The sequence below is a fragment of the Wyeomyia smithii genome, chromosome 3, assembly GCF_029784165.1.
Source record: "Wyeomyia smithii strain HCP4-BCI-WySm-NY-G18 chromosome 3, ASM2978416v1, whole genome shotgun sequence".
Lineage (NCBI taxonomy): Eukaryota > Metazoa > Arthropoda > Insecta > Diptera > Culicidae > Wyeomyia > Wyeomyia smithii.
In genome coordinates, this window is record NC_073696.1 from 173,460,905 (window position 1) to 173,529,632 (window position 68,728).

General features: G+C 35.8%; 2 protein-coding genes across 5 annotated transcripts; one reads left to right on the forward strand and one right to left on the reverse strand.

The window, feature by feature from the left end:
* The first annotated feature begins 6,231 nt into the window (after positions 1 to 6,231).
* LOC129727056 (sodium-dependent phosphate transporter 2) lies at positions 6,232 to 51,333 on the forward strand. Of its 4 annotated transcripts, XM_055684450.1 has the most exons (8): positions 6,232 to 6,383; positions 6,455 to 6,731; positions 47,672 to 48,956; positions 49,023 to 49,448; positions 49,507 to 50,098; positions 50,163 to 50,522; positions 50,584 to 50,769; positions 50,866 to 51,333. In XM_055684450.1, the coding sequence occupies exons 3-8, from the start codon at positions 48,764 to 48,766 to the stop codon at positions 51,188 to 51,190; spliced, it is 2,082 nt and encodes a 693-aa protein (XP_055540425.1). In that variant the 5' UTR covers positions 6,232 to 6,383; positions 6,455 to 6,731; positions 47,672 to 48,763; the 3' UTR covers positions 51,191 to 51,333. The 4 variants fall into 4 exon arrangements, with proteins under 4 accessions (XP_055540425.1, XP_055540424.1, XP_055540428.1 ...); XM_055684449.1 differs by having other exon boundaries at positions 6,232 to 6,731; XM_055684453.1 differs by lacking the exon at positions 6,455 to 6,731 and having other exon boundaries at positions 6,234 to 6,383.
* LOC129727057 (mitochondrial import receptor subunit TOM40 homolog 1-like) lies at positions 51,320 to 56,116 on the reverse strand. The gene is made up of 2 exons (XM_055684454.1): positions 55,377 to 56,116; positions 51,320 to 55,316 (listed from the first exon to the last, which is right to left on the reverse strand). The coding sequence occupies exons 1-2, from the start codon at positions 55,926 to 55,928 to the stop codon at positions 54,894 to 54,896; spliced, it is 975 nt and encodes a 324-aa protein (XP_055540429.1). The 5' UTR covers positions 55,929 to 56,116; the 3' UTR covers positions 51,320 to 54,893.
* Between the last annotated feature and the right edge of the window lie 12,612 nt (positions 56,117 to 68,728).

Below are 68,728 nucleotides of genomic sequence, written 5' to 3' on the forward strand. Positions count from 1 at the left end.
TTTAAAAAAACCGGCAACTCACAAATTGAAAAAGTAATCATACAGTGGATACCAGGGCATATTAAATTAATAGGCAATGACAGGGCTGATTATGCAGCCAAAAAAGGAACAACCAGACAAACAATAGACAAATTTCCAGTAACTAAAGACGACACAATACTGGCTTTAAAAAATGAATTATATTGCATATGGAACCAAAGATACAAAAATATCTCTGAGGAAAAGGGAATTTACCACTATACAATAATGAAAGACATTAAACGGAAACCATGGTTCTACCAAATTAACTTACCCACAAATTACATAATCACGTTATCAAGGTTACGAACAGGACATACAGCCACTAAAGACCGACTTTTTAAATGGAAACTGACACCAAATGACCAATGCGATCTCTGTAATGTAACGGAAAACGTTATTCACATTCTATACCACTGCCGTAAATACAATATTGTCAGGAAAAAATATCCAATAATTGATAAAAATAAAGACCTAATTACAGTACTATCCAATAACCAAGAAGACGAGATCAAACAACTAGCCGAATTCATCAACGAGATTAAAGTTTGCATATAAATAAAGAATAGATTTGACACTCCAACTACTTCGCCACCCGCTACTGAAATAAAAGAATTTTCATTACCTGTCGAATCTGTCGAATATATACAGTGACTCAAAGTTGTCACAACAAGACTTGGCTGATATGGACTGAACGGTCTGCGCCAAACAGCGAGAAAGAAAAAAAAAAAAATGTTTGACATGTCAAGTTTGTCTTAGTAGATGGGAAGTATTGTGATTTAGCAATAGCAAAATGCGAAAAAAGAGGTAAAACTCGAATATAACAAAAAACAAAACATTGAATTACAAAAATCTACAAGATATTCTATTTTTTAAATGGTTACAAAAATCATAGCGCCATAGACCTCCCTTCTATTGTCTCTGATCTTTTGCTTCTGAATAATTTTTAATTTTGTTTTTCCTCACTGTTGACAACTGGATGAGATTCTGATTTACTACGGCTGTTGGTGATACATGGAATTTTAAACGGACATTGGGTAGCTTGTTTGGAGTGAGCGTAGTCAATCGACATATTATCCGGTGTCTCACTGAGCCACAAACTTGTACACAGGCCCCGGTAACTTTTAGTGCTTTACTATTCCCCGACGCGAAGCATAAATCATCGTGATCAAAGTGAAACTGAAAAACATTTTATTCGGATTGATATTTTTAAAACGCCAAACTTACGCTACAAAGACGTGTCGTTTCTGTTATTAAAAAAAATTCCGGTAATTCACAAAACTCAAGCCATTTTCGGCGATGATTTTTATTGGTGGGGAATCGAAAATAGCTAATGTTTCCAAAATTTCGTGATGTTCGATTTGAACAAAATAGAAAACAGCACTTCATTTTTTCACTACTATATGTAGCAAAACAAACTGAAACAAAATAAAAAGAAACTAAAAATACGAGTAGTCATGTAATAACTTTTATTTTTTGCAATGTTGCTTTTAGAATGGCTGCCAGATCGACGAAAATTCAGTCAGCCAAACTTTAAGTCTAGGCCTTTAATACCAAGTAGTATACTCAGAGCAAGGGGCTGGCAGCCCTATCTAAACTCTGAACGTTTGACAGTAGGCAACATATCGGGGCTTTATTTAAAAATAAAATGTCTTCCTACCGGAAGCCCGAAGGCTGAAAAAACTTTCCGGCAAAGCGAAAACTGTCGAGTAAAAAAAAAGGTCACCACTTATGCACTAATGCAAAATTCGGGTCGTTCACAGATTTTTCAATGTCTCCACATGTTTTCTCCAATGTCTTCACGCAGGTTTTTGTCAAACTATAATGGAAGGTAATCAAATTGGTCACATATCTTTTGGTTTTAGTATTTATATGAACAATATATTTTCTATCCAGTATCTCCGAGCAGGACGAAGTTGAAGTCGACATTGCACGACAAATGCAAAACAGCGCCCCTCGCAGCCCGGAAGGATACAAATAGGACTACTCACAAAGAGAAATGTGCTACACGGCTGGCAAGTGATGATATCTGCAGGTGAAAAACATAAACATCATGTTTTTGAAAAAAAAATAAAGAAATCGCCAGTAACAATCTTTATAATATTCAAAACAATATCACGATTATTCCACGAACGATTATCAGAATATAAATCAATATAAATATACCGTTCATGAAATGATACCTGAACAACTGGAAACTACTGCAAAATAACATATTTATACTATATAAAGAATAGTTTTAGTACAAAATTCTGGATTATTAGTTTACCATATAATAATATGTATAATATCGAAAAGGTGGTAGGTACGAGAGAGGTGGTAGGTACGACGCGTGGAAGGCAGCCTAACGGCTGGTTCGATGCCGAGTGCCAGAGAGCGACAGATGAGAAGAACCGTGCCAGGAGCCGCATGCTCACTGCGGCTACGCGTCAGAACAGAGAGAGGTACAGGGTGGCAAGAGCTGCTGAAAATAGAACCCACCGTCGGAAGAAGCGCGAGTACGAGGAGCAGGTGCTCGCCAGCGCAGAGGACAGCTATGCTCAAAACGACGTGCGGAGATTCTATAGAACTGTCAACAGAGTCAGAAGCAGGAATTTCCCGGTGCCGATCATGTGTAATGACAAGGACGGCAACCTGCTTACTGATAAACCGACGGTTGCAGCCAGGTGGAAGGAGCATTTTCAGGCGCTATTGAACGGTGAGGTACCGGATGAGCAGAGCAGGAACAGGATGACGATTATGAGTGACGAACAAGCTGTGGAGCCACCAACACAGGAGGAGGTGAAAAAGGCGATTAATGAGCTGAAAAACGGCAAGGCCGCTGGTAAGGACGGTATCCCGGCCGAACTTCTAAAAGCGGGAAGCGAGCGGCTGTACTATGCGGTCCACCAGATAATACTAAGAATCTGGGCGGACGAACAAATGCCGAACGACTGGTTGGAAGGCCTCATATGCCCTATCTATAAGAAGGGCCATCGATTGGATTGTGGCAACTATCGAGGGATAACGTTGCTCAACTCCGCATATAAAGTGGTCTCCCGTATCCTGTTCTTCAGATTGAGACCGCTAGCGGAATCTTTTGTTGGCGAATACCAGGCTGGTTTCCGACAAGGGCGTTCCACGACGGATCAAATTTTCACCCTGCGACAGATCCTCGATAAGTTCCGGGAGTACAACTTATCGACTCACCATCTTTTTGTGGACTTCAGGGCGGCATACAACTCAGTGAAAAGAAACGAGCTGTGGCAGATCATGCTGGAACACGGTTTCCCTGCGAAACTAATAAAGCTGAGTCGTATGACACTGGAGGGATCAAAATCGTGCGTGCGGATAGCTGGCGAGACATCAGCCGCGTTCGTAACGTTGGATGGACTGAAGCAGGTGGATGCGCTCTCCAACCTACTGTTTAACATCGCTCTTGAGGGTGCAGTACGAAGAGCAAACGTCGAAAGAAACGGTACGATCATCACAAAATCTCACATGCTTCTTGGCTTTGCGGACGACGTCGATATCATCGGTATCAACCGTAAGGCCGTGGAGGAGGCCTTCGTACCTTTTAAGAGAGAAGCAGCGAGATTGGGACTTGTCATTGACTCTGCCAAAACGAAGTAAATGGTAGCTGGCAGAGAGCGTGGGAGTCCCCGTGGTGTTGGTGCTGAGGTGGAGATAGATGAGGAACGATTTGAAGTGGTTGACGAATTTGTTTATCTTGGTACGCTTGTGACATGTGACAACGATATGAGCCGTGAAGTGAAACAACGAGTTGCAGCTGCGAACAGGGCTTTCTACGGACTGCGTAACAAGCTAAGGTCCCGTAGTTTGCAAACTCGCACAAAACTAGTGCTGTATAAGACGCTGATACTCCCGGTGGCCCTTTACGGACATGAAGCATGGACGCTGAAGGAAGCTGATCGACGAGTGCTCGGAGTTTTTGAGCGTAAAATTCTGCGATCGATATTTGGCGGTAAACTGGAAGACGGAGTGTGGCGCAGACGCATGAATCACGAGTTGTACCAGGTATACAAACATGCTGATATAGTGAAGGTAATACAGCGGGGCAGGCTGCAGTGGGCTGGACATGTAGCCAGGATGCCTGACGAGAGAGCCGCCAAAACTATCTTCAGTAGAGAACCAGGAAGAGGCCGTCGACTCCGTGGTAGGCCTCGCACGCGGTGGATGTGCGCGGTGGAAGAAGATGCACGATCTGCTGGTGTACGGGGAGACTGGAGAACGGCTGCTCAAGACAGAAGAAGATGGACATCTCTAATTCGTTTGGCCCTGGACCGGTGAACGGTCCGTTAGCCAAAAAAGTAAAGTAAAGTAAGTAAGTATAATATCGAAAAAAATATGTTCGGGAAAATCGCTGTTTTTGAATGGTAACTATACCTAACGCCTAGTTCACCAAATGGTTATTTCTCAGTTTACTATAAACTAGATGGTCAAAACTGAAGCTGATATGGTATGTAAATGGTTATGTGACTTTTTTACAGTGATGGCATGAACTCGTGCAAAGTTGAACTGTGTAACACTTTTCCAGATTTGAATCCAACTTGAATCTGCTTCCTCTCGATAGTTTGAGTTTTTTTGCACCGCACACTCTGATCGATTGAGTTCAAATACGTGCAATGCATGCAGTGCACGATGTATCCAGCGATGCAGGCGATGATGTAACGCGATGAGTTTTGTTTTTAGATCGAATTTATGCTTTCAAAGGACAATGCAACAAACTGTTGCAGCAGACGCGGCGCGAATTTCATCGCATTTCGATTTTTATGCAATTGTTGTTATGCAGGATTAAAACTCAAATCCAACTCAAGTTTAATGCACTGTTAGTAGGGTTTACGTGCAAACCGAAAATAAATGTGCAAGCAAGTTTTAAAACTCTGCTTTTTTATAAATGGTTAAGATACTATATGGGAAACAATTCGTGTATGGTATTTGTTTATGCGGGTACAGTCATAATATCGCTAAATATAAACGATATTCTTTCGAGTGTTGTTGAATATATTTCAAAAATTGATTTCCAGGGGAGGCTGGAAATAAAATTACGTACAGTCGCTGAGCAAACACATTGATTCTGTCAACAGACTCTGTATATTTTGTAACAAAAAACCCCCAATTTAAATTTAGTCCCACGTCACCATTTCATACAACCCTAGGGCTGTACACCTTGTAGTATTTTCTGCTTCATCGAGCCCCAAAGAAAATCCCATAAGGAACTGTCAAAAAGTTATTTACAAAATCGATCCAGGATTTTTCGAGTAGGAACGAAACAAATGCAGGGCTGCGCAGGTACACTGTCTTCAAAAACAACTCAAACAGTGATTTTATTCAGAGCGTGGTACTATTCGAGTAGTTCATTTTGTACCAACTTTTTTAGAAGATTCCTTCCTGAGTGTTACGTATGTCTCATGTATGTGGTTCGCCCATATGCCAACTGTCATTGTAGCGATACAAAGCAAATTTTTATTCTTCATTTAAAAATCGAAGGGTAATGATATAAAGTTTTAATAAATCACGTTTTGCTCAGAAAATTACACTCTTTCAGATTATATATAAAAATCGTAAATCCGTGAATAGCTAAACAACCCAATTATACCTGCGGCGGAATACCGAGCACACATTTCTTCGAAGAGAAGAGAATTTCTTCATATACTTTCAATGAAGAAATTTTCTTCTCTTCAAAGAAACGTGTTCTCAGAATCTGGCCGCTGGTGATAAAAATTAACAATTAAAACAATCTTGAAAAAAAAAATTACAAACTGGAGCGCATCAGAATCACATCCAAAATGGGCGTTGTTATTTGCGACGTTACTCAGAAAGAAGTTATGTGAACGGAACCCAAAATCAAAAAGGACTTGTACTCATTTTTTGACGTCTACGAATATCGTTCTAAAATGAGTCAGAGTTCCTCAGTTCATGAGTTATTATTTACGAGCGTGCACAACATTCTCTCCGCTTGCCATGCCGCTGGCTTTGAACGTACTCGAAATAAAATACCTTTTTTCATTTCTTTTGTGTTCGAAAGGACAAAAGCCGGCGCGCCGTCGCAAAACCAAAACACTTCCCTTTATCTGTCAAGCGTGCTGCCTTGGTGCGAGCGAGATGTTCTTGATGTGATGCCTGGTTGCGCAAACGCGAAAATGGGATGGAACCGGCAATGTTTTTATGTGCAAAAATCCTATACTTTCTCGCGCGGTCATCGCTGCCGTTGTTGCTCATCCAGGCTTGGCTACAAATCATTTGTCCTCTCCTTAGCATTCGTTACTCAACCTCAGTCATCATTCTGCATCGTTGTATTCGCAGAAAAAAATCGTGTGCATTCGATTTTCTTCTATTATATTTCCAATAGTGCGTGTGGGACGGTGAGCAGTTTTCAATTAGATTCACTGTTGTTCGAGTAATTTCACTGTCAATTTTGCTAGCGCCGCTATAGTCCTTGTGATAATATACCATTCTCAGAAAGAAAATTTGTTTCGGTCGTTGAGTGGAAGGACAAGGCGTGGTGAAGTGCTGGGAGTAATCAATTTTTTCTTCCCGGGAAAACTTGTAAAAACCAGCTTACAGTGTAATTTACTGTAAAATTTTTTGATTCCATCGGAGTTTTATGAAATAGAACATTAAACGTGGCTTTTCGGTATACACCATAACACGAAAAAAGCAAGAAAACAGTCGGCTGTAGGGATTTTAGGCCAAAGGATAAAAGCATTCAAGTAAGTGTTTGTCTTGTTTATTTGAACGCTGGAATGTTTTTAGTGGAATAACTTGCAAATAGAACGTTACCAAATAATTTTGCATTCTAGCAACGTGAAGAAAATGTGCAATTCGGCATGAAATCATGTGTAGCACATACATGTATTATTTCTATTTAACGCGCAGTGTTGTCAGATTTCTATAAAGGTTGAGATACGTTCGCTAACTTCAAAATGTTTTATATTTTCAACACAAATAATGATATACCTAATAGTCATATGTATGTTATAGAAAATTACACGGCTCGAATTACTAATTGGTGAAATGGTAATGTGAGCTATATAAAGTATTGCTGTCAGGTTTTACAGACGATCACTCTTATTAAAGAATATTTCGTATCAATCGAATTTGATTCAATCAAGTCGTTCGCTCACTTGATTATGTTGATACCTCGAAGTTTTTTGAAGCGGAACACGGTATTGCATTTTGAGAAATGAAGCCTAACATCTACAGGCTTTTCAAAAATATAATAATTATACAATTATTGTAAGTAGAAATACGCGTTTTACAAGGTTGTGAAAACAATCTACGGATACGACAATGCTAAATTTTATTAACATCCACAACGTTGAATTTCTAGAAACTGCTTATTAGATGATTAACCGCATATGGTCGATTGTTGATGTACTCTTGCCATGTGTATATTTGACAAGTTTGAAAAGAAGAAAAAAAACAACAATTCTCATATTCCAACTTATTGCCTATTCAATGTGTCAAACGACTTCACGACTTTCACTCAGTGCTCAACAATTTATTACTATTCGAAATATTCCTTCCAAACGTTGCGGTTTTTTATGCCATGCATGGTGTGTATTCTAATTAGAACAGAGATGTAGGTAGTGCCAAGCTAAAATTGATCAACGTTGTTAGGTTAGCACTTTGAAGAAAGCAATATCCTTGATTGTCTGAAGATTGAATGTATTATGCTTGGCAACCCAGTCGCCTGTATGTGCCACAAACTTGCCCGTGTGAGCGTTTATTGGAGCGTTTTGGGCCTTGAACAGGCCTATGAAAAGACGCCATTTTTCTATGACCGAAAAATAACAAGCAAAATATTGGAACCACAGTGGGTTCGAAATGGAAATGGAGCCACAAAAAAAGTCATATACAACCCAGTGCAAAAGCATAGGCGCGTCTAAGGCCTGGCCTTGAAGCACACAGGCTGTACGCTTTGCAGCCGCACGTGTATGTGAATTGTTGGATGTTAAAAATGGATTACAGTGCATCTTTTTTACTGTTGAAAAACAGCTGGAAAATGCTACCGGGCAAAAATTGTGGAAAATATTTTATTAAGTCACGAACAACCTTCAGTAGACAGCTGAGAAAAGACAGAAAATAAAAAGATTTGTTTTATTGTACAGATGATTGGCTGTGAGGTATGCAGAGAACATGCCCATTGTTTTCTCACTGCACTGTTATGTAATCCATTGGTAAAATCTTACTTTTTTTCTGTTATTTTTATTATGTCTCATTTTAGGGACTTAATTATGTAAAACAAAAAAATACCTTTAAAATTATTGTTCAATGGTTGTAAAAAGACATAATAGCTTACGCCAACAGTCAGTCAAATGTTTCTTTTTAATTCGGTGACATAAGATTAGATTCATTGCAATGCAGTTTTAAGTTTATAGTCTCTGCAATGCTTTTTTTGCTTCTTCTATTATGCTGCGAACGACTGATGGTCGATCAAATTTTACACCTATCATTTGCTTTTAAATTATTTGGCAGAAGTTTTTGTAAGCAAATAATTTGACAGTCTAGTAACTATTATTTTTTAGCCGATATCAGCCCACTATAGTTTTTGGCTACTGTGAAATGATGAACGATTCGCAAATGAAACATAGAAAAAAGCACGAAAAACATTGATACAAGATGTTCAATGATGAAAGTAAAATATTTCTACGTGTTTTGTGCTAGTGTGTGCATGTGTATACGTGCTTGTGTATTCACACGAATGTATCATTCCATATGTCTTCTTTAATTTCAAAAAATTCATACGATACATTTTGAAGATTTCAGAATGCTATTTTGTTGGGCACTATTTTGTCTTGCAGGTTTTTGTCTTTGAAATCTTTATTACCATCCATTGCATGAACATTACACTAAATAGGAAGTAACAGCAAGCTAATATCAATTTGTGGGTTAGTGGAGAACAATTCTATCAGTCTAGCAGTAGTCTTAATGACATATAATTAGGTTGAACTTGCTTTACACGCGTCGGTGAGTATTTTACACCATTTGTACCACATATTCACGCTTTTATATACTGATAATATATAGCTAGAAATGGCTTGGTCTCTTGCAATTTAGTCATGATGGTTTGACGTAAAAGGTGCTGAAAAGATCAATAGCCAGAGCCAATGTCATATCTTCCTTTTTTACCGATGTCTCTTTTACTTGCCGGTCAGAATGTCGTCCGTTTGTTGCTGGTAAGAGTAGACATAACAAACTTGAAAACAGGTTGAGTATCTGAAAGATAAATCATTGATCAAATAATCATTGACTTTTTATAACAATTGATATACGTGCTATAAGGAGCGCACAAAGTTTTCAATTATGGTGTTTGTTAATGATACTGCGCCCAAATTTAAATAATTCTTGTTGTTACATTCATTTTCCTGTTTCTGTTCAACTGCTTTAAACCGATTGTTTTACATGTTGTAATTGCATTTATTCAGTGGTATCGACTCATGCAGTGTAATTCATAAACATGATTGTTGTGCAGCTGTATGCAAAATCTAGTATGACTAGTTTCTTTTATCGTTCCATTTTCTGTTATAGTGAGATTCAATAAACTACTGTTAAGGCTAGTTTTAATGTACAGCATTCTTGACCTTACCTAGTGCACTTAGAACCATTGCGCAAGCAGGACCGATTGAGTTGATATTTCATGCTCAAAGTCCGATTGAGCTGGAACTTTGCATAAGGATTTTCTCGAAAAGACGAAACTTTCTTAGCCCTACCGCTGAACGAAATTCGAAATATCGATTTCCATTGGCACCCTAGAGTATAGCTACACATTTCAAAATTCTATCTGCATGAGACACAAATAAAATAATTTAATTTAGTTTTTCGTGAGTTTAACATTATGTGGAATATTATATATCATATGAGTATTTTGTGGCTATGAGTGAAATTTCTATCGTTATTACATGTATTACAAATGAGACGAGTTGCGTCGAAGCATCTGTAATACGACTCAAAATGGGAGCAAAATTTATCACCTATGAAATCCAAGCATTCTATTAAAAATGTGTTGTTATCAGATACGTACATGAAAAAGATGATTTATAAAAAATATCAATATCAATTACAGCTAATTTGGAAACAAAAATAGCAGGTTGAAATCTATACATATTGGGTTATTTGCTCTCAGTTGATAATAGTTCGAGCGATTTCAATTCGATTGTGCATCAAAGAAGGTCAAAAATTAGCGTTGCTTTTTTTAAGCTGAATGCTGAAAATTATCAGAAAAATTGATGTATATTTCTGGGAATATAGAAAAAATCAGGGAAATAAATTCGAAATCTTTGTCGTCACCAAGTTTAGGCAAGTTCAATAGATTTTTTGGCATTTCAAAACTTGTTCGAACGAATTCGATTGAGTTTTGACGAAATTATACGAAAATGCTTAAAATTACCCCATGCGTTCAAGGGTCAACTTTGACAGATTAGTGAATCCCGTAAAGGTTGTATTTGAGGACACGTAAACAATATCTAGCGTTGAAAATCAGTATCTTCTGATCAATACTTTTATCACGAATTTTTAGGTAATCAATATCACTCCACTGTTTAATTTCACCCCATTTTACGGTACCTAATAGAATCATACTTAAAACACAATCTGAAAGTTTTGGATTCATAATAAACTAACAATTTCTGTTATATTTCCTTTTGTCTTTTGGTTTGGTTTTGGCTTTCAAAGCCATAAAAATATTAACTTACTGATCAAAATCAAAAAGAAAAAGTGGTTTTGATCAGGAATACTAATTTTAATAACTGATGAGTTGTCATTTGAAATAAAGCATATTTTTCTTACCCGCACTTATACACCTAAACCCGCAAAACTTTAGAATGACAGCTTGTATGACAAACTAAAAATATCTGATTTTGTTAAAAATATCGAATGATTCTAACATAGCAGTTTTATTTTTCTTTTATTGGAAGTGTGTAATACAGAAGTTGTTAGGGACTTTCCATCATCCGATTCATCAAGTGACTACTTAATAGAGCGCGATTTCCAATCAATTCCATCTGATTTCATCATATTCATCGATTATTGCTCTACTGCTGTTGTTGCTGTTAGCTTTTTCTGTTTACGTTTGAATGAATGCACAACGTGTAATGTAAAACGTGTCTCTGATTCCACTCATTATCAGTTACCAGACAACGACGCGATGAAGGTAAACATCACATGAAGATGTGATGTGAAAATTACTCCTTTAGCCATCACCAGTGGAATTCTCTGTTATCAAATCTAATTTGGATTTTAGCTGTTTCGTGATAATTAAACCTAATTGATTGGAATCATTTAGATTCGGTTTTTCGTGGACATTTCTACTGGTTCGATATGTTATAATAGGTGATTTGAATTTGAGGTTAGGTCACAAATTTACTCTAAACGGCAGTCACACATATTCAGTTGCAGTTCTGGCTAAACTGGTTTAATGTGTCTGGTAAAACTGGTTTAATGTGTTTCGATAATAATTTTTTTTTCAAGTTTTCTACTTTTCAAAAATTTATCCTTTTCCGGTTGAGTTTAAGCTTTAAGAAACCGACTTATTTAACCCTAAAATCATCTCTTTTTCAAACGATAATTCTGTGATTACATGGATTTGAAATTGCTTATATTTAATCAATTCTCGTCAGTCTAAGCGTTTGCTATGCTTAAAATTGTCATCCTATACATTAGTAAGTAGTCGGATTTCGTGATATTGATTATTAATTATTGATTAATATTAACCCATTTCCGGCGGAGAGAAATCGGATTTTATAGACTGTTCCGAAAATTATAAATACCTCTTCTTTCTTGAATAAAACAAAAAAATACAGGATTTTCGGGTCATTTTATTCTGAAATGTAGATAATAAGTGTTTTCTTTCCAGTTTCAATTCAAGTTGGGATTGTTTTTCGTAGGATACGCGAGTTCTCTAACTTTTCTCTCAACACCAGGGTTGATATTTGTTGACACTCTTGAGTGAAAGTGAAAAAAAGCATCCATAAACGTTATTTTTTTACAATCCTTTCAGAGTTCTCCCTTCCCGCTTTTTGCATGGAAGTGAACTGTCAAAACACCTCATTATATTTCATGCGATGGAAGCAAGACAACAAAATCAGTTTATCAGTTAATGAAGATTGTCAAGGCATCGGTCAGTGTCAGTGAAAAAGTGTTTCGGTGAGGTTCATTTTGGTTGAGTGGACTGTTTGGTTTTTTTTTTTCGCTTTGAAGTGAAGATCATTTGGTTGGATTTGTCGTCAAATTTCATTCCGTAACCGTGAACGATGCGCGCGATCTGTTTCATCTCAGTATAACAGCACGTTACTAGGACGCAAATTTAGTGTATCTGAAAGAGTGCTGCTATCATTGGAAGTGAAAATTGAAAATGATTGGCTGTAATTTTCGAAGAATTTTGCTGGGGAAAATGACTTTTATCAGCACTGCTCAACACTACTCATAAGCTTTTCCACAGTGTGTTCTCCGACCATTTTTACCACTTTAAGCCAATCTTTTTTAAATTTTTCAACATTGTCCGCTGGTTTGACATATTTCCTCAGCTTTGTCAAAGCCCAAAAAGTTTCAATAGGGCGTTGTTATGCTGCTTAACCATGGGTAACAACCTTTTCTGCAAACACCCTTTAACGTAAATTTTACCATTCATTGTGTCATTCGTAATGAATGGACGAGATATTTTCCCACATTCACAAATGGCCTGCCAAACCATTACCTTCTTGCCGAATTTTTCGGTGTAAATGGCTTTCACTGGTCCAGGGACATCCTTTCCCTTCGGTGATGTATAAAATTGCGGTCCTGGCAGAGTCTTATAGTCCAGTTTTATGTAGGTTTTGTCATCCATGATAACACACCCCATTATTTTGGTCAGAAGTTTGTCATAAAGCTTCCGAGCTCTCGGTTTCACAGATTCAGCTTGTTTTGGATTTCGTTTTGGCTGCTTCTGCTTCCGACGGGTCTGCAAACCCATTCTTTCCTTGGCACGCATAACGTTACTCGCCAAGGTTCCAAGCTTTTTTCGCCACATCTCGTACTGATACTGAAGGATGCCGCTTGTAGTATTCCTTAACCTTTTTTCCATTGTGGGATCAACAGGCCCGGGTTTTCTACCACGTCTTGGGGCATCAGTAAATGTGCCCTCTTCACAATACTTCCGCAATGCGGTTTGAACTGCTCCGACACTTATACCTTCTTCTCTGGCTAATTTTCTTATAGGAAGACCCCTCACGGTGCCCCATTTGTGCACAATTCGCTTTCTTTGCTCGGGAGAAAGGCCACGCATTTTCAAAATTTCGCACTAAATGTTAGAAAAAATGACAGCATCTGTTTCTTTTGGATGTAAACAACAGGACGCAGTCAAAGTTTGGTTGAATACTGCACGTTATTTGAAATGACGGTTGATCGTAAGTGTATTTATAATTATCGGAACGGTCTATACCTCAAAAAATGATTTTGAAACTCGTGTTACTAAGCAACTATATGCACGAAAGACACCAACTATAGATTGCATATTGTAGGTCGATCTTTTATCTAACCGTATTAAATAGTTTCGTTGTTCGAAACTGCTAGTATAATTGTTAAATTACAGTCAAACCTGTTTTTGTGAGAGGGATAGGGTCCGCACAAAATAAATCGCATAAAAAAAAATCGTTCGAAACTTCACGTGCAGCTTCAAAACAATATTTCCACCCTTTTTTCATGCAGTGGATAGAGACCGCATAAAAAAAATTCTCAGTTGAAAATAACTCGAAAGTTTTTGATTCTGATTTAGAAAGCCTATGAGAACAGTTATAAAACATCTTACATCGGATTGATAAACGTAACTTTTTTTAACATACTAATCCTTTCAACCATGTTTCTTCGTAGGCTAGCAATTCGTGACTTTTACTACGTAAAACTGGCTAAAATGGTAATTCTTTGACGCAAACTTATGTAATGCGTGGGAATTCATTCCAAGAATCTGAAAAACTAAATGGTTGAAAATGTGGTAATCGCATAAAAAAGTCGCACAAAATAAATTTCGCACAAAAAAAGTCGCACAAAAACAGGTTTGACTGTACAATCAAAGTTTATATGTCAGATGATGCCATACGGCATCACCCGCCGGAAATGGGTTAATGGATTTAAAATAACCGTATCTCATCACACCGTCGCTCAGAGCGTTCTCCAAGGCTAATTAATACAAGTGATGTCATTTCTGCAGGTGTGTAAGATGCGTGTTTGTATACAAGATTGTCGATGGTGTGATACATGTTGTCGTTTGCTGTGTATAAGAGGGATAGACAAATTTACTCACGACTAGTGCTTCAATATCTACCGCAAAATATGTTCTTGCTCTGAAATTTGTTGCTGTATTTATTCCGTTATAACGCGATTATTTTGTGTATGAATATAAAAATAGAAATTTAGGTTTTTGCAATTAAATTAACATCTAATGCCTTGTTCAGATTACGCCGGATATCACCTGATATCGCCAGATGATATCGGATATCACCTCGAGCGTTCACATTAGAGTGAGTTGATATGATTTGACATTTGCTTTGGTTATTAAAAAGAGAAGGAAACAAAAACAGGTCAAAGCTAAAACAGGACAACAAGAGCAATGGGATTAGGATAGAGATGTCAGCGAGTTGGCTTGCACCAACGCGAACAATGAGCATAAAAGAGAGGTGGGGAGGAGAGTGAATTTTTCTAGTATTAGTAAATGCTTCAAATGTAAACAACTAGACGAACTCAATGGGAAACCCAAATAGCTACGTCACTATTTGGCATCAACTATGGGCGGAGGGGGGCGAGCAGAGGGACGCGTGCAAGTGTTGGTAAGTTTCCTCCTCACCTCTCTTATATACTCATTGCAACGCGAACTCTCATATGCAATTGTCAACATGTGCGGGATGAAAATAGCAAAAATATTTCCTTCCCTTTTTCTCGCATGCAGCGCGAAGTGCGAAATTTGTAGGGTTGCGTCAAATGTCTGTTGGCCGTGTTGCCAACTGCTTGAAATGTGGTTATTATTGGTTTTCGAACATGATATCCGCGATAGCATGTAGCCGAGGTGATATCCGTTGACAGCTCGATTCTATGGGATATCAGGTAATATGGATGGTGATATGGCCTCGATAGCACGAATCGCCTGATATCAGGTGATATGCGGTGTAGTGTGAACGGGGTATAACAATGCACAATGGTCCAGAAACTAAATTTAGGGGGAAATTTGGGTCTAGAGCTCTATAGCAACATTTTAGAGAAAAACTTTCTTCTACAAAGTTGTTACATATGATAAAGCGCTTATTGAAAAATTATCAAAAATTAGGGTGACCAACATTTTCGATGCAATCAAGTATCTAACTTTTTTATCTTTGTAGATACAAGAAATATTGTTCTACAATGTTATAACTCTTTTTTCAGTCAAGAAAAACGCCAATATTTTTTTTTTTGCTTTTGTTTCTTTTCTGTTCCTTTCTCTTCAGTTATAAGAGATGTTAAGCAAATCTATTAACAACTATAGCAAAGCAAAGCCTTAGTTCTTCGTTCGTAACTTGATCTTCTGTTTATTATATACAGACTTCGCGGCCAACTGAGTAAGGACCGTGCGGAGCTAGCGCTACGACCCTATTAACACTAACTATCTCTCCCTAGCCGGGACTCGAACATACGATTACTGGCTTGTTAAAACAGCATCGTATTACGATCATCAGCCAAATGAATACTATTAAATAGGGTTTATTCGTTTGATGCACATGTTTCAAATAACTTCATATCCGAGTTCTTCACATTGAGAACCACATTGTGAGATGTAGGGATATTAGGGGCATAATGAGCACACGGGGCGAAATGGGCACCCCTCTTTTAGGCGAAACTACGCATTTTTTAATACAATATGGTATGCGGAACTCTTCCAGAGTTACTACAGTATCTCTTTATGTAGAAAAAAGTTATTTGTCTGTTTAAAATATGGATATATATTGAAAAAATCAAATTGGTTCCCGAATGTTGGAAAATTATTATTATTGCGCACTACAAAATAAGCTTCTACGGTCGTTTAAATGGCTCAATCAAGTATGTAGACACATCAATATGACGTATGGGTCGTACCCCAAATTTCATCATCATTGAAGTTTTGATTTTAAGCTATAATTAGTGTTGAAATCTCATGTTAACTTTAACTAATTCGATAGGGGCGAAATGGTTACCTTTAGGTGGGGTGAAATGAACACACCTTGTCACATAAACTTACCTGAAATTCATTTCAGTAGACTTGTGAGTTTGTCTGTTTCCATAGTCAGTGTTTGTTTACAGTGATAGAGCGAGCATATATTAGAAAATCATTGAGACCAAATCGGTCAGAAAAAGGGACTGCAGGCAGAATTGGCCACCATAAGGCGCGACGGGACATTCACAAAACAAGCCGCCAAGTATCACGGCATCTCGCGACAAACGTTGGCGCATTAGTTGTACTTCTACACAGTTTCAAGATATGTTCTATAAGAGTGCTCATTATATCCCGTGGGTGCTCATTATGCCCGTGGGTGCTCATTGTGCCCCACACATCAACTGATTGCTAGATTTTGAAGCATGAATCTAATTTGTGTTTTTCACCATTATACGATAAACTTTTCAATTTGTGAATAGTGTACCTTTAATTATAGATAGTTAATTCAAGTTTTGCACTGAAGACAGCTTAAAATTTTTGTCGTTTTCCATGCTTAAATCCGCAACCAAGTTAGGGTGCTCATTATGCTCCTATTCCCCCTACGAGTTACGCTTAGAAGTAGTGATAAAAAGAACCGAAATTTAGTCCGACTTTATTTAAAAACTTTTAGAAAAACATCCCACCTGAACTGTCCCATATGAAAAATAAATGCATAGCAGTCCCGTATAATTTTCATCCCATTTTAAACATTAATTATAAGCAATCAGAAAACTTTAAAAAAATGTAAAATCATCATTGCACGTTAAAGATCCAAGAATGAATAAATAAGATGGTTGGGAAGCTTGTCCATCACGGACAGTGCTTCCCAAAATGCACGATTACCGGCAAAATTCCAGCAAACGCTGTTTTTCTCACTGCATCGGCGAAAAAAACCTCCACTAAATTTTGTACTTCAACCAGTCTTAGTTTTTATTATTTGACAACAAACAATCTTTTTTCGGATATTTTTTCATGACATTGTTTTCAAAACTCAAAAATTCTTCCTTGGCTGTATCCGAATTCGACTAATATTCTCGAATTAACTCCATTTGTACCAATAATATTTATTTTACACTTCCATTAGACATTATTAATACCGAACATTCACACTACTACTGTTCAAGTGTTATATTTCGACACCAAACTCGCTCCTTATCTGTCATAATGAAATGACGATGGGACTGGCATGCATTTATTTTGCAGCTGGCGTATATGAATAAATGCATAACAGTCCCATCTTAGAAATTCCTGGATAAGGCAGTTTTTATGATCAGTTTTACAACCAGAGTATATTTCTAGTTAAATTGTGAATGCATTAAAGTATTATCCTCGAAGAAAGTACAATAATTCTAATCAGGGGAAAAAGTATACCGAGCGATGACATTTTTTTGATGACATCCGAGAGCGTCCCTCTATGACAGTGTTTGGTTTTGGCAAAATAAAGACAGCCGACAGATAAAATATATTGCGACTATAACGTTGCCGTCTAGTTCCTCATACACGAATGTTTTTTTCTTTGCTGTTCCCATGTCGACGATAGCATGTATGGTGGCATATAACATTCGGTATGCGATACACACATCCTTCAGTGCACAGACGCCCGATTGCCGAGTTTGCTTTTCTTTGCATGAAAGCTATCGCAAGCTGCCGAACAGTCCTTATGCTTCTTCTTCCCACAGTCTTTTTTAACAGCCGTCACCCGACATCCACATAGGCAAATAAAAAAAGAGAGGGAAAATGTCTCCGGTGGATTCGGGTTGTTACCGACACGCGTTGTTTGGGTAGTGCTGACACGACCGTCTGTATAAAAAACAGCTTCTCTTTTCTACATTCGCAATCCCGAAGACATCCTTTAAATAATGCCGAATCGAAACACGGAGTACATTTTTCGTTTCCTTTTGTGATGCTCTGTTGCCAATACGTTCTCAATATAACTATCGGACTGCCAGCACGATAGGTATCACGAACAAACAGAAACAGGGAAGAAAACTCTTAGCAGACATTAAAAAAAAAAGACTGTACCATGGGCATGCCTGATTCTAACCTTGGGAAACATAAAATACGAATGAAATTCTAACATTGAAATCGCATTTTCTCGCTCTTCATGTTTTTCCATATGGGACAGTTATGCTTTAATGGGCAGTACAGCGCTTTTTCGATTTTATTATCGTTCATTACTCGCCAAATTCACGCTTGATTTTCTCACGCTTTTTTTTTCGTTTTCATCACGCTTTTCCAAAAATATTCTTGATCAAGAATAATGTACTTCCAGTTGTAGAAAAAGTATTTCAAACATAATTTTCACTTGAGCCTTGTGTCCTTGAATAGTTTTATGAACTCAATTTATTTGATCAATTTTTTGGATAGGACGACAAAATGTCACATACACTCAAGTTGCTTTTTACGCGGAGGATACGTGCCGCGTAAGAAAACCGCGTAAATTCCGTAATCCACGTAAAGAAAACCGCGTAAATTCCGGAATCCGCGTAAAAAAACGCGTAAATTCCGGAATCCGCGTAAAAAGCGACCTTAGTGTATGTTACAACTTATTTGTGTCATAATTTTCTATAAAATGAACAGTGAACTGCGTATTTTTTTGATTTTGGAGCAAAAATTACGTGTTCGATCAGTTGAGAAAGAAGATCTATTGATACCTCAATTAGCCTTGAAGTTTGGTGCTCATAGGCCGTCGATTAAAAAATTATGAAATCTAGCAACTCCGCAATTTCACATTGACAAGCATTAGACTCTCCTGATTATGCTAAGGAATGGTCAGTACAAATCATATTGTATTGCATGTATAATTGCCTTGAGGAAGTTGGAAGTTGGCATCATTTTACTCAAAATATAAATTTCAATCTAACACAAAAAATCTATTTTTTATCATTTTGCTAAATTCACAATTTCGACAAGTTCACTGTAAATTTTTTTTTTACCGTGATAAAATCGAAAAAGCACTGTACTTGAAAATGGTAAAAAGATAGTAAAGCATAATTTCTTGCTAGTTTTTAAACACAATATTCGCACCACATCCGCACCATTTCAACAAGGAATATTCAACTTTTCAAGCATTATGCCTCCCAACCAAAAAGCTATCTTTTTCTCTCTCTCCCTCTTTTTTTTCATTCTGTCTCTTCATTTTACTTCTGTTTTTTTCTTATTCTCAATCTTTTTCTCTCTCTCTCTATTTAACTGTCAGTTAATTTATTCTTGAGTGGCCCGGACCCATCACGGAGTAGCAAGCATTGATATGTACAGTCTGAACTAATGTCGAATTCTCTTCCGCGGTGTAGCTACACCGTCCCGGACTACACTTTGCAGCTTAAAAAAGCATTTCCAGTGTTGTTGCATTAGTATGCGTAATATTGGGGATAGCTGTCAATTTGTTTTGTTTCGGTCATTTGTCTCGTTTTCTTTTCATATTTCCATCTTGCAAATGTGCTGAAAAAAAAAACCTGACACCACGTGGAACGAGAACCAAAGCAAACCAGTTTTGACACATACGTGTGAATGTGTTGGTAACTCCCAAAAGTACACTCTGCTTAATTCGGGTGAAGTCCGGGACAGAAAAAGTATAGTCAGAGACAGAAAAAGTGCAGTCTGGAAAGTGAAAAATGAAACATTTACGGGGTAAAAAGCGTAGTCCGAGTGTAGCTACACTGCGAAAACTAAGCTAAGCTAATCTCTCTCTCTCTTTCCATTCAACTATCCCTCTCACTTTCTCTATTTTTTTTTCTAACCATGTTTCTCCTTCCATTTGTTCGTCTATACATATATGTTTGCGTCGAACGTAAGCCTGTTTTCCGGATATACCTGAACTGATGTCAATCAATTGAAATATTTCATAATTTAATAGTTTAATATTGAATATTATTGTGATTGGTGGTTATTTTTATGGGAACCAAGAGAAATGGATTAATTAAAATCTTTTAACTCATTTTTACAAGAAAAAAATATTTACAGTAAAAGTTGTGGTACGTTTCACCAACAGGTCCGATTAATTTTGGATTTTCAACTGTAAAATGTGTTCTCGAGGTACCATGCTCTAGGGATGGGCGATACTGTCTGAAGTATCGATACCTGAGTACTCGAATACTTTTGCACAAAACGATACCAAGTATCGTGGTATCGGTATAGAAAGTATCGATGCCAAAATACTCGATGCTTTTGGCCGAAGTATCGATACCGTTGGTATCGATACTGGTATCGCCTATCCCCAATAGAAGGCATCGGTGGTATCGGTATCGTTTCAAAGTATCGTTGGCAAAGTATCGATACCGCTACTCATCGCTAGCAACGAGTATCGATGCCAAAATATTCGATGCTTCGGCTCCATGTATCGATACCGTTGGTATCGATACAAGTATCGCCCATCCCTACCATGCTCGTCTAACAAGCCAGTTATCGTATGTTCGATTTCCCGATCGAGACAGATTGTTAGGATTGTAGCCCTAGCTCCAGTAGGACAGTAGGATTGTAGCGCAAGCTCCACTAGGACAGCAGGATTGTAGCGCTAGCTCCACTATTGTCCTGTACTGCGAAGTCGGTGTCGTATAAACAGAAGGTCAAATTTAGTATCGGAATGTAGTATGTATTTATATAACAATCACGAGCAACTGTCGAATTCATTATCGCAATGCGGTATTTTACGTTTACAGCTGTCTAATTGTGAGTAAGCAAAATCAACTGGATGACTATTTTATAATCTTCCAGGTAACACACAAAATTTTATTATAATAAATTACGGTTCATAATGAACATCTTTTAAAATTGTTATCTTAATGACATAAAATGCATGTAAGCATATTCTTATAATATGCATGATGCACAAAAAATGCCGTCAGCAGGATAAAGCGTGATTCGGTGATTTTTATCTAGGTGTTAAAAGGTGTGTCTTGTGTACGTGACAACACTCGTACTTCAGCCTGCTGAACACTGTTTCGAGTACAAAGTTCATTCTTCAGAATCTTATCAATACGCAGTTTTATTTACTTTTCAGTGAGTGACAGCGTGGCAACAGATTACGCTCCCCTTCACATTTTCACGTGTTTGTCGTCGGTCAGTCGGAATCAGTCGTGTGACTAGCGATGACGATGCATGAAGATGTTTGAAGCATGTACATTAGTTATCCAGGCTTCGTACGTAATCATAAAATGCGTTAATTGAGCATTAATATTGATGTGGTCGGTTTACTCAACTAGAAAATGATAAGGTTGCGGTTGACTATCAACAAAGATAACTAGAACAAGATACCTAACTTCCATATTTTCCATACATTTTGAACACGACCGATTTCCGACGGTTAGTGCTGCAATCTGATGACTTAAATTCTCATAAAATTGTCACTATGAGCAAAACCGATTTATCGTGCATAGTCCGTCATCGATCGTTGAGCTGATCAAGATTGTATATGAAAAAGGTATAGCAGTTTGGTCAGCTCGACGCTTAAGGATAACATGCAGATTAATGATATTGCCATTTTTGCACTGAATGCTATTACCATATTTTTTGCACTTCAAAGTACGAAAGAAAAGTGTGAAATTGACTGTCAGAGTAGGGGATTATATTGAGGGGTTATATTTATTATCAGATCCCATTCTACCAAAACTTAAGGTTTGATATGTCGCAAGCCTGGTTTCAGAACCAGAGCTTTGAAAAATCCTTTTCTAAAAAGACGCTTGAACGTTTTCTCGTTCAGTTACATGCTTTCCTTCTTGTGCGATCCTTCGCTCATTTTCAACTTGTATCTGCAGCATGTTCAATTTCAAAGAACGGTTTAAAGCAGAGCGAATGTGGAACGAGCTGCGGGCAACGTTTGCTTCCGCAAAAGGACCGCCGCTTTGTCTTTCATGTCCGTCATAAAATCGTCTGCCGGCGTTCACATACCACTTTTCGTTTGCGTTCATGATCGACCGAAAAAACAGTCAATCAGTTTTCAACATTCACGAATATGCAACGGGCTGCGTGCGTTTTTTTTTTTTTTTTTTTAAGGGGGATTTGTTAGTAGCTTAAGTATTTATGATAAATATTAGTAAATAATGAGTATGTGTGTCCAATCACAAATGGTGACTTCTCAACACCGTTAGAAATTTGTAATTTTAATTGTTAGGATTTGTTTGCTTTCGCAATTAGGACTTATCATTCGTAGGGATTTAAACCTACTTGTCAGAAAAGGGGAAGTAAACTTACAACTAACTTAATTGCTAACTTATTGGCTATAAAGAGAGCTTATCGTAGCAATTGAGGATTGCAACGATTTTTGTCGAAAATTGTTAATAATTTTATTTGACATAGCTTCTAATGGTTCAACACCAGTAAGTCTATGTAATTTGAGTGTACCAAACCAAGGAGGACGCTTCAAAATCATTTTCAGAATTTTATTCTGAATCCTTTGAAGCGTTTTCTTCCTTGTTGAACAGCAACTTGACCAGATCGGTACAGCATAAAGCATTGCTGGTCTAAAAATTTGTTTGTAAATCAAAAGTTTGTTCTTTAAACAAAGTTTAGAATTCCTGTTAATGAGAGGATATAAACATCTCGTATATTTGATGCACTTGGCTTGTATACTCTCAATGTGCTCTTTGAAAATAAGTTTTTTATCATAAATTAGTCCCAAGTACTTAACCTTGTCGGACCAACTTAAAATAACCCCATTCATCTTGACAACGTGATTATTGTTTGGCATGAGGAAAGAAGCCCTAGGCTTATGCGGAAAAATTATCATTTGAGTTTTAGAAGCATTGGGAGAGATTTTCCACTTTTGCAAGTAGGAAGAAAAAATATCTAAACTTTTCTGCAATCGACTGCATATGACACGAAGACTTTTTCCTTTTACGGAAATGCTTGTGTCATCGCAGAACAATGACTTTGTGCATCCTGGAGGCAAATCAGGAAGATCTGAAGTGAATATGTTGTACAGGACTGGACCCAAGACTGAACCTTGAGGTACACCTGCTCTGACAGGAAATCTATCAGATTTTGAATTCTGATAGACAACCTGCAGAGTTCGATCAGTAAGATAATTTTTTAAAATTTTGATTAGGAAAATTGGAAAATTAAAAGTTTGCAATTTCGCAATCAAACCTTTATGCCAAACACTGTCGAATGCTTTTTCTATGTCTAAAAGAGCAGCTCCAGTGGAATAACCTTCAGATTTGTTAGCTCGTATCATATTAGTAACTCTGAGCAATTGATGAGTTGTGGAATGCCCATGGCGAAATCCAAACTGTTCATTTGCAAAAATTGAATTTTCGTTGATGTGTGACATCATTCTGTTAAGAATAATTCTCTCAAACAGTTTACTTATTGAAGAAAGCAAACTGATTGGTCGATAACTTGAAACTTCAGCTGGGTTCTTATCCGGTTTTAAAATGGGAGTAATTTTTGCATTTTTCCATAATTTGGGAAAATATGCAATTTTGAAGCAGCAATTGAAAATTTTTACTAAAAATTCCATTGTGCTCTCAGGGAGATGTTTGATTAGTATATTAAAGATTCCATCGTCACCAGGTGCTTTCATATTTTTGAAATTTTTAATAATTGATTTAATCTCATTCAAGTTAGTTTCAATTATTTCTGCAGGTAAAAAATTCTGGGAAGAAATTAAATCAAATTGACGTGTGACTTCATTTTCAATTGGACTCACAAAATTCAAATTTGAGTTATGAACACTCTCAAACTGCTGAGCAAGTCTTTGAGCCTTTTGTTCATTGGATACAAGAAAACGTTCACCATCTTTTAAAACTGGAATAGGCTTTGAAGGTTTCTTAAGAATCTTCGACAGCTTCCAAAATGGTTTTGAATATGGTTTCAATTTTTCAACTTTAGTCTCAAAATTTTGATTTCTCAGAAGAGTAAATCTATGTTTAATCTCTTTCTGTAAATCTTTATAAATAGTTTTAAAAACAGGGTCACGAGAACGTTGATATTGACGTCTGCGGACATTTTTCAAACGAATTAGAAGTTGAAGATTTTCGTCAATTATTGGTGAATCAAATTTCATTTGAGCCTTTGGAACAGAATAATTCCTGGCATCAACAATTGCACATTTTAATGCTTCCAAAGCGGAATCAATATTCACTTCGTTTTGCAAATCAAGCTCATTATTGAAATTTCTCTCAATATGAGTTTTGTATCTTTCCCAATTAGCCTTGTTATAATTAAAAACAGAGCTCATAGGGTTTAAAACTGATTCATGTGATAAAGAAAAAGTTATTGGAAGATGATCAGAATCAAAGTCAGCATGTGTGATCAAATCACTACATACATGACTTTGATCTGTAAGCACCAAATCAATTGTTGAAGGGTTTCTTACAGAAGAAAGGCATGTAGGACTATTCGGAGACAAAATAGAATAGTATCCTGAAGAACAATCGTTGAATAAAATTTTGCCATTGGAATTACTTTGAGAATTATTCCATGAACGATGTTTAGCGTTAAAATCGCCGATTATGAAAAATTTCGAACGATTTCTGGTGAGTTTTTGTAAATCACCTTTAAAATAATTTTTGAGCTCGCGTGTGCATTGAAATGGTAAATATGCTGCGGCAATAAATAGAATGCCAAGTTCAGTTTGAACTTCAATTCCCAAAGTTTCAATAACTTTCGTCTCAAGATGGGGAAGAGCACGATGTTTGATTCGGCGATGAATAACAATTGCAACTCCACCGCCGGAACCCTGAATCCTATCATATCTATGAACCACGTAATTGGGATCATATTTTAATTTTATGTTAGGTTTCAAAAATGTTTCAGTAATAATTGCAATATGCACATTATTTACTGTTAAAAAGTTAAAAAGCTCATTCTCATTGGCCTTCAATGAGCGAGCATTCCAATTTAATATTTTAATTGTTTTATTTAAAATCATTGCTAAATTTTAAATTAGAAACAATTTTAATAGTAAAATTTGTGCCTATTTGAATGGCTTCAAACATTGATTTTGCCTGCAACATGGCGTTCATAAGATCGAACATTGCCTGTTGCAAAAAAGAAAGTTTACCTGCCGTAATAGGCCCCAGGCAGTTGACATTAGAAAAAATATTTTGGGCAGCAATATTAGCTGGAGTGATAGGTGTACAATTATTTTCTAGCCTGTTTTGCTTACCCATATTAACGGTCATTTTCGAACTACCAACACTAGGCGGTATAATGTTCGAACTACCTGTAACCTGTGCATAAGTTAAACGGGTATGCAAAGGAGTAGGTAAACTATGCGTCACTGGTACGCTTGGAGAATTTTGTTTTGAAGTTGGTTTTAATTGAGAAATTGAATTTTGTTTACCTTGCCTTGCCTTAACAATTGCTAAACGGACTGGGCATTGATAAAAATTTGACATATGGTTGCCGTTACAATTCGCACAGCGAAAATTTTTACTCTCTTTCACAGGACATGTGTCCTTTTTGTGAGAAGAGTCTCCACAATTAAGACATTTTTGGTCCATGTTACAGAATTTGGAACCATGGCCATAACGTTGGCAAGTACGGCATTGGGTGATATGCTTTTCACCTCCGCCATACTTCCTATAAATTTCCCACTTTACACGCACATTATACAAAGCATGTGCTTTTTCAAAAAATTTTAAGTTGTTAACCTCATTGCGGTTAAAATGAATTAAATAATTAACAAGGGAAATTCCAGTTCTCTGACTGTTTTCGCCTCGTGATTTTTGTTTCATTAGAATTACTTGGGTAGGGGCTATGCCAAGTAATTCTGTTAAAGTAAGTTTGATCTCATCAACGGTTTGATCGTTGGTGAGACCTTTCAAGACAACCTTGAACGGCTTGGCGTTCTTGGTGTCATATGTAAAAAATTTGTACATCTTGTCAGTTAAATACTGAACAAGACGATCACGACCCTTTACTGAGTCGGCTAATAAGCGGCATTCACCTCTACGGCCAATTTGATAGGTAACTTTAACGTCAGAAACAAACGTTGAAAGTTCCTTTTTGAATATATTAAATTCAGAAGAAATAGTTACCACAATAGGTGGAACTTTCTCCTTTTTTAAAGATTTTATATTTTGTATAGTTTCGTTATTAATAACTTCCATTTCACCAGCTTCTTGCTCAGGCAAAATATCAAAAGGATTGTCACTACAGACACTCGATGTGTCAGAAAGAGATGCCTCTCTTTTCCTCCCCGCAGCGATGCGAGGTTTCTTTTTTCGTCCAGCCATTTCAGGTGATACGAAAAAAGTTAAAATAAATGTTAAATTCAAAAGTAGGTAGTCTTGAGAAAGACTGATGGGAAATAACTTTCAGGTAATCTTTAAAAGACACACTGACAAAACACAAACTTTGAAGCTATAGGCAGTCAAAGACCAGTCCACAAGCAACCGAAAAAACGTCTGATCTGTAGGACAGTTCAAGACGCACTGACGGGCTGCGTGCGTTGTTTTCGCAAAAGGAGCACGGCCTCGGTATTCAAGGCCGTTCGGGAAACTTCGTACAATGTCCTGTCTGCATTACCATTCCGTTTTTCGTTTATGTTTATGATCGACCGAAAAAAAGTCAATCAGTCTAAAGCATTCTTACGTTTGAGGCATAGCGAGAGAATTCCGAAATGATGCTTAACATTCGCATTGTTGTCAAAATTACGATTTGTGGTTGGAATAAGTTTTAAATATATATATATATATATATATATATATATATATATATATATATATATATATATATATTTTAAATAATTAGCTCGCAACGTTTGTATCCGTTGTTTTTTCATAGAGTGAAAGTGGTACATGCTACATGGCCGTCGTAACGTAACGTAACGTCGTAACGTTGCATGCTCTGCACTGCATTAGTGCAGTTGAATCTATAAAATTCAATAATCAAATTAAATTGATTAACAGCATTTAAAGAAAAATCAACCACTCGTGCTCGCAACAACACAAATAGGTAGGTATATACCGTAAAACTGGGTAACATTGATCAGTTTTTTCACTTTTTCGTGAGTACGCTGGGGTCTTTTTTTACGCGGGTTTTTTATGTGTTTTATTTTATACGCGATTTTTACAATAATGCGGATTATTTTTACGCGGTTTTTTGACATAACGCGAATTACACTGTGCTACAAATGAAAAAAAAAATGCAAGAACTTCTGAAGTGACCTAGTGTAGGTTATAGGTCTTGTTGAGTGTAATATACTATTTATCACATATAGGTAAAATTACAAAAAAAATATAAATCATCTTATTTTATTATTTATGAATCACCTTACTTATTTTAAAACTATTCATCACATATAGGTCAACTCTTTAAACATATTTATATTTTTTAAAGTTTCTATTTTTCGCCTATCCAAAACAGCCAAAATATAAAAAATTGGTTGGAAAATAACCGAATTAAACATAAAAATGTAAGCTAAGGTAAAAGGCGGGGTTTTGACCTTAACTTATAATTTTTGGGGTTTTTTGAAAAACTTAAAGTAAACGCTCAAGTAACACATGACTTAAACTATAACCTGTTATATACAGATAGTTTAGCTATTTAAATTGAGCATGTAAAAATAACAAATTGTACTAAAACCAATCGATGCGAGAGACTTCTCGCTCTCGATAAATGATAGCATGAAAAGACCGAATATAAGAGCTTTCTGATTTGAGCCGTGAACGAGTACGTACGGAGACAATTATGAAGATTAAATCTAAAGATAGTTTTTAATAACTGATTGAAGAAGACCCGACTTATACTAAGTAAAAGCCTATATTGACTGATTAATTAGATCATTGATCTAATATAACCCACACTAAGTCACATCAAAAGTTCTTGCATTTTTTTTATCATTTGTAGCTCCGTGAAATGATTGTGCGATAGAAGCCAAAAATACTGGGGTTTTCTAAAAAAATATATATAACTTAGCCAAATATCAACCGATTTTCACCAAAATACTTTCATTTGATTCGGAATTGAATATACTTTCAAAATTATAGTATATTTGTGGTATGTTTTTTAAAAAAAAAAACGGCAAATTTCAAATTAAGTCGAAAAACTGCGTGAAAAAAACTAAAAACCTATATTTAAACTCAAATAACTCAACATGTTTTATTGATATTTGTAAAAACCTGTATTTATTTTGAAAGCTCTATTTATCCCCTTTCTAAAACTGCTTAAATATTAAAAATTGGTTGATAAATGACTGAGTTAAAAAGTATTATATGCGCTGAGGTCCAAAAAACCGTATTTTGACCCTAACTTCAGATTTTGAGGGTGTTTGTAAAATTTCTAGTATAAGCGAATGTTATACTCAACAAGACCTACAACCTACACTAGGTCACTTCAGAAGTCCTAAATCGCTGTAGCACAGTGACGATTATTTTTACGCGAAATAAGTTCAGTATAAGTAAATCCAATAAAGTAAAAATCAATCGTATGGTACATGACAATAAGATGTTCTGTTTTATTAATCTAAATAATGCATATTTTTAATATATTTGCTGTTATTATCAAAAAATAGGCAATTTCCGTTGATTCAGGAAGAAGAAACAAAAATACATTAATAATTTTACAACGATACGAGTCAGGGTCGTTGCGATTTACTTCCGTTTAAGATACGAAAGCTTAAACATGTAGCAAAATTATTATAAAAAAGTTATTGTCATGTTCTTCAATGAATTTTCATTTTAGAAGCACCAAAAACTTATTTTGTGTGTTTCGTTACCATTTTTGTATCATTTTTCAAGTTTCTATTTACTTACGTGCCATTATTTTTAATCGGATCTTATTATTGAATGGAGTTTTTAAGCAATTTTTTAAAATTACGCGGTTTTTTATACGCGGATTTTTTCAACGCGGTACAAACGACCGCGTAATAAAAGACCCCTGTGTATTTATATATTTTACAACTGAAATTACAGTTTTCATATTTTTAGTACCAGTATTGGCATCCTTAGAACTTGAGAAGTTAGTTTTTAAAGCCCTACGAAAATCTTGAACATTAAAACATTTGTTTTACGTCGTTGTTTCCTTATTTGGGGTAACTTTGATTGGTGTCAATTTTGAATTGTTTTGAAACTTTTTTGAACTAAAAATGTTAGATATTGCTTTGATAACATGTTTAGAGAGGTGCTTTCCGGATTGTCATCACGTTCTCCTTGACTGCTCTCATTGCGGAGGATAGTCCCGTCCTTGCACCTAGCCGCGGCCTACTGCGAGTCATTTTTATGCCATAATTTCACCTTTCAATGATGAAAAACGTAAACGTTGCGAAATGTGCTAGAAGTATTTTGTAAGTCAGCAATCGTTGTAAAATGTTTTTGTTCAGAAAACGTATGTAGATCATATATGCGAGGCCTTTCCAACAACGGAAGTATCAATAGGTCAGCTCTAGCCTCTTACGTTCTATGCTCTAGCCAAGACAACATCCTGGCGTAGATCAGGATGATGTCTGGTTAGAGCATAAAACTGGACTTTCTCAACATATATAAATTAATTAATTATAAATGTAATAAATTTCCATAAATTTTTTTCTAGTTGATTGAGAAAATTAGATAACGGATTTGGAAAGCATGTCAATGAATACGAAATGTTTAATATTCGACTAGTATAAAGTTCTTTTTTAGCACTTACTGAGAGTAAGAAATAGCGACCATTTGGTTATCAAAACAATAAAAAAATTCAAACAATGCAATATTGTTCAGATCTCGAATGACACAAGACTAAGATGTTTTACTCAATTTTAGCAAAAGTAATCACGGGGCAGTTTTATTTCAACTATTCATGAGAAGGGTAAAACTGGTCAATGTTACCCCGCTGATCAATGATACCCCGTTTTACGGTACAAAATATGGATTAGAAAATATGATTTCTTTTACACCTTCACGAAAGACTGTGAGGCTAAAAACATACTGGCGCGGCCTGCGCTGCGTAGGCGGTTCGCCTTATCGTGGGTGAATGTACAGCCTTAAGTATACCTGTACATTAAACTGCGGTAGGGCGAGCGCAGCGCAGGATACGCTACAAGCACAGTCGAGTCACAAAAAAAATCTAAAGGCCATCCACCTCAGATGCAAAGCACACAATTAGGAAATAGCAAATCACATGTGTTAATTGCCGCGCAAGCGAACAAAAGTTATTTCATTCTTAACTTCCCGCCTTCGGTGCCGTCTTCGCTGGCCCGCAACTCAGCGAAGCTGTAAAAATGGTACCAACTGCCCTATTCACTTGGTGCCTTGAACGTATACATAATGAAAGATTGAACGAAATAAACGAGCGCTGCCATAGCGAATGACCGCCTCCTAGGAACTAAAAAAATGTTCAATTCCACTTTGACTGCTCTTTCTCCGGGCGATCGCTGTACTATGCCGAGCAGACAAGTTGACTGCGGAAAACGATCGCATTCGTGTTTTAACAGTCAACTTGCGATCCTTTACAAAGCACTGTTCAGAACCATTGTGCATATGGTCAGGTTCACCGGGGCACCCGATTTTTGCTTTATTAACCTCGGCAAGAGTGGAAAACTTGGCTGTAGAGCGTGCTCCTAGCGGTTATCAGAAAGTTCTGATGGTACGCTTTATTCCAAATGATGCGCCGATAATTCTTGATTCTTTCGGAAAGTTTCATGTTTGAGAACTAGACATTCGTACACATTTTTGCTTATTGCTTAGACTACTGGATTTTCAGCTCACTTCTTCAAGCACAGTTTGAATCTGTGCATTGTTGTTGCCAGAAAAGATTGAGTAACACTTATATACTTCCTTCGGAATCTGATTGATTCAAACTCTAACTATTTTTTTTAAATGTATAATCAAGAGTGGAATTTATTGAATGTATTGCGTAACACTTATTAGATGTCCATACATGAATAAATTATTACAACCATAAACGAGATTTTTTTAAATTTCCAATATTTTTATATATTTTTTCTAATAATGTATTTTGGCAGCACGGCCGCACACGAATGAAAGCAAGCTGTCAAAAAGTATAGTGGGTGATGGTAAATTCGTTTTTGCGGTGTAGCTACACTCAAGCTACACTTTTTACCTTATAAATGCGGGAACGGTGTAGTACCGTCGCGAATTTCATAAGTGTCAATGAGCACTTTGATGCACACTTCTTTGTTGTTGCACTTTAAAATTGTGCAGTCCATTTTGGTGGGAAGTGCGCAATATTAAATATCATTTTTCGGATAGCAGCACCATACAGTCGTCCACATGGATACTGAAAAAATTGTTTCACCTTTCAACAGTCATGTCTTGGCGTTGTCGTCAGTTGATTTTGACGTTAAGTATACATCATATTAACAGTGTATAAATTAGTTCGACTTTTGCTCACGCGCAGCGACAATCATGTCCGATGACTTCTGCAAGAGTCAGGTATCTTGTTCTAGTCATCTTTGCTATCAAGAAACATTAAGATTACACGATTACTGAATCACGTGATTGCGCTTGTATATTGATTGAAAGTTGCATTTCCTTTTGACCTGTCTTCATTGTTTGAACAAGTCAATTTAGCATTTTGGAAGGCTCATTTCAAGATGGCTTGACAAAGTATTTTTTTTAAATTCTTTTATCACCAATATTTAGTGGTTAATTTGTGGTTTCGAAATCCAATTTGTGGTAATTTGTGGTTGAGTAATATCTGAGACATTTTCAGAAAACTGAGTCAAGCCATCTCCGAAAATGATTTCGCTTCAAATGAATCGGACAACGATGATATATACATCAATCGAAAGCTCTTAATTTGTGGTTCACGAAAATGTAGTTTTTGTAGGCATATTTCATAATAAAATAATTAAAAAACTATTATTTAAATTTTTGAACATTGTTTACCTCTTGTTGTCAACACCGACCGTACGCGGCGCTGGTAGACCATCAAGATGATTTTTTCTCAGAAAGCTTTCGTGTAGCGATGAGTATGGTGAAACTAGAGATACTCAGAGGGAGAGATATGCGGTGAGCCAAACGAACCGTTAAAATTGGAGCCAAACGAACAAGAAAGGTAACACCACATTGAGAGGTATTGCAATCAGGTACAAAAAAGAACGTGTTCATTTCTATACGATTTTTTGTTCTATTGCCAATAAATGAATGATTTTTACCCGGAGTTCAACAAACCTTGTGTATAGGTAACAAAATAAGTGAAGGTGTATAAAATTAAACATAAGCATAAAATATATCACCTTAACAGTTTTTGCGAAGCACTTCACTATTCTAAGGACTTTCACCGTCACCACCGATTATACAAGTCGATTGTTAGTCAACATTGCGCTTCGAGAAGAGATCTGGCACCTCTGACATATGAAACCCAGTTGCCGAATTGGCGATTTTTTTCACCGCGAATCTCTTCCTCTTGAGTATTTCTAGGTGAAACAGTATGTAAACAGCAGGGATACTATAGGTGCAGATTTGCTGCGAAATGCAAATGTTGATCAATTAGCAGATATTTGTAGTTGACAAGCCTCCGTGTGTTTTACGTAAATTTCCTCAAAATAGGTGAAGTTTTACGTAGACATGCGAGCGTAATTTTCTCGATCTTCGGTCGAATCATTTCCGGAAATGTAGTTTTGCCGTTTACCGATTGTTTGAAAAAAAAAAAAACTAAATTAATACACCTAGGGGTGTGATCTGGTCTTTCTCATACAAAATCAATTATATGTTAAAATCTATTAGCACATACGTTTTAACTCTTGGAATAAATTACAGCCTGATAATAATAAAGAACAATTTTTTGTTTCGATAAATATAATAATATTTTGGTAACCAACTACGCAACTGTATTCGACTGTTGGGTATTTTAGAAACCGGAATGATGCCTGAAAATCGGGAATGAGCCTTAGAACTGTAGGGAACGGTTGAAACGCATGGTGAATGCCCAAAGGTGTGGGTCCTGACTAGAATTAAAATTCGATATTTTCTCGTCTCAGGAATATGCTACTACAACTATCCCCTGAATAATAAAACAAAAAAGCTTTCAACGGCAGCGACAACTGTATGTCGTATACAGTAAGGTCGCTTTTTACGCGTTTTTTTTCACGCGGGTTGCTTTCCTCCATTACTCAAAAACGGTACAAGATATCGACCTCATTTCAATCACGTTTTCCGTTTTAGGCCACGAGTGATCATAAATCAGTTTTTAAAAAAAATCACAATTTTTGGTGTAAATACTCAAAATTTAAAATATTGGATTTTGGTCTCTAGATTGGCCACTATCATATTCAAACGAGGTTTTAACGTTTTAGGACGGTTTTCTTTGTTATATTTGCAATTCAAAAAAGTCGTTTTTTACGCGGGCCCATACAAATTTGGAACGCACCCCCCGCGTAAAAAACGACCTTAGTGTATATGAACGACTGTCGATATGTTCTAGATAACCCACTAGCATTAACATCGGCAGGTGCCAGTACTATGCTCATCCAACGCCGCGTACGGTCGGTGTTGACAACAAGAGGTAAACAATGTTCAAAAATTTAAATAATAGTTTTTTAATTATTTTATTATGAAGTATGTCTACAAAAACTACATTTTCGTGAACCACAAATTAAGAGCTTTCGATTGATGTATATATCATCGTTGTCCGATTCATTTGAAGCGAAATCATTTTCAGAGATGGCTTGACTCAGTTTTCTGAAAATTTCTCAGAAATTACTCAACCACAAATTACCACAAATTGGATTTCGAAACCACAAATTAACCACTAAATATTGGTGCTAAAAGAATTAAAAAAAAAAACTTTGTCAAGCCATCTTGAAATGAGCTTTTGGAAGTAGTAAATGTAAATGATTTTTAAGGATAACTTCAAAACTGCTCATGTTGTTGGAGTTGAGCTATATGGTTCTTATTTTGTGCTCCAATTCGGTACTGCGTAGTTCGAAAAGTCTCCTCTATCAGTGCTTTCTATTACTTATGACAAGTAATTAAAATTTGAAAGAAATTAGAATTGCAGGATGATATGAGACTGACTATAACGCAAAACAGCCATGTATTACAAAACTTTTATCACAAATGCAGGTACTATCTTCACATTGAACAATTTGCCACTAATCTACTGTGCTTCATTACCAAAATATTTATATATATATATATATATATATATATATATATATATATATATATATATATATATATATATATATATATATATATATATATATATATATATATATATATATATATATATATATATATATATATATATATATATATATATATATATATATATATATATATATATATATATATATATATATATATATATATATATATATATATATATATATATATATATATATATATATATATATATATATATATATATATATATATATATATATATATATATATATATATATATATATATATATATATATATATATATATATATATATATATATATATATATATATATATATATATATATATTATAATATTTCCTAGCGTACTATGGAAAAAAGTATAAGTGAAAGTAAATGAAGTGTGTCTCTCAATGTTACTCAAATCCTTTCAAAATATTCTGCATCAATGTTAATTACTCCTGAAATTTGTTTACAAAAAAGGTCGCAAAGCCATAGATAGGACTTTATTTCCAAGTAGTCCTCTTGGAGTAAAAAAACGACACAAATAAAATGAAATATGAGGCTACCATCTCTCTGCAGTAAATTGCGGCGATCTTAATCATCAAACTGCGCAAGTTGAGGCTCGAACTGTGGCGTGTATGCTTGATAACGATGATAACGTTCAGGTTGTAACAGGTTTGTCTCCGCTGGTAACCTGGGCGAAAAATCTCTGGCATTTAAACGCATGAGCAAGTAAAAGCGTTTGCACCGGTTCGTTAATTAACGGGTTTAAATCCTGGGCAATGTCTCCTCCGGGTCTTGGATGATTAGCACAAATCAGATTGGCACAATAGTGGCGGAATTAGGCCAACAAAAAGAACAATGTATAACTTAGTTCCAATACAGCTTTGTCAGTCAATACGATGATTGAAAGTGTTGAAAACTATGTAAGGAAGCTATGTATTACCTGTTTAGAAGATATTTTAGGTTCCACTTAATCGTACTGAAGGTCTGTTTTTTGTATTTAATAAATTGCATAAATTTCGGAACCGATTCGTCGTTATAAATTGCGGGAGACGGCCAACAATTTGTCATGTTCCACACGAATGAATTATATTTATATCATGCTGGGTGTTTCTAAATGTGAATGCTAATAAATATCTCCAGATTTCATAATGGCATACTGAATTTCGAGAAAACCAGTGAATCACAAATTAATGGTACAAATTCCAAGAAGTTGTTCCGACTTCATTAGATGGATTGAAAAGCCTTTTGCGTAACATAAAAAGAAGTTTATATGCACATCTACGATGTTGATATTAAGCTGCGTTAACAATCTAACAGTGGGAGGGGCAAAGAAATATTTGCACCAGCTATTTAAGTAAATATTATTCAGGACATAAATAAAGTTTTAAATGAGAAATTGAAAAAAAAAACATGCCATTTCTACTGATTAATATTTTTCAAGTGGTGTTTTTATCAGTGGTCTTGTAAACTTTATGCAGCACCATTTAATCCGAAATGTCTTCGTCTCCTATGTGAGAAAACTTTTTCATTTAACGCTAAAACTCATATGTACTTTCATTTTGAAATGAGCGAACTGATTTTCTTTACTGATTCTGAAACAACTTAAATATGCATATGCCTAATTTCTGTAGAGTACTGAAAGAGATTTCTTTGGTTTTATTGTTAGCTCAGTATCTTAGTCATGTTATCAAATTTTGCTTTATCTAAGCAATTTTTTTGCTCTAAATCAGAGTAAGAGGCTATAATTTACCTTTTCAAACAACGGACACATTCGTACAGCTAAGCATGCGACTGCCGTTACTTGGGCATGATTGGTAATCAATTCATATCTATTAACGCCGACGTGGACGGAGGCATTGATTGGAAATAAATTGTATCAATAAAATAAAGCTACTTCAAGTTCAACGATGACGAAGCATAAGCTCACATTTTCAAGATGTCGACGATTGTGACTTTTTTTAAAGAACCTTGCCTTCGTTGATACTGCCGCGTCGCCAACGAATAATAATATCAATATATCTGTTCGTGTCTTTTTACTTTTGCCGCCTAGAAACAAGTTTGCTTTGAACAATTGTCTGTATACTTTTTGTTGAAATATCCTTGTTTCAGCTCGTTTCTTCACGTTTGCTTTATATCATGTGCATTCTGATTATTCACCTGTGAAAACGCCTTTTTCTTGAGTTCCTTAAGATTTGAACCGAAGAAACGTTGACCTTTTTTCTATGAACAACTGGGTTTCTTCATCGCATCGTGACGAGTTATGAAAAATGGAATCATTACAGAATCCCAAAGAAAAGAAAGTCATGGGTCGGTTGCGTTGAATAGACACGCTGCATAGGTGTATTTGGTGACACCAGGTTGTTTTCTGTTGAATCCGTACAAAACCATCACTGGGGACGGTATCGACTTTATCTAATGCGACTGAGCCGACCACTGCGCGAAAATGGCCACACTGCGAGCAGAGAAAAAGTGTTTGTACTGCATGACTACGCTCGGTTTCGTACTGCTGAATACGTCAAACTTACATAGAAACACTCAAGTGGCCAGCCATATTCCCCGTCCGATTAGTACTTTCCTAGCATGGTATACATGGTCTTGCAGATCAGCAGTTATACTCATATGAAGACAGCGAAAAATGGCTTGATTCGTGGATAGCCTCAACTTTTATCGTACCGGTATCCGAGCACTGCCAGAAAGATGGAACAAAGCTGTAGTTAGCAATGGGTAATACATCGAATGATTTATAAATTACCGTATTTTTTAAAATAAAGTATTTAAAGTTCTTAAGGTAAAGATATTAGTTGCGCACCAAATAAGTAGGATAATTTAGCTTATTTATTTTTCATTCTATTTATTGAAGGTGACATTTTGATTCTTTTATAAATAACATTAAATAAGTTTTATATAGAACAAGATACAAATTGTTTTGCAAATTTTCGCATGTCGTGTCATGTTTTATTCTAAACATTAGCATGGATTCAGATTCGTTTCATGATTAGAATTTCATCATCTAACCCCTCGTGAGTGTCAATACAGATGTGTGTTTTTTTACTGGCAGTGCGCCGGTGCGATAATTATCGTTTGAAAGCGGCGCACTACTGACGGACTCACACATGAGACAAGGCGCTCGTTAGCCGGCATCGTTGCGCAGAAGTGGTGAAATTCTGCTCGACTACCAATACAGGCGAAGTGAGAAAAACTGAAATAAATTGCAAAATATGCTGCTCGAAAAAATCAGTTGAGTAAAGTTAATTGACGATGCCACGCGCGCATTTCGCGACAGTGAAAATTTAGCTAAGTTCAGTATAGTTGACATTTTTGGTTGAGTTCAAACCAAAGTCAAGAATAGGCACACATTTTTTTCTCAGTTGTCTGAAGCTCAGTGCGTTTGGTGTTATTGTTATTAATTTGCTGTTAAGGAGATACCGCAAGCTGTGATATTCGTTCTAAAACGGTTACTTCTAAAGAACATATTGTACATCCTCTTATTTGCTGAGGAATACGGAAGGCATTACAAGGTTATATACATACATGCATCGCTTGTGATATAGGAATTAGTTGAACGATTGCTAAAATCTTCGTTTTTGGACTTCTCGTGAGAAAAAATGTAAGTTGCACTGCCGGCGTTGTTCCAGTATTTAATCACACTGATTACCTTAGTACACCTCATTTTAAGAATTGTTTAATCCTATCGGTGCATTCACTTTTCACCAGGTTCGATCATTTAGAATCTTGGAATTGATGATTCTCCATATTATGAATTCTTCATATTATAAAACGCGTAATTTTCCGACTTCTTCACTAATAACAACAAAATCCCAATAACGATAGCTGAGTATAAAAGTGATAAATTCGTAAGTGGTTTGATATTGACACATAACTCATTTCGATAAAGAATGTAGTTGTACAATAAAACAGGCAAGATCAGCGGAAAAACTTCTGACTGCAGATTTGTTGACATAGACCAATGTAAGCAAAGATAATTGACAAAATCACGCTCGTATTGCGCCATAGGAAAACAACTGAGTTCATTATATGTAGTTTGCATTTTTGGGTCAAACTATAATAATCGGTTAATTAAGATTAAACTAAAGTCAACAATTGTCTCAAGCTTCTCGTTCGGTTGCTTGCTGTCAATTGTAGGCCTATGAGTGGTGATATCATCTCTCATTTTCCATTGGCATACCTACTCAAATTTCTGTATAGTTGTAACAGAAGTATATTATTGGTGGCTATAAAATGTTTTTTCAATAATTGCTATCAAAAACCAAACCAAGAGCTAGAGGTATATTTTTTTTTTTGTGTTGATGTCTCAAGAGGTTGCATGTTTTAAGATGGTTGAACGAATGTTTTTTTATATATGCTAAAACGGAGTGGAAAATCACCAAAACTAGTATTTGTTTGCTGTGTTTAAGGTTATTATAGTCTTAAAATGTGTTCATATAATCTTTGGTATGCTACCAGTAAGTGAAAGCTTCAATGATAATCACAAAGGTATAAATGAACCAAAAGACAGCCCGCTCAAACTATAGCTCTGGGTGTAATTTTACAGCTAGTCATAAATTTTGGTTCTCGTTTTTCACCTTGACCGACCGGGTGCGGTGCGGTGGTGATTGGTTTATTTTCTACGAAACGATGATAAGTAACGTTTCAAGTGTTTGCCGCCTCATGCGTCATTATAGGAAGCATACATACTACCGTAAATTATATTCCGTGTCGTCAGTAATCTTCCCTTGGTAATTAAAAGAAGTAAGAAGGTATTTTCCATAGATTTCGTTGCAAATTTATGTGTTTTTATTCCTTCAAACTAATTTTGTTTGCATGATACTAAGATTGGCATTATACCAAGTGCATTAAATGATTGAATAGCAATTATCATATTCAGTGTTGTTAAGACCGTTCAGTATGCCTCAGGCTATACCTAGTCCGTTTCAACCTGGTTCGGTATTTAGTGCTACACCCTGTTTCAACCGGAGGTATTTCATGAGAAATTCTACTCAGAATAATATGACACCCACGTCGATTGTTGGTGGTGGCGGTTCGTTTTGTATTGTTGGCGGTATCATAACATGTATGTAAGCATTATATAGAAAGTGGAGTCCAGTTTTCCGCGGAACCTGTTTCAAGCGATAATTTACACACCCTCCCGTTTGTTTTTTCTACTTTCGTTCGTGCTTACATACATATTCACTGTCAACTTGTGGACAAACAATTTATCAACACTCAATTGCTCACTTTGGAATCTCGCTTAACTAGTGCCCACTAATTCTTAGGTGACAAGTCAATCATTTTAGTATCGTACACAACTTACGGTCTGACTCTTGGCTTGTTCCAATAAGTTTATTTTTCATGGACACGAAATTGATAAAATTTTTCACATGATGGCGTATACTCGCATTTTATCTATTTATAGTGTTGTTGGTTATTGTCGGTTATTATTTATGTATATAAATATGTTTATAAACAGTAAAATATAGAAATATAAGTACCAATCAACACCGCATTGATAATCAAGTGCTCGAAAAAAATTTTAATTGAAAGCACACAATTGCTCCTGGAATATGGTTGCAGTTCACCCGATATACGTTACGTATGTAGCTGCAATCATGACACGTGTAGTTATTCTACTTTGTTCTCAAGAATTGAAAAGGAATAATAACGCAAGAATTATTTATTATCTTTGGATTTAGGCCGATACAAGTTTTGAATTGTTTTAATGTTCAAGGTTAGCTGAATAAATAACAGTTCACGGATTGTTTGTTATTGGATTTTTTTATTTTAAATGTCTAAGAAAAGCATAAAACGTTCAAATTGAAAATTAGATTGTGCTTACCAACGCCCGAGTCTTCAAGTGACAACAAGAAACTAGTGGAATTCTCTAAGAAAGCTAGAACTAACCTCCATCTTTCGAGAGTATTATTGTGCAACTATTTGCAACTTTGCCATATTTAGTCAAAAACGTCATAAATCCAAAAGAAAAGTTAAAAACATTTTTAAGGACAAACCAACACAAATGGTCTGTTTACGTTTTTCACGATTCAAAGCACTTTGCATTGTCACTAACCCGCACTACTCATTTGTTGAAAATGTAATGTTTATGTACATCCTGTTTTGGAGCTTTTGTGGCACATAAACAATAAAGCTCAATAAAATAATATTCGTCATTAATTTTTTTCCATTGGTCCACAAACGAACAGTTAAAAACTAGGTTATGAAATGTAGGTAGAACTTATCGTTTTTTCTTATTTAGAACAATGCAATCCTAGGTACGTCGTGAAAATCGCGTTGAAGAATAATCGGGATCTAAATCCGGTCCATAATGGATTACCGTGATATTGATGGTTTTTAATTCATCAAGGGGCCTGTTAACACGCAATTTTTTCTTGAGGTCTGTTTGAATCTAGACTCTCAATTGATACCCGCTAATAAAACGCGATCTTTTCCCCGTATTTATTGGTACAAAAACAGTCGTACATTTTCTCAAATATAGGTCTTTGATCTTGCAAAAATTCATTTGTTTTTGAAGAAAAGAAATGCTTGAATTTTTGCGATTCCATCCAATTTGTATGAAGGCTAAATTTAGTTATTACGTATGACATTGCAGGGTTGCCGAGGAGATTAACTAAAACGCTCGGAATGATTTGAACTTTGCCTATCATATTGTAGCTCATGTACAGTATCTTGATGGACTGTACCTAATTTATACTTTACCGGTTTCCAAATTTATCAATTAATTTCACTCGGTAAACAGTAATTGGCAATAACGTCGTCATTTGCACGTTATGTACGTCTTCTAGGGTGTAATTTCGTGAATTTTTATCACTCCTAAATATATCTGTCTTCATGGGGTGAAATGAAAGCACACGATCAACATGAGCGGTAATAACACTTCAATCTTGCAGCTGGTGCGACGTGTCCTGAGTTAGTACTGACAAATGCGAAAAGGAACAAGTTTTCCGTAGTTTGTTTCTTGTGTCCTATTCATTAGACAACTAACGTTAGTGCGAAATGCAACAGAAGTAATGCACATTTTACGTTTGTACTGGAAATTATTATTCGCTATAGACAAAAACATGCAATGAATGTATATATAAAATATTGGAAAGTAAGTCCAGGCGCAAGAGCGCTTCTAGACTTAATTATTTTGCTAAATTTATTAGTTGTAGTGTTGAAAATTTTATTAACTTTATACAAACCCGTCATTTTCAACATTTATGTTACTGTATTTGAATATATGAGTAGTTTTGAAATGCGTTGATGTAACGTAAATACGTAAATTCATAATTGCAGCCATCTGTTCTACGTTACGGTTTCATGTTATCTAAATCACACCCACAGTTTATATAGTTTGCCTCATCTATTTACCTAAGTCACATCAACAAAAGAGTACCAATTCTTCATTGCATTAAGAATTCAACATGCAATAGTATTTTCAAAATATATTTTTGAAAGCATAATTTTATTTTCGAATTGTATCTTGTCAACTAAAATCATTTAAATCTCGGACCGCTTCGTGCTCCCTCGTTACAGCTTTGTCTTAACCGTTAATTGGACACATTTTCAACTTGACGCAAAATCGCGTTACTGACGTCAAAATACTCGTGAGAACACATGTTTCATAATGGCAGATAATCAATCAGCTGCCATCACGAGTGCAGATCGTGCGCGGAGAAAGTGATCGAATAATATACGCTAGACACGTAATAAGTATATTTATGTAGGTGTTTTTCATATTCTGCAAACGAAATAGAATTAAATCGAAATTCATCATACAGGGTCCTCATTTCCCAAAATTTTTTTTTTCGCAAGATTTGAACTACGGAAAACACCTTTGCCGTCACAATATATTGGCGCTCCTATCCTTGTAATTTTCGCGCTCTTCACAACGGTTATTCGACGCTTTTCACGCACGGAGATTGCACAGCGTGCGCTACTTGTGTCAGTCAGTCAGTGCTAACTTGAAGAGAAAAAATGTTTCTATTCGATCACCGATTTGGTCGACAAAGTTGTGTTGCGGTAGTCTGACAGAAGGTCGCACATATCACCATGAACAGTACGATTTTATGTGCGGTTTGTGTAGGAAATGTACATACTTACAATTTGGATAGGGTTTGGGAGACTCAAACTCCTTTTATGACATTCATTCGATTCGTCTTTATTCTACATCATTCTTGATTCGTATAAACAACTGTTCGTATTTGTGTCTGATGTTATTGAGCTGATAAATAAAGTCTTAATGAATAAAATCATTCTAAAGCATCACAACCCTGAAATTATATTTGCGAATGGCTATCTAATTAAAGTTAAAGTGGTCTCATATAGTCGTAAATGATCGAATGCATGCTAAGACCGATGGAAAGTTGGCAGTAATAACGTTGTGTTTCGAAGAGTTCTATTCGACATTTGAAAGTTTAACCTTCAAAGAAGTTTGGTCAGAAATCGGCATCGGTCAGGATATGGTGCAAACTGACAAGATTTTTCCAAAGCAGGCTTTTCAGTGCCAGAAAGATGAACCGTCTCTTCTTAACACGTTCGATCCACAGGCTCCACGGAACGCGATACGGGTGTCACACGATTGAAATATTTTTTAAAATTGGACAGACGAAAGCAAAGCTCACTGACTTCTAGCAGAGTTCGAAATGCTTTGGCAATGTTGGAAATAAAGCTGCTTTGCCTTCAAAATGATCGCAATCATTGTGCGTCAAAACCTTTTTTAAAAGTTTTACTTAAACTTGCAAACTTAAGTGACTCTTGAACGGATTTTTCCGCTCAAGTTGTAACTATAAAAAACTACACTATAAACTATGCTATACAAAACTATACAAAATTGAATGTGCTATGCGGTTTTGAATATGACATCTCTTTAGGAAAAGTCGCATGACCCAACATTTATCAACACTAATTACCAGTTTATTATAGTGACACATATTAGCAAACATAGATTGTTGTTATTCCTCCCAGATGGTCTCGAGGATCGATGCTGGCCTAACAAGCCAGTCGTCGTAGGTTCGAGTCTCGGCTCGGGAGAGACTGTTAGTGTCAGTAGGATCGTAGCGCTAGCCCCGTAATTGTTCTGTACATTAAACAGTTGGCTGCGAAGTCTGTGTATAAATAAACAGAAGGTCGAGTTTCGGATCGGAATGTAGCACCAAGGCTTTGCTTTTTGGATTGTTTTAGAAAACTTCAAACCTCTTCCGTGCGCACTTCAATGTAGACTTTTTCGATGTTAAAGCCGCATCGGCGAAAAACAAAATTAACAGTAGTGGGCCAATGTTGTTACCTTGAAGCACTCTTACTTTATTCGCAAATAATTTTGATATGAAACTGTCAACGTTGACGCGCACTGTTAAGTAATCTATAATTTTCGAGCATGTTTTGCCACGGATGCAAAATATTTCGCGAACAACTTGTTTGAATCCAAAGCAGAAAAAAGACCTAATCCTCATACATGTTTCGGGATACTATTCCTTGTTCAAACGAATTATTCACCTTACAACAAAAATAAAAGAACATATTACAAACAGTACTGTAGCTGATGGTTTCTGTTTACCATCAGACCTCAATCAATACGGATTGTTCGGTAAAATTGATGAACTTTATACCCAACATTGCTTCACAAGCATGTTTCAGCAATACTCACATTTTGTCATAAATCACTAGTTGATGAAACATTCCAAGCGAAACCATCCTAAAAATGATTAAATCTAAAACGATGTTTTCGGTTAGAGGGCTGACTGACTTTTCCAGAAAATCATTAAAAAAATTCATCCCAAAAGCTATGGTCTCTACTGAAAAGTAATCTATGGACACAAAATTGATTTCTCGACTTGGAAAGAATATATGTTAAAAATAGTACTGCTTTTTTCAATAGTAAGAAAAAACCCTTTTACCCTGTAAAATTTTTAAAGAAAACATTTCATTTACCCTTTTTTATTCTACTCACGTCCTTTTACATGTTTCAGTATTTTGAAAGTTAAAAAAACAACAAAATGAAGTAAATTAAAGCCCAGTAGTTTAATTAATAGAATACAGATACAGATTCCAAGTCTGTATCATATTTTTCAGTACGCTTATTTTTCGGCTCCCTAACTACATACACTGTCTGTAGTAATGAACTTGAAGTCGTTATAAAAATAGAAATTAGTTCGAAACAAGTTTCCTTCAGTTAAGAATAAATAAGCCTGTGCAAGTATGCAAAGTAATCTGACTGGCTTCAAGAAATATTTTAAAACGAAAACAATTTAAAGTCAATCTATTCCTTTTTTAGTTAGCTAAGGCAAAATATTATAATAATTGGAACAGAAAAATAAACATCGTATTTCAAACCTTGTCTTAAGGTACATTGCTAGCAGGGATACCAAATGTGCAGATTTGTCTGCAAAACGCAGATTTTTGGAGTCCGTGTGCAGATTTTTAGTGATTTGCAGATATTTGCAGTTTTTCCACGATTTCTGCAGATTTTTGTCAGAGTCTCCTTATATTTGCGCAGATTTTCTTAAAATGTGTGCAGATTTTACAGACTTTTGCCCGCGTGAGCGAAATTTTTTCGGATCACGGGTAGATTTTTTTCAGATTTCGAGCACATTTTTCCGGTTTTTCGAGCAGTTGCAGTCATTTTTCAAAAACATCTGGCATCTCTGATTGCTAGTCTAATAATTTCGATTTTCGACTGTGTATTACAGATACTGAATATTTATACCACTAAAAGCTTCCTTCCCTTTTTGAACAAATAGGTTTAAATCCCTGCGAATGATAAATCCTAATTGGAAAAACAAACAAATCTTAACAATTAAAATTATAATTTTCTACCAGTGTTGGAAGTCACCATTTGTGATTGGACATACATATTTATTATTCACTAATATTTATCATCAACACTTTATCTACTAACAAACCCCCCTAAAAACAATATTTAAACTAAACCTTAACAAAATTTAAAAAAAAAACCTAATAAAACAAAACACAAAAGGAATTCGCAGATGTAGGATTTTAACAAAATCGAATCATTCAGACATAATTATAATAAAATAAGACATAACAAAAAACTTGTCTCGTTTGAACATATAGGAATAACAGGGTGGCGAAATCCTGGAAAAACCTGGAAAATCAGAGAGTGTCAGGGAATTCAATTTTCGGTCAGGGAAATCAGGAAATATCAGGGAAAACTGAAAAACAATCAGGCATTTTTGTATCGAGACGGGACTTCACTGTTTGGCTTCCTATCCGATCGAATACTTTTTTCATTAGGATATCATAGTTCCGTTGAATTTTTTGTTCTAAATGCTGATAAATGCTGAAAAATATCAGGGAAATTTATGTTATATTCCAGGGAATATCAGGAAAAATCATAGATTTTTTTCAAAACTTTTCCGTCACCCTGAATAACAAAAATTGTGAAAGCATAAACATATCCATGTGCTGGCGGTGCTGAGTAAAATATTAATAATTGTTTACATAGAGCAACCTAGAAACCAAAATAAGGTCAGTGGGAATAATTTTTTTCTTTAACCAAACTTTTTTTGGAGACTTTTTTAATAAAAAAAAATTGGAGAGTGCACCTCAGTGAAAGTTATTTGATCATCGTTTGTTTAGTTTATTTATATCTCTAGTTCTTGCATCGGCGGCAACGGGCGGAACTGACATAACGTATTTTATATAGCATTCAATCCAAAGACAAATGTATACCGAAAGATGCGGCGTCATTACATATGTGACCAGATTAATGCCAACTTCTATTCATTTGCACTGACACTTCAAGGGCAGGTGCCCTAAATTATTGAATAATCGTAGCAAACTGTAATTAAAGAGGCTTCTTTTATCGAACGAATTTTTCTTATGTGCAATTTTATTGCGAAAAGGTGAAAAATTCATTTTCGAATGCATAACAAACAACCTTTTGTTTAGTCCTAGATGTTTACACCCATATGACTTTTAATTACTTAACAAAAGAAAAGTAAATCAACAAAAAAAAGTCAAAAAAACTTCTAAATTGAATTAACTTAAAAGGCAACCATTAACTTAAAAGGCAACCAAACCAAAGGAATTAACTTCAGGCCACCAAAGAGTAAAAAATATATAAAAAGTATTATTGTTTTATTGAGTACTAAGTAGATCAACCCATGCTTTGGGATTTATTTACTTTGCTTACGCTTCACAGTAAAATATCGAAGGTCAAGTTTGTGAGAATATAGCTTGGCTGTTTCACTATTCCTTCATTGAAGCCGGACAGTTGCAGCTGCTTTATAGACCAGGTACGAAACATTGCGAATTGTGGGATGGATGGAAGTGCCTTTATTGCGTCAGTATAGTTGCGGTAATATATTACAACGTGCGGTGACATTGATTTTTTTCCGCTGCTGTGACCTAGAATAGATCTTCTGGATTGGATGCTGCTGAAAGTGCGATGTGCGTCATTATCTTAACAAATGTGTAGTGAAAGCACGTTCGGACGTTTCGATGTCACATTTCATTGCATTTCAGCTTCTTCTCAGGTTGCAGCAGGTTATTTTCTACCAAGACAGGCATATCAAATTGATAATCCAAGCTGAAAACTATAATAATACTATGTCCTGCCCTGATTAACACAGAAAGAGAAAGAAGCAACCATTAGAGAAACCGTAGATTAGAGTAATGATAAGAAACTTAGTGTTTCCGTTTGGATGTGAGATTTACACTCATTTACACTCACGGTGAGCGCCTTGTCATTTCTCTAATCTATAGTTCCTCTCGCAACAATAGCTCTTGCGCTAATCTAACATATTATAGTTTTTGAAACAATAAACATCTTCAGTGCCACTTTTACTTGATTCCAAAATAAGTTATTCAAGTTGGATTGATTTCAAGACAAGCTGTTGAAGTTGTCAATGAATGGTTTGTTGTTGTCTTTTATAAAAATTTATGTGTAAAACATCTATGCAGGGCTGTGTATAAAATTTCAAATAGGCCGTTACGATCACAATGCATTCAAATTTTATAACCGTTTCTGGAAAAAATATATATGAGTTTTGCAATGTAACAGGTTTTGCATACAGCACTGCTGTAATGTAAGGAACCTTCAGGAGAAAACCACTGCCAAAGTAGTCCGATGTCCTGCTTGTTCCTTCCTATCCAGAGGAAAAAATTAATTTTTTTATTACTTGACACAGATTTTGCAGCGCTAAAACCCTACTAACACTACCAGTCTCTTCCAAACTGTGGCTCGAATATACAGCGATTGGCTTGTTGGACCAGTATTATACTTCGATACCAGTTGGGAGGCTCTGATATCCTATATAATGGTTTTTATTTATGTATAACGATTACTAGGAAGCTGATCTATCACATTGCTATCAGTTGTTGTGATACATTAAAAAAATAATTTGTCAAATCCCTTCATTCGTTTTCAATCTTTATAATTATATTACTGCTTCAAAAAGGAGAATAATAAAACTAATCTTTTCATATTCACTATATCATTTCAGACATGAATAAACTCGCCACAGATACGCGTTTTCTCATTTCACCCCGGATACGATACAGGGAGCAACCACTTTGACCGGTTCGAGTACGATAATCAACGCGCAGCGTTTATAAAGACATCCCTCTACATACCTAAGGCACCCGCACTTACACGACATAGATAACTGGTTACGAGTTTGGCTACGTTTGGCAATTTGAAGCTGTGGTTGAAATATCATTTTACGGCTCATCATCAATTAGACGGTGTTCTCGAGTGGCATTTTCTTCTAATTCTGCTAAGTGGAGTTTTAACGGAGATAAAATTGCTACAAAAGTGACGTAGAGTCGGCAGATTTTACGCTCAGTAGTTTGGCACTCTACACGAATTGAATTTCTGTTCAGAAAGTCCACTGTCGTAGTTTTCATCTTTCACTGCAATTATAGCTGATTTGCGTTAATTGAAAGTAATCCAAAGAGCGTACAGTTGTGAACGTTGATTTTCCAACCAACCCAACCTACCAAAAACGATGGCTGTTTTTACAAAGCTCTGCTTACCCGATATTGTTAAATTAAAACGCTAGTTAGTAAAGACTCTGCCCATCCCTGTGTTTGAGGAGGTCATTCAAAGAATTTACTAATATTACGTTTTTAAGTACAATATCGTTTACGTTTTACTGTATCTTGAATAACTACAAGGTCTTTTTATCAGATCCACTTTTTTATTTAATTATCGTGAAAAGTACACTCGTAACAATTAATATAAATAATTAATAATTTTAATATTATACATTTACCAAGTACTATTTGTTATTGTAGTGCATACTTCTAAGTACTTAGATTTTTTCGTACAATTTTCACTAGTACACATTTTTGTGCGGTGCTTCAAAGTCGGAGTAAGCAAGTTGGAATTAACGGTTCACAGTTAGCTACCGGTAAAGTACTTGAATTCGGTTTGCAGAAACCATCGAATTAGATTTTTGCGAAGCAAAACTAATTGCTAGATTTGTTGCATTACTCGTTAAGTCTCCACTGATCCTTTTTATTACCTAAGTTCTGGAAACAATCAATCTCTCAGCTCTCGAAAGTCCTATCAAAACTTTTAAAACATAAGAAAAATGGAGCCGTTCTCACCGGAAATACTGTGGCTTGTTATACTTGGATTTGTCATTGCGTTTATTCTGGCGTTTGGTATTGGAGCGAACGATGTAGCGAACTCGTTCGGAACAAGCGTAGGTTCCGGAGTACTATCAATTCGTCAAGCATGTTGGCTGGCGACCATTTGCGAAGTGTCTGGAGCTGTTCTTATTGGTGAGATTTTTCCACATATGCCGTATGGTTTTATGAGTGAAATTGTTTCCTTTTTGTGGTTTTTAGGATATAAGGTGTCTGACACGATGCGAAAAGGAATTTTAGATGTCGAAATGTACAAAGACACAGAAGTTGAGCTCATGCTAGGTTGTCTGTCCGCTCTGGCTAGCTCTGCCCTATGGCTACTAGTGGCGACGTATTTCAAACTTCCAATATCCGGAACACATAGTATCGTTGGATCGACAATTGGGTTTAGTCTGGTAGCTCGTGGAATGCAAGGTCTCAAATGGAGCACGCTAGGTACAATCGTCGGGTCATGGTTTATTTCGCCTGTACTAAGCGGTGCGATGAGCGTAATGTTATTTTGGCTAATTCGCAAACTTATTCTGAATGCCAGAAATCCCCTCAAGGCTGGTCTCTTGTCGTTACCATTATTTTATGGTGTCACTCTGGCAGTGAACGCGTTTAGTATAGTGCATGATGGTCCAAAGTGTAAGTGTATTGTTTTGGTTTTGTTTCAATGTAAACAATAATGTTTATTATATTTCAGTACTCTATATGGATAATATACCAACTTGGATAGCGTTAGCCATAAGTGGTTCTTTGGGGTTATTGGTAGCTGTGCTTGTCCAGTTGTTTGTTGTACCATGGCAGAAAAAAAAGATTTTGAATCAAGACAAAGCGACAAGAACCGAATTCACTGTTGGAGATTCGGATTGCGATTCATCATCGAATGGAAGCCCTCGTCGCGCAAAACGTCCTCTCTCATTGGTAGGTGATGGAAAGACTCTACCAGCTATAACCGAAACAACTGAGCTGGTGTCATTGTCCTCTCAGCACCAGCACAATGGACTAATCAAAAAGCTCTCGATAGACCTCTCACCACATGCAATTAAAGGCAAACCTAATCCATATAAAATAGATCCAAAAATTGTGAAAAAAGCGGAAAACCTATTGTCCGCTAACAAACGCAGTTTGGATAACACCGATCTGACCATTACGAGTCTAAACTACATAGACGAGTATCAATCAACGGTTAATGGAAATGGTCGCATTGCCTTAAATTCTTACTTCGATCGCCGCAACAATTCCAATGTTTCACCAAAATCTCCAGACTCAGTTACGCTTAGTAACGGAGTAAAGTAAGAAAACTATGCTTAAAAAATCCATTACCACATTTCATTTTTGTTTTTCTTCCATAAACAGAGATCAATCTGTTGCCGCCCAGCATGAACATTCACCCACAAGCCCGAAGAGTGACAGTACGCTGCCTATTGCAGACTATACATTGGTACCACCTAACAGCATACTAAACAGTACCGGGCACGATTTGCGCGAGGATATTGGCAAAATCGAAAACGCTGCGGGACTGGATCATTCGCTCATAAGTACTACACTATCACCCAACTCGAGCAAAGTACCGTTGATTGGTGGAAAAGAAGGATCGGAAGAACACAGACATAACCCGATTGAAGAGGAAAACGAAGACGTGTCTACTCTGTTCTCATTTCTGCAAATACTAACAGCGACGTTCGGAAGCTTTGCACATGGTGGCAACGATGTTAGGTGAGCCAACTTTTTTCCAGTTGTAATAATAGTTGATTCGAACAAGAGTACTTCGTTTTAGTAATGCGATTGGTCCGCTAATAGCTCTTTTTATGATTTACCGGGAAGGCTCGGTACTGCAAAAGTCTGAGACTCCCTTGGCTATTCTGCTGTATGGTGGCGTTGGTATTTCCGTAGGTTTATGGCTGTGGGGACGCCGTGTTATTGAGACAATTGGCAATGATCTCACCAAAATCACCCCATCAACGTAAGTATTATTTAGCATAGAGTGTTTTGTACAAAATATTGTTAATATTCTGTAGTGTTTACCAATGGTTTATGATTTTTTTTTGCTTAATTTTAGTGGCTTCACCATAGAGATTGGTGCAGCATTCACGGTATTACTGGCTTCGAAAATCGGCCTACCAATCTCTACTACCCATTGCAAAGTTGGCTCGGTAGTATTTGTGGGACAGGCCAGTGCCCCAAGAAAACTCTCGCCGGACGAGGAACGGGCTTTAAAGCAGCGTAACCCTCTGGAACACCATCATCATTACGCCACGGGTCAACAAAAGGCCGTCGATTGGGGTTTATTCAGAAACATTGTCTACGCGTGGGTTGTTACTGTGCCAGTTGCCGCCTTACTTAGTGCCGGTTTCATGTACGCTTTGTGCGCACTGGTACTATGAAGCACAAGCATTAGTTAAACTGAACGAGGAAGCGATAATCAAATAACCAACCACGCAGAAGAGTACTGGCGAATGTACAGTTTTTTGAACAAAAAAAAGTTTCAATAAAAGATTTTATTTTCATGTAAAGTTTTAACTAACAAGTTTTACTGTATCGGTTACAATTTTCTAAGCAGTTGTGATGAGGGAAAACTATGAGGTTTTTTTTTATATGAGTATATGAGCAGCTTTTTATTATTCAAGGTAAATCCTTTTATAACTACAATTCACCTGAAAAACACACTAAAAATCCATGGTTATCAAGTAAAGAATAAGCCGATTCTTTTTTTTATGTCCAACGGAATAAAATTAACAGAAACATAAAATACTGTACATTTAAACGAAAAAAACAAGTCAAGTTCATATTGTTTCAACCATTACAACGAGGTTACTTAAACAATACCAATGCGTGTTATGCGTGCGTTGTGTACAAACAATGGTTTGTGAAAGGATTTTTTCGTATAAAATTGCAGTTTCTTTAAATACTGTCGGTTTTTGTTATGGGAAGCTAGAAAAAAAGGAATTTATTTTTGATGAGTGATGTGTAAAATGTACTCGTTTTGATTTTAGCTAACAATCGCTGTTTCATTCACACCGTTAGCCCGCATTGTGTATAGCTACAGATAAACAACTGGCGATAGTAACAAGCGCACGAACTAAAAAAAAATCTTCAATGCAGAAAACCAGCCACATAGGTATAAAATCGTTACATAAATCGTTTACCAACCTAATATATTGAAAACAATACAAATTACAGTGAATTTTGCGCATGAATAATCCTTGAAGGAGCAATGAATGTGTGTTAAAATTGGCTGGTAACAATCGGCCTTTGATGTAACCACTAGAATTTAGCGTGACACGTCCTGTCATCGCATCTATATAAATTATCGTTTCCTTTGACAGCAGTTTTTTCAAAGGTCATGATTTTTCTATTTTTATGATTTCGAATTTCGTCTTTCTAATGAAATGCTTTATTTAACCGACTGCTGAAAAATTAAAATCGTTTTTGTACTTATTTGGCGATGTTTCGCACTCATTCATGAAATGAACATTTGCCAGGATACTTTTCCAAAATTATTCCTTTTTTATTCGATAAAACCTAACTTTTTACGATATAGCACAGACTAAATCGACCACTACATTGCTATTAATTGTTATTTTATGTCTGTGGCACACTGTGTGTTACATCCCGTTATCGATGGTGACATCAGATAATAATCAGTGATAAAAATTCCTCACTATGCAGACACTACCAATCAGTTCAAAGTGCAGCAAAATACTTCAAAAAGTGCTATAAAAAGCATCGTGAAATTTATACTATATTAGAATTATTAATTACTTATATTATTACTAGGGTGATACTTTGAATTAAATAAAAAAGAGGAAATGAAAAAAGAACAACAGAAACTGAAGTATTGGAGAAGACATGGTTCCTGTGGAAACTTCTATAAAACGAAGCTCTCAGCGAATGACTGTTTACAATGTCTTTTCGTTATCGTTAAACGCATCTTTCAATTTTTAATGATTGCTAACTACACAAATTTTCCGACTAATTAATGAATTTTTCGTGAACCATTACTTTTTCAGTTAATGATAAATAGCACACATTATCGGCAATAGGCTGTAAAAAGCGTAGTTGAGAAAGCTGCACCAAGAAATTTAGTATTTTAAACGCGAAGAATAATCAAACACATTGTTTTTATTTTGAAATACGTTTTCAAACCGCTCAGTCCTAAATTGTAATTGTAGTTCATTTACAATTGGAAGATGTACCCAAAAAATGTACGAATTTTAAAAATATTCGATGTGCAAGTCGATCAAAAAAAAAAAAAAACAAATTAAAGAAAAGCAAACTCATGACTTAGTTTTATTTAATCCGAAAATGTCCAGCAGACTATTTGGCGCTGTAGACAAATTAGAGTTCACCTGTGTTATTTGACTCCAATCTCGGGTTCCCATAGCTTGGGTTCCCAAATGCTAAATATTGTACAGAATGAAGCGGGTTTATCAGAGCAATGATTAATTGTTTGTATGCTTTGGTTACTAATAATCGGCTAATTTTTAAATAACAATCTTCCATGAGTCCCGTTTTTGTACACATTTGTCCCTTTCCCCCCATTAAAATCCCTCTTTAGCTTCGCCTATGCAGATACCTATGCTGTAGTTCTTTCTACTTTGATCTTGGCAGTCTCTTTTGTGAGGAGGATTCATGGTAATCAAAACTGATAGTTTTAGTGAAAGGTCCTCACACGTGGACCAGACCACCAAGGGTAAACTCTGTTGTCATCTACAAAACGGAAGTCACATGCTTGGTAATTGTGTTTAGTAGTAGGTAGTAGTAGAGCCATATATTTCAAATGAGATGAGGGTGCTTATTACGGGAGCCACTTCACGGTGAAATCAGGGTGAAGTGAATGAAGCCCTATTACGGGACTCACCTAAGTGCGGTTTCCTTCCTGGAGGGCTCAATATTGTTTTATCAGTACACTACATTTAGAAAAAATACAAGGTGCTCACCGTTGTAGTAAATGTCTACGTTATGGTAAAACCATAGAACAATCATCGTTTTGAAGTGACATTTACCATAAACATGAGCACCTTGTCATCCCTCTACACTACATTGCGTAGAGTTGTAGACTTTTTCGGATGCCTGGCAGCTTTGCCGAATACGCTGGCTGGGCGGATGTAAGGGGCGACTGGATAGGAGCAGCCCAAGACCGGAATTTATGGAGGTGTATTTTGGATTCGACATCGCCATAAAGGTAAAATTAAGCATTCAAAGCCTTTTTGCTTCATATGGCATCGCAAAATATTCAAACAAACCAAAAAATGCTGATGCCAGTGATTTTCTTTTTAGATAAAATCAGATCTCGACGATTTATACATTTCGACATTTGGAAAAAAGTTTTCGGAAAATTCACTGGAGTTTTGGATTAGATTTTTCTTGGATCAAAACACTCAAACTTTGACTGCCATCAAAAGACGGTCAAATTTTCGGCGAGGATAATCACTACATCACTCTTATTGAATGCTAAGAAAATAAAATGAATTGATGTGCACCTTTTTAACTTAATTTTTAGTGGCTTTGGAACTATCAGTTAGATTTTATCTACATAATTATTTTCCCTTCTAATTTGTCTGCGTCACGAGGGAAACTGCTGAAAAACTAAATTTGTAGTCTATGTAACGCCGAGTAGGGGTCGGACGTGACAGGTTTGCAGTTATAGATACTCCCCTAAAGAGAAAGTCGTGATGCTGTATTATAGGTCGTTGCAAAGCGTAGGCAAACTGATGTTTTTGTTCTATTTAGGGGAAATATGTACATTTGGAAAGACCTTAGTGCGTTATGAGACTACTAGCGTAAATCCAACGTTTCGAAACATTTGATCAGCAACAAAGGAATGATGAGCAAATCACTTATCTTTATTCGTATTTCAGACATTTGTCATACTCTTGCAACTACTGTTTTGGGAATTATTTTCGGGATTTTTTATGTATAACAGACTAACAATCTTGCCTTTTTCGATATTTTTTAAACTTCTATAGTTTACATCAAAACTGAACATTTCTACAAGCCATATTACTGTCGAAATGCACCGTTATATTTGCACCGTTAATCTTAGCTCTGCTAAATGCGTTAAAACCATTTAATTTCAGCTAAGCTTTAGCCGATAATTAACCCACAACCCAGCCGGAATTGATTTTTGGTATGGTTGAGTATACCACTGAGGGCAAAAGTAAATGGTAAAGGTTGAAGTTTTTTTTCCAGTACGGCTGCAACCGACCAATTGGTGTCAACCATACCACGGAATACGAGTTCGGATTTGGGTAAATCGATCTGGTAGCCGAGTGATGCTACTGACTCTTGCATTCGAAAACTAGTTTCTACTTCTACGCCTAGTTGCAGTTGTTCGCTCGCTTTTTGATAATAACATAGATGAATCCCTGCAAAACCCACTGTACCGGACCAGGTTGAGGAATCGGTTGCGTATCGAGCTGCTGCTGATACAACTGCAATCTGGCCACCAGGAACGGCTGCTCCGTATTGGTATGCTAGTTCACCTCCTAACGAGAGTTTGTTGGTAACCTGCAAAGGTATTTTTAAAAATTATTGTCCTGATTATACGATTGATTTGCAAATGCTTACAGCCTGTAGATAGTGGGCAACTAAAACACCGGAATTGTTAATAATATTTGGATTACCGACAGTAACCGTAGCGGTGAAATCTTGTCCTTTATAATCCGTGGATAATTGGGCGGCAGTGACTTTGTTACTTTGGATTTGTGAAGCGAATTTGCAGCGAACATTCGGAGTCAATTGATGGATGATGTTGGCATTTAGATTTCCAGCCGGATCGATATCTCCAAGAATGACTGGAAACGATTCCGTAGGAGAGAGCTGTTTTGTACCAACATAGGTTGCACCGAATCGGTACCCACTCGTATTGGCCGAAGTGAGGTTAATCGTATGCGATACTTGGAAGTGATTGCTGAGTCCTTTGTTGACCATTAGTTTGGCGCCTTCGAAGTTCGCAGGCAACACATCTTTACACTTTTTATGGAGCTCTTCTAGTGATCCTGGATTTTCAAGAGGTTTTTCTGCGTCTGGCCCATTGCCAGCAAGAATGGGCTCCACTGGTAAAGGTGGTGGGAGACCGCCGGCAGTTATCGGTTTTGATGCAGCCAAAACGTTTCCCATGCTATTTCTAGTGTATTTTTGTAAGTGACGTAATGAGTACTTTTTTTATATGCTGCTTTAAAACCTCGGAATCCGTGACACCGGTACTGAAGAAACACAGTATGAAATAATCAAAACGCAAGATGCATGAGACTACTTTTGATTGAAAAAACTTCAACACTCGTTTTGACAGTTGTTATGTAATTATGAACTGTGTTGCTCGCAACATACACATAAAAGCGAAATTTATAAATAGAGCTGTTCTGCTACCATGTGAACAAGTATAATTTGGGAACATTCATAAATGACGTAGCGTTCTAGGGGATAGGAGGAGGAGGAGGGGGGGGGGGTTTGCAGTTTTGTGACGAAATGTGACGAGGGGGAGGGTGGGAGGTCAAGCCAAGCTACGTAGCAAATAAAAAACTAAGAAAAAAAATTATATTTGTTGCTAATGGCTCTTATTTATCGCTGTTTTATTTGTTTAGGGTCATTTTTATACTTTTTTGGATTATCTTGTTCATTTATGATACAGTACAGCAATCATTCGCTCGCTGGATGCACGTTAATTCGGGGTTCGTTAGTTGGGTGTTCGCTAGTTGAGCCGTCTCCCAACTAAAAAGCACTCTAATGTTAGAATTCAACGTCATTCAAACGCATTTTAGGGGTCCGAAAAGTGAAAAAAATATTACTAAAATAAAAATATATTATTTATTGTTGGGAAAAACGTATAAACATGTTTAGTTATTACTCTTATTCCATTCAGCATTGATAAGTTTGTTGCTCAGCACTATTAGCTGGACAATTCATGCAGATCATCTCTGACATAATAAATCGCGTAGTTTAGAAAGTACATGTTATGCATCTACAACATTTAGTGTGTAATTTAGAGGTTTATTGCTCGGTTGTTTGTTCTTTGATTTCTTCAACGCCTTCGCCGGAAATATGCATCGTCGCGATCCACCATTATTTAGGCAAGAAGAAGAGTGATGTGCTTGCGCTTTATTTCTTGCTTCTAGTTGGAAGATCTATTTTTCGTATAAAAAAGTATTTACCAAATACATTAATTATTTACCATAGTAGCAAGACAGGAGAGCAAAGTGTATTTTCTTTGACATAGTTTTACCGCAATGGAATTAGGAAATCCTTTCACAGCATAGAGAAAACAAACAATCGGCGTTCCCCTATGAAAAATTTGCCCAGCTGTCAGTTCACCCAACTAACGAACACAATTCGCTAGTTGGGTGGCAGTCGTGTTCCAACCAACGAATTCCGGCTGTATATGTTTTTGATAATGAAAATTGCAGAAAAAAAATATCATGAGGGGACGGGGGTAGTTATAAAGCTACGTAATTATCTAGAGGGGAGTCTGACTTTGTGACGAAATGCTACGAAGGGAGAGGAGGAGGTAAAAAACCTAAAAAAGCTACGTCTTTTATGCATGCTCCCTTTTATAAAAGTGCGAAGAAAATACACTGAAAAAACTACGCACATTATGACGAAGTAGTTTCCACTGTAAACGGCGTTATACGTATGTATTTTAGGGTGGGGCGTCGTTATATGGAAAAATAGGACAATTGATAGAATAAGATAAAATTTTATCATAAAAACCTAAATTAATCCACCTAGCGGTCAGACCCAGCCTTTCTCATTCAAACTTTGATTTGTAAAAATAGATTTATATGAACGCTTCAATCCAATGAATGTATATTCAATCTTTAGGTTCTAAAATATTGATGTTGTAATCTATACATATAAAAATGTAGTCCGGTCTGTCTGTCTGTCTGATTCATATAGGCTCGAAAACTACCGAATCGATCGACGTGAAAAGTTTTATGTAGGGGTTTTTGGTGCCGATAAAGGTTCCAATAATAGTTTGAGACCCCTGCCTCTTCTGGAAGGGAGGGGTCTCATACAAATGAAGCATAAATTTCTGCACAACTCAAGAACAAACCAAGCAAATTGAACCGAATTTGGCATGTAGATGTTTTAAGAGGTAACAGATATGTCCATAATAGTTGGACGCCCCTTCCTTTTCTGGAAAGGAGGGGTTCCATACAAATGAAACACAAATTTCTGAACATCTCGAGAACTAGTCAACTAAATGGAACCAAATTCGGCAGGTAAATGTTTATAGTGGTAACAAATATGTCCATAATGTTTTGACACCCCTCCTTTTTTTGGAAGGGAGGGGTTCCATACAAATGAAACACAAATTTCTGCACATCTCGAGAACTAACCAACTAAATGGAACCAAATTTGGCAGGTGAATGTTTTTAGAGGTAACCAATATGTTCCATAATCGACCTCAGGCAACATTTTGGACTGTAAGATACATCGCAAGGAATCAATGAATTTGGAACGTTCAAATAGTAAGATACCACATTTAAATTATGTTGAGGCCACATATATCGATCAAAGCAGGTATAGTTTTAAAAAGTCTGAATTTCTTTTCTTTCCATAACTTTTGAGCCACATATCAAATTGTTATGAAGTTTGTTATTTGTAAGTTTGAGAGATGACTCGATCGTATGACACTAGTGTTCGACATCGGACCGGGTAGAGTCCGGTAAAAGTCCGGTCCGGTCCGGTCCGAAGTCTGATCGGACCGGAACCTTCAAAGTCCGATTTTTTCAGGACCGGACCGGAACGAAGCCATCCGGACTTTGGAACGGACCGGGTAATGCTTTCCGGACCCCGGACATTTTCGGTGAAAAAAAAAAAATATTCAATTTAGGCCATAGAACGCAGCAAGTTTTTCATTTTTTTTGATTTTCTTCGCTGCTTTTATTAAAAGTCAACCCATATGGCCTTGCTCGCCTTTCTAACCTGTATTATATGCTTTAATGGTTCTTATAAAATTAGAAAGACATTGATTGTTACATTTTTTCTGCTATTTCAATTTTGCTCCTGCCATTACTTCGAAACTAGTGAACTACTGATAGACTCGCACAACTTGTTCTGAGTTTGTGCTTAATTCAAGGTGGTCAGTGAACCGAGAAAACCTTGAAAACCGGGAAAAAGCCAGGAATTCGAAACTGAACCGGGAATACCGGGAAATTTATCATGTCCATTTTTAACATTATTTTTCATTTACACATGCTTGGGATCTGTTGTATTAGTTCAACGTACTATACATTTTGTGCCATCTCACAAACACTGGAAGGCTCAAGGAATCATTTAGTTGGTCTCGAGGTAAGGTGCTGGAGTAACAAGCCAGTCCTCATTCGTTAGAATCTCAGTTAAGAGAGACGACCGTTAGAGTCAATAGGATCCTAGCGCTAGTCCCGCAATTGTTCTATACACTAACAGTTGGCTGCGATTGTTTTTCTCTAAATAGTCTCCCTTCTCATTCGCACTGATTAGGGCTTCAACAGTAAGTGACGATCAAACATCAAAACAACCATCACTTTACAGGATCAACGTCTAATGTCATTTATGGCTGAGTTTGTTTCAAAGTTATGTATCGAATTCTTCACAATTGATGTAAAAATACTCTTCAAAAAGAAACAAGATTTGAATCTTGGGTTACAAATCGCCAACAAAAACCTACAAAGCCCAGGGAAGGTAAAAACTTCAAATTACTAAAAAATATTTTGAAGGCCAGAGAAGTCAAGAATGATTCCAATAAAATTTTATATGTTAACTTGAAATAGGCAAAAACTAAACTATGATAAAAAAATATTTTAAACCTGAAACAAGTAATGCCTCCACCAACCACGCTGGATCTGGGTTCGAATCCCAACGCCATAGGTGTCGGTGTGGTGACGTTATTCACTCACAATCAACCAAAACTGATCTAGATTCAATCCTCCGGAGATTTTCTGAGGCAAAAAATCTCTGGGTTCTTCTATCGCATGGGAAAGTGAAGCCTTTGGCAGCGGTCCGTTAATCAACGGATCGTTAGTTAAGATTCTAGTTGAAGTCGCCTTCCCGGGTGTCGGTGATTGACATAATAGTGGCAGAAATAGGCCATCAGAAAATAAGCAAAAATAAAAAAAATCGTAACCTAACCCATTCCCGGCGTATGATGCCAAATGGAATTACCTGACATTCAAACTTTGATTTGAGTTAAACATTTATACTTGAAAATTTACACGAGGAAACTATTCAGCATCGTTAGAGAATAGATTGATGCTTAATATGCAATACAGTTTATGTTAATTATGCATATAGTTGATTAGTAATAAGAGTTTAAAGTTCATTGTTTGAGGTAAAAACTGATTTTTCTCCACCGGTAATCGGTTAAGCTTAAATCCGCTTGAGAAAATGTCTTGAGGCCAGAAATTTCAGAAATTGATATAAAGAACTTGCGTTTCAAAAACCAGATGCAACGAAAATAATTTAAAATTCAATTCAAAGTTTATTGAATAGTATTCTAGAGGCTTAAAATGCATAGCCTGTCTTTGTTTTTGCCTTTCTCCTAGAAAGGTATAGCAATCACTGGAAAAACCAAAGGTATAAAAGTGGTCCCAATGGCCGAATGTCATATACCAATCGACTTCTTTCGACGAACTGAGCATTTTCTGTATGTATGTATGTATCTGTGTATGTGTGTGTGTGTGTGTGTGTGTGTGTGTGTGTGTGTGTGTGTGTGTGTGTGTGTATGTATGTGCAACTTTTTTTTCTCACTAATTTTTCTTAGAGATGGCTGGACCGATTTTCATAAAATTAATTGCAAATGAAAGGTCTAGTTGCGCCATAGGTTGCTATTGAATTTCATTGCAATCGGATTGTAACTTTGTCCGTTGTTCATGAAAATGTGAAATCACATAATGAAAGTTAACATATTGACTTCCTCCTAACGATCACTGGCTAATTAAAAGGTAGAAAAGTGATCCAAATGGCCGAATGTCATATACTACTCGACTCAGTTAGACGAATCGAGCATTTTCTGCATATAAGCATGTATAGGTGTACATGTTTGTGTGTGGGTGTGTACGTGTGTATGTGCACCTTTTTTCGCACTCACTATTCACAGAGATGGTCTGACCGAACAGATTTCAATGAAATTAATTGCAAATGAAAGGTCTAGTTGCCCTATAAGACCCTATTGAATTTTATTGTAATCTGATTTCTAGTTTAGAGGTTATGTATCAAAGTGTAAAAATAACGAAACATCAATATCTCAGAAACCACACATCTGATTTGATTAAAATTAGTTTCAAATGAACGGGCTACCATAAAAACCCTTAACTTTTGAATTTTATGAAGATTGAACATGTGGTTCAGGAGTTATGGAAAGAAACGTGTTCTGGAGACTATTTAATCTCACTCATGTTTCTCAGAGATGGCTGGCCCGATTTTTATAAAATTAGTGTCATATGAAAGGTCTTGTTGCCCCATAAGACCCTAATGATTTTTTTTTTAAACGGATTATTACTTTGCCTGTTATGTTTAAAAATGTGAAATCCAGCTATGAAAAGAAACATATTCCAAGACAACTTACTTGGACTCACTCATATTTCTCAGAGATGGTTGACCCGATTTCCACAGAATTAGTATCAAATGAAAGGTCTACCTACCTCATAACTCCCTATTGAATTTTGCAGTAATCGGACTGTAACTTCGTCTGTAATGTATCGAAATGTGAAAATCACGAAACTTCATTATCTTAGAAACTACACAACCGATTTGAACAATATTGATATCAGATGAACGGGCTAGTTAAGGGTTAACTGATGAATTATGATTGAACACGTGGTTTCAAAGTTTGGCTGCCCCATACGTTACCTTTCCATTTGATTGTAATCAAGCTTAAGCAAGCGTTATGTTTTAATTTGTAAAACAACGAAAGTCTATTATCTCAAGTACTACACGACTTATTTGAACATAACTAGTGTCATACAAATGAGTCATCTCTCAAACTTACAAATAACAAACTTCATAACAATTTGATATGCTGTTTAAAAGTTTTAGAAAGAACAGAAATTCGAAGACTATTCAACACTTTACCTGCTTCGATCAATATATATGGCCTCAACATGATTTAAATGTGGTATCGTACTATCTGAACGTTCCCGGCATCGCTCGTGATTAAATTGTTCGAAATTAAGAGTCATTGCTTTTATTTCGCTATTTCTTAAGTACTAACATTACGTCAAATTTTATATTTTATACTTCAACTACAACATCAATATTTTAGAACCCAAAGAGTGGATAAACATTTATTGGATTTAAGCATTCATGTAAATCTATTTTTACAAATAATAAGTTTGAATGAGTAAGGCTGAGTCTGACCGCTAGGTGGATTAATTTTTTCTCAAATTGCTTGCATACTCCTCTAAAATCAGAAAGACATATTTTTCAAATAAAAATGGCAAAACTATAAGGGCCATTGCGGAAATTATTCGCCTAAAAAACCTGGAACAATACCACGTCAGGATAACAATGGTATCAAATTAGTCCTTTTTATATTGTCAAGACAATAACGGAGCCTCAAGAGATCCTTAAAAAACGGAAAAAATATTTTGAACGACAGAAATACACACAGTTGTTCATAATTCAGTCTACAATTGCCATGAAACGTTTACAGAGACTATAAAAAGATAATAGATATGTTCAAATGTTTCTAAAGTTCTCGATAAAAGTCAGCAATCAGATTTTGATTTAAAGCCAGAAATGCACCATTAATATGAAAAAAATTCAATGATATTATAAAAGTAATAAATTCAATTTATTAAAATAGATTTTTGTTGAAAATTCTGAAATCTAGAACGCGGAATCAGAAAACACAAACCAATCTTCTTATTTAGCTCAGCAAGGCAAAAATTGTTTCTAAGTAGCAATAAAATTAAATTGATTTGAACCTAGAATTTCAAATAGATTTTTGTTGAAAATTCTGAAATTAAGAACGCAGATTCAGAATAAAACAAAACAATCTTCTTATCTAGCTCAAAAAGGCAAAAATTGTTTCTAAGAAGCAATAAAATTGTATTGAAGCCTGAAAGAAACTAATAATATCAATTTAAAATCAATTTCAAAACTGAAGTGTGTGAACACTAGGGAATGGGTAATAATTAGGTTGAAAATGCAAAAATTTATTCTTTATATTTATATTTATTCTTAAACAAACCTAAAATTGCCAAAAACGGCTATCATTGCAGATTCAGGCAAGGCGAAAAACTATCTCGATTCGGGTCAAAAAAATATGTTCTAATTATGTTAAAAACTCTAAAAATTACTAGAATGATTCCTCTCATCAACTAAAAATGACTATCAACAAGTTATCAGGAAACAAGAAAAAAAAAATAAAAAAAATTTAAAGTCAATTCAATAAAAAAATTTGAAGTCAATTCAATTTAAAATTAGGTTTTGAAAGAGAAAATGAACTCAGCATTGGGAATTTAGCTAAAAAAATTGCTAAATTTTAGTCTGACGAGAAATCAGAAGAAAAAACTCGAGAAAAGATTCCAAATTGAATTTAAAAAAAATCCACAATCATATTTGAAATTCAATTTAGAATTAGTGGAAAATAAATTTTTAAATTTGATTTTTAAATAAGCACTTTGAATAAGGCCAAAATCCGTAACAAAGCTTAAAAACAATCAATGAAATTTCACAAGGCTTGAAATGATAGAAAATGATTTCAAAGATTTGTCGTTTCCGAAGTTCAACAGCAGCCAAAACAACTTTGAATTAAATTCAAAATTTGTAAAAATATATAGGTATTAAAGGTTTGAAAAAGCAGAAACCAGTCATACAAAACGCAGAAAATCTCAACCAGAGAGTGCAGAAAGTTACAAATATTGCTTTAGTTGAACAGTTTAATTCAACCAGTAATTATTTACGTAAGTCTAAAATGACAGAAAATTATTCCAAAAAACGGTTCAAAATAAATAAAAAATTTATGTGAAAATATTCTGAAACATGAAGCACAAATTGATTCTAAATTATATCCTGATTTTAGCTGAATGAAAAAATGAAAATCTCAGCCATGAAAAGTCGAAAAATCAACAGCAAATACATGTTGGCCGAGGAAGTTAACCCTTTTTCAAGTTATGGTATGAAATAATGATATTAAAAACAAGATTCTCTCACAAAATTATTTTGTCAATAAATAAACGTGGTTGAACTTATAAATTTAGGCGTTTTGAAACCGGGAAAACATCAATTTCTAACCGGGAAAAAAACCGGGAATTCGAAATTGGAAATCTCCTGGCCACCCTGTTAATTGAATGCCATCGGTTAAATTGGTGGAAAGTGAGTTACAATATACATAATTTTTGTTTCGTTTATGGTGTTGTTTATTTTCTTTACATCATTCAGGACAATTCTAAAAGATTTCCGAACCTGTCGCGTTAATGGCAAGAGAAGTCCTGTGTGTTTCTGCATCGAGTGTTCCACTCGAAAACAAATTTTCTTCGAGACGGATCCTCGTCACATCACGCATAAACAGACTAAGTAGCAAATGAATCCGGCAGCTACTTTTTCTAAAATATTGGCTTAAATAAATGTTCCAATACTAGGAAAATTGTAGAACCAGCCTTTTTTGTTACTACAGTCCAAATTTCTCAATTATAGAAAAAATATAATGAAAAACTAGAAAAACAAATTGCAAAACTTAGTTTGTATTGTATTGATTTAGTCAAACATTTTTCAACATGCATAAATAATATTTTTTTCACTAAAATAACGCTCTCGAAAAAACTGGCAACTTTTGTTCCCGGACTTCGGACCGGACTCCGGACCGGAACCGGAACGAAGCCAATCGGACCGGACCCAAATCGGACCGGAACGAGCTATTCCGATTTTTTACCGGACCGGAACGCGGACCCAACGTTTTCGTTCCGATGTCGAACACTAGACACTAGTTATGTTCGAATAAGTCATGTAATCTTTCAGATAATAGACTTTCGTTGTTTTACTAACAATTTAATACATAACGGTGGCTTATATTCAATTATAATCATATGAAATGGGAACCAATAGGGCAGCCACACTTTGAAACGACGTGTTCAATCATTATTCATCAGTTGACCCTTAACTAGCCCGTTCATCTGATAATAATATTGATCAAATCGGTTGTGTAGTTTCTGAGATGAATTATAGATTATGAAGTTTCGTGATTTTCACATTTCGGTATATTACATACGAAGTTACAGTTCGATTACAGTAAAATTCAATAGGGTGTTATTAGGCAGCTAGACTTTTTATTTGACACTAATTTTGTAGAAATCGGGTCAGCCATCTCTGAGAAAAGTGAGTGAGTCCAAGTAGTCTTCGGAATATGTTCCTATGAAAAGCTGGATTTCACCTTTTTAAACATAACAGGCAAAGTAATGGTCCGATTGCAAAACAAATCAATAGGGTCTTATGGGGCAACTAGGTCTTTCATTTGCCATCTCTGAGAACCATGAGTCAGATTAAACAGTCTTCAGAACACGTTTCTTGTCATAACTTTTGAACCATATATTCAATCTTTATAAAATTCAAAAGTTAAGGGTATTTCAGATAGCCCGTTTATTTGAATTCAATACTGTTTGAATCGATTGTATAGTTTTCGAGATAATGCTGTTTCATGATTTTTACATTTTGATACATAACCTCTAAACTAAAAATCCGATTACAATAAAATTTAATAGGGTCTTATGAAACAACAAGACCTTTCATTTGCAATTAATTTCATGAAAATCGGTCCAGCCATCTCTGAGAAAAATGAATGAGAATAAAAATCTGCACATACACACACGCGTGATATTCGGCCCTTCGGAGCACTTTTATACTTTCGGTTTTGCAAGTGATTGCTATACCTTTCTAGGAGAAAGGCAAAAAGGACATTTTGTCACAGGAAATGAGATTTTTTTTCTAGATTTATATTATCGATTTTTATCGATGAAATTGAACTGCCTTTTATGTACCAGAAATGGGAAAAGTATTGTGCAATTTTCAACAAATCATATCTGGCAACATTCACGTTACTATTGAAAAACTTGGAGTTTTGCCTTGCAATTTAAACATGTTGATTGAACGTGTCTTAAGCCTGTATTACACTCTTCGACCAATTGTCAAATATTTGACCTTTTGACGTAATGGTCAAATATTTGACCTTTTGACATAATGGTCAAATTTATTTGACATTATGATTGTTTTTCGCCCGTGTTTGCCACATTCAAAAATTGGAGAGTGACAAACAATTATCTTTGACCAAATATTTGACGCTGGGTCAAAGAGTGTAATACAGCCTTTATAAAAATCAGGACAAATGCTAGAATATGAAAAATGAATCAGGACACCCCAAGAGGATCTCAAAATCAGAACATGTCCTGCTGAATCAGGATAGATGGTATCCCTACCCGTAAGGTCACCCTCTAAGAATTTCAATAAGCTTTTGATCCGTAAAGCACTCTTTCCGGCTTCTAATTGTATGAATTGAAGCACTGGAAGCATAAAAAGTAGAGTTTTCAATGCCTTGGTAGGTGTGTTACTCATTGCACCCATTATTCAGAGAGTGGCTAGCCGTTAAAGGTGTACCAATAGTCCATTTTACGAGACGTTTCCGAACTCAATTCATGAATGAAATTTTGAACAGAAACCTCGGAACCGCTGACATACACGCTCGTCAAATTTAACTCTAAACTGAGTGAGATGTCACTTACTTTTGTTAAAAGTGAACCTACTCTGAACAGAGTTTTTATGATATTACTCATTTATGGGTAGAGTCACCATGTGTTAGAAATTGAGTAGGAATCACCCTCTTCTTAAAAAACCGCTTTGAAATGAAACTGAGGATTGTTCCATAAAATTATAACAAAATCACAAGTTTTTTTTCAAATCTGTATTTCGCATATACATATATGTAATAAAAAACAAAACTTATCAAATCATTAGTGTATCTTCTGCCTTAGCAGCTTCATTAAAAACCGCAGCAATACGGTTCACTGTTACCCAGGAACTGTGACTTGAGGTTTTTAACAGTACAATGCCAAAAAAATCCATAACCATTCTCATATCTGGAGGAACTCTGAAACACAAATAAAAAACACTTTTTTCAAACAACAATACAACACGTTTTTCCAAACAACAACTTATTTTCAGCGAAACATTTTTAAATGTTTTCAATATCACTCAAAAAAAGAGTAAAGTAGAAAATTATGCCAATCTGAGTAACTGTTACTCAGTTCGGTAAACGAAAGTTACTCAATTTTTGCCGTTTTAATAGACAATGTAAAACTGAGTCAAAGTTGCTCAATTTAGAGTAAAATTAAAGGAGCGTGTAACGCACGTAAAAGCAGCATCAATATCAGCAGGATCCGTGGCACCTGTCAGTTCGTAAAATGGTCTAATAAACCAACCTAATCATTTTAGCAGGTCGACCCACATCGATTTTTAATGGAATCTACGGTCAAGCATGGAAATTTTCTTTCACTAGCAATATTCCAAGCAAATGTGTTCTTTGATTCATCAGCTATCGTTCAATAATTTCTCGCGTACAAATTACCCATAGAAACGCTGCTGATTGTTTTTCGCTTTTAAGAATACCGAATATCATAGAAGACTGAATGATTCAAACACGATAGTATTCATTGTACCCAAGTTCACTTGCATTCAACAGTATCGCGAGAATCTATGAGATATTATCGCCAGTGTTACAAAATTATGAATCCAAATGATCGTTAGATTGCCTAAAGCAGGCAATAATGAAACAAAATCTTAAAAGCAAGCTACCATGGAACGGGGTGAAATTGATCAATTTTTATAACAATTTAATAGTATAATTTTAAAACAAGTACTGGTATGTGCTCCAGTAAACCTCTATGGCTATTGGTGAAATTTCTATCGTCTACCTTATGAAATAAATTCGATAATTCTATAAGGTACTATGAAGTAAGTTGGGGTGAAATTGATCACCATTCAAATCTATACATTATTTTGGCAATGTGCTTTTTTTTCGATATGATAAAGATAAATGATGATTTCTGTACTGAAAAATATCATTTACAGCTAGTTTGGAAACGAAAAAAAAATTGTTTATGTTTATTATTGTTAAAATTTGTTTATTTTGGTTCACGAGCTGCTTGTTGCTAAATTTGTTCTTATTTGATCGTCGTTAGACCGATTTCAATTAGGTTTGTTGCAAAAGCTCAAAAACTAGCTCTGAAATTGAAATCTTTGTGATTTCCTGCGAATTCATCAGTACTTCTTTAATGGTATGGAATGATAATTGGTGAAAATTAAATTTTTGGAGCTTTTTTCAAACTTTACTCACTTCTCCAAATTTAACGTAATTAACCCTCAACTAAGATTACTTCAAGTGAATTCAATACTTTTTTTTGTTATTTGGAAACTTGTTTGATCAAATTTGATTGAGTTATGACTGAGTTAGAAGAATTTTTCGAAAATATGAAAAATCGCACCGGGCATGCAAGGGTTAACTTTGACAGGTGTGTGAATCGTGCAAAAGTTGCGTTTATGGACACGTTAACATTACCTAGTGTTGTAAAAGCAATATCTTTTGATTAGTATTTTTTATCACGAATTTTCAGGTGATCAATTTCACCCCATTCCACGGTACCATATATTTCTTTGCTCTAAGTTGTCTTTTACATGCGTGAGAATGTGTAACTTTTAATAGCGATGGTTTGCTGGGATTGAAAGCTTGTGAATAGCACGTTCAGAAATGATACCCGAATGATTGTTATGCGATATGATTTTTTCCATCCTTGTCTACGGTATTTTGACGTGTTTTAGCATTGAAATCTGAGTGTAAAAAGATTGCTTTTGGCAGGCATGACATGGCAAACCGAAGTGTAAAGCCTGTATTACACTCTTTGTCCAATGGTCAAATATTTGACCTTCTGACATAATGGTCAAATTAATTTGAC

Bases quoted from the DNA above. Each gene is read 5' to 3' on its own strand.
- LOC129727056 (XM_055684449.1), top strand. From the start codon at position 48,764: ATGGAGCCGTTCTCACCGGAAATACTGTGGCTTGTTATACTTGGATTT. The intron at 48,957-49,022 runs GTGAGATTTTTC...TGTGGTTTTTAG, and splicing joins GTCTGGAGCTGTTCTTATTG to GATATAAGGTGTCTGACACG. The intron at 50,770-50,865 runs GTAAGTATTATT...GCTTAATTTTAG, and splicing joins ACCAAAATCACCCCATCAAC to TGGCTTCACCATAGAGATTG.
- LOC129727057 (XM_055684454.1), bottom strand. From the start codon at position 55,928: ATGGGAAACGTTTTGGCTGCATCAAAACCGATAACTGCCGGCGGTCTC. The intron at 55,317-55,376 runs GTAAGCATTTGC...ATACCTTTGCAG, and splicing joins TTGCCCACTATCTACAGGCT to GTTACCAACAAACTCTCGTT.